Below are 72,089 nucleotides of genomic sequence, written 5' to 3'. Positions count from 1 at the left end.
GCAGCTAATGGCCTCTCACCAACCGGAATATACGCAAGACTGCCCATACTCACAGCCTTTCTACTCAAAGCATCGGCCACCACATTGGCCTTTCCGGGGTGATAAAAAATGGTGATATCATAGTCTTTCCTATCCATTGGTAGAGGTATTACGTGTTCTCACCATCTGCGAAAGAATAAGAGTAGAATGGTTCAATCATCGATGATAGAATAAAATCGCACGACAGAATAAGAAAGAAGTGATATTGTTCCTAAACTTCATAGCCTCTGAGAGATAAGTACAGACGTCTCCGTACCGATCCTTCAGACTCTACTAAGCTTGCTCGTGACTCGTGAGACCTATGTAACCTAATGCTCTGATACCAACTGTCACGACCCGAAATTCCCACCTTCGGACCGTGATGGCGCCTAAAGTTTCACATGTTAGGCAAGCCAACATTAGAATAATATTAACCAATTTTTAAACAATCTTTTGATTATTAATAATCAAAGAAACAAATGCGGAAGCAAAGTTTGAAATATAGTGAAATAACCCATAAAACAACGGTATCTAAGTACCATCACAGAATTGGTGTCACAAGTGCACGAGCTTCTAGAATAAATACAAATAAAGGTCTGAATAAAATAAAGTTGTCTGGAGTAAGCACGCAGCTAAAGTAAAATAGATGGGGACTTCAGAATTGTGGACGCCATGCAGTTATACCTCAAGTTTCCTCTGGTAGCTGAAATCCGAGCAAGTCTACGGTACGCCGCTGGGACCAACTCCAAAATTTGCACAAGAAGTGCAGAGTGTAGTATCAGTACAACCGACCCCATGTACTGATAAGTGCTGAGCCTAACCTCGATGAAGTAGTGACGAGGCTAAGGCGGGTCACTTATATTACCTGTACGCAATATTCGTAACAGCAACAATAATAGAAATAAATCAGGTAACTCATTTATAATAATTGAAGCCAACTCAGCAATCATAACCAATTATCATTTCCATCAATTCTGTTGCAGCGTGCAACTCGCTCTCACAATATATTCACATTCAATTCTGTTGCAGCGTGCAACCCGCTCTCACAATATATTCACATTCGGTTCTATTGCGGCGTGCAACCCGCTTCTCCAATATATTCATTTTAATCAAGTCTTTTGCGGCGTGCAACCCGATCCCCCAATATATATATATGTATGTTGACATTTAAATAAGTCTGTTGCGGCGTGCAACCCGATCCTCCAATATGGACTTTTAATAAGTCTATTGCAGTGTGCAACCCGATCCTCCAATATGGACTTTTAATAAGTCTGTTGCGGCGTGCAACCCGCTCCTCCAATATGGATTTTTAATAAGTTTGTTGCGGCGTGCAACCCGATCGTGCAACTCGATCCTCCAATATATTCATTATAATCAATCTTGTTGCGGCATGCAACCCGCTCCTCCAACATATTCATTTACCAATTCTTATAGAAGAAATTTTTCCAATAAATGTAACAACTAATATAAAATTATAAGGCAACAAGCATACAATAATTATGATTTAATCATGAAACAAACAATGACAAATAGCAAATTATTATGGAAATAAGGGAGAAAATAGGCAGTTTAATATTTAATATACTAAATGTCAAATAATAATTAAAACACATAATTCAAATAGCATGTAACAATTAATGTAGGAATTCAAGAATTAATAATTGACAAAGAATAGGAGACAAATAATTATTATAATAATTAATTTATGATTTAAAATAATTTATGATTTTTCAAGTAAGCAGGCAAACAATTAATTTGACGATGTATAGACACTCGTCACCTCGCCTATATATCGTTCACATGCAATTCACATAACAAATAATTTAAGAGTTCTATTCCCTCAAGTCAAGGTTAACCACGACACTTACCTCGCTTTGCAAATTCCAATCAATTATTCAACCACAACTTTTCCTTTAAAATTTGTCTCCGAAAGCTTCAAATCTACTCACAAACAATTCGATATATTCAATACTAATCATAGGAATTAATTCCATATGTATTTATAAATTTTCCGGATAAAAATTCGAAATTTATTAAAATATTCGGTAGTGGGACCCACGTCTCAAATCCCAAAAAAAACTTACAAAATCCGAACACCTATTCCGAGACGAGTCCAACCATATAGAAATTATCCAATTCCGATGTCAAATGGACCTTCAAATCTTAAATTTTCGTTTTTGAAAGATTTTATAAAAATCTGATTTTTCTTCCATAAATTCACGGATTCATGATATAAATGAGTATGAAATCATGAAATATAAACAATATAGGATAAGGAACACTTACCCCAATGTTTTCCCGTAAAAGTTGCCTTACCCGAGCTCAAAAATGGAAAAGGGTTGAAAATGGGATTCGTCCCATTTTCCAGAACTTAAGTTCTGTTTCTGGGACTTCTACCCTTTGCGAACGCGGTCAGTGCCTCGCGTTCGCAAAGCACAAATTCCTACTGCCCAAATTTTACTCTTTGCGAACGCGAGGGCTACTTCGCGAACGCGAAGATTGCCTGGCTTGGCCTTCGTGAACGCGAGATGCCCTTCGCGAACGCGAAGGCAATTGACCTGGCCAGTCCCTTTCCCTTCGCGAACGCGAGGCTTCGATCGCGAACGCGAAGCTTCGCATCCCAAGCCTTCGCGAACGCGTTCTCTCTGTCGCGAACGCGAAGCACAAAATGTGCCAGCCCCAATTTGCTCTTCGCGAACGCAAGACTGCGCTCGCGAATGCGAAGAAGGAAACCAGAAGCAGGTTTCTACAGTTTCCTCAAGTCTAAAAATGATTCGTTAACCATCCGAAACCAACCCGAGCGCTCGGGGCTCCAAACCAAACATGCACCCAAGTTCTAAAACATCATACGAACTTGCTCGCACGATCAAATCGCCAAAATAATACCAAGAACTATAAATCGGACACCAAATCAAAGGAAATTTTCAAGAAAACTTTAAAACTTATATTTTTACAACCGGGCATCCGAATCACGTCAAATCAACTCCGATTCTCACCAAATTTGGCAGACAAGTCATAAATATTATAGTGGACCTATACCGGGATCCGAAACCAAAATATGGACCCGAAGTCAATAAATCCAACATCAGTAATATCTTAGAAATCATTAAGCTTTCAAGCTTTTAATTTTTCATCAAAATTCCATATCTCGAGCTAGGGACCTCGGAATTTGATTCCCGGCATACGCCCAAGTCCCAAATCACGATACAGACCTACCGGAATTATCAAAATACTGATCCGGGTCCGTTTGCTCAAAATATTGACCAAAGTCAACTTAGTTGAGTTTTAAAGCTCTATTTCACATTTTAATCCATTTTTGACATAAAAACTTTCCGAAAAAATTTACGGACTACGCGCATAAGTCGAGGAATGATAAATGGTACTTTTCGAGGTCTTAAAACACAGAATTACTTATTAAATTTAAAGATAATATTTTGGGTCTTCACAATATCGATTCATGGATTGAGCATTATGATTAATAAGTAGGATCTACAAAAATGGTCAATTTATTTGAATCATTGTATGCTTAAGGAAACATGTGAAAGTTGCCCTTGATAAATCTACACTAATGGTGGAGGTTTTAACTAGACAAAGAGTTTTATCTTTGGGTACTAGTGACACCAACTCCATCCATGAGAAGAGATATTGGGTTTTCACCGAAATAGGAGAAAATATAATATCTTGAGTTCTTGTGTGTTTAATAAAAGGATAATTTATTGCAAAAGGAGGTATTTTTATCCTAGAAATAGGAAGAACATAATATATGCCTTGAGCTCATAGTATAATTATAAGGAGAATGAAATTAATATCATATTTATTTTAATTTATGAAACTGCTTAAAACAATTATTCCCTGAGTTTGGTTACAGGCTGGTGGTCATGAATTTGACGAACTCTGATTGACCTGAAACTTGGTAGGTTCATCAAAAATGATCTAATGAGTAAAACTCACTGCTAAGAAGTGAATCATGCTGTTTTTTGTCATTTTGAGGTCGTTTAGATGAGTTTTCAAGCAGTTTATTAAATTGAATTTGTTATAAATATGAAAAATTATTCTATATATATCGGCTATATTTGTGTTAAATTTGGAACATGGTAACACATGATGATTTAACTTGATATGATATATAGCAAGAATGCAAATTACATGGATTTAATCCTAAATGCGCCAAAAATAATTTATTCGAATTAGTCTAGTTTTTTGGCGATCGTGAATTTTACGATCTTCGAATGACCTGAAATTTGGTAGGATTATCGGGAACAATCAGTTAAGAAGAATTCACTGCTATGCAGTGATTCACATCGTATTTTGACGATTTGGGATCGTTTAGATGAGTTTTTTTTAGAGATTTGGCGGATTAAAATGTGATTTACATACGAAAAGTCATTCTTTCTATCATTTTATTTATGTCTAATCTGAAACATGATAACAAATGTTGATTTAACATGAATTGATATATGATAAGAATGTAGGTTATATTATAAATTCTTAAAAAATGCTTAAAATGGAAATTTTCCAAATTTGATCGCAGTTTTGGATATTGTGATTTTATCTATCTCCAATTGATCTGAAATTTGGTAGGTCTATCAAAACCATCCCAGTGATCAATACTCACTGTTGTGCAGTGAAAAACGTTAATTTTAATGTTTTAAGTCTGTTTAAATGGGGTTTTGAGTATTTTTATTATTATTGAACTTAATCCTCAGAGAAAAGTTCATGGTTGTGATCAATTGATGATATGAATTAACCCCTATGGTCTCCAATTTTTTTTATAGTGAGATAATAAATTTACGCGTTGACTTTAGGTCTTTCTCCATATCGGATAAATTTATTATGAACTCACTGGGTATAGTTACTAGTTATTGATAACCTATAGTAACTCTCTATCTGAGTTTAAGGGTTGAATCAATTTTGTAATTAAAATACAATCATGATTAAGTGGTGATAGAAATATATTTCTATGGTCTTTCACTATTAATTTCAAGAGAGTAATAAATTTACGCGTTGACTAAGTCTTCCTCCATATCGGATAAATTTATTGTAAGCTCACTAGGTGAAATACTAGTAATTGATATCGTGTACTTACTCTCCATCTGAATATACATGTTGGATCAATGAAACTAGAGCTATTAATTAAGATGTTCACTTGACTTAAATTAACAGTATACTCTCCATCTGAGTTGGGTCTGTTTTAATTTATTTGAGTGAATAATCTGGCATTACATATGTATGTTGCATGAGTAGTTCTTTTCCTATCGAAATATGCTATTCAAGATGCATGAATACATATATGTGTAGTGTGTTTAAGATTTTTGTATTAAATGGTTATATACAATTGACTGAAAAAATAGTATACTCTCCATCTGAGTTGATTCTATTTATTTTTGGATTGTATAATTCTTGCATTATATAATATACTTTGCATAAATGGTTCTTTTTCCATCGAAATTTATTATTCGAGATGCTTGTATGTATATAAATATTGAATGCAGTCTGAATTTTATTATTCAGTGTTTTGACTTAATATTTTTACCTCAACTCCACAATGACTTTATGCAATTTGTCATATTACTTGTTAAAATTTTCTTTTGATAGTGATAAGTGTACCCGACCGGTCGTTTTGAGCTCTAGCGCATCGTCCGGCAGTTTGAGGCCTTGAGTAGCTTCACTTTGGGTATTATGACTTGTATGTGTGGTCAGAATTAAATTTCGGGAAGTTCTAGATGGATTTGGAAAGAAAATTCTAATTTCGAAAGCTCTAAGTAGGAAGAATTGACTGAGGTATGATTTTTGAGTAAATGACCTCGGAATCGGAATTTGAAGGTTCCAACAAGTTTGTATAATGATTTTGGTCTTACGAGCGGGTCCGGATGTTGATTTGGAGGTCCGTAGGTCATTTCGGCGTCAATTGGCGAAAGTTGGAAATTTGATGATTTTTGAAAAGTTTGACCGGGAGTGGACTTTTTGATATCGGGGTCGGATTCTGATTCCAGAAGTGGGAGTAGGTCTGTAATGTCAATTATTACTTATGTGTAAAATTTTAGATCAATCGAACTTGATTTGATAGGTTTTGGCGTCGAATGTAGAAGTTTGAAGTTCTAAAGTTCACTAAGCTTGAATTGGGGCGCGATTCGTGGCTTTAGCATTGTGTGATGTGATTTGAGGTCTCGAGTAGGTTCATGTTATGTATTGGGACTGGTTGGTGTGATTGGACGAGGTCTCGGAGGCCTCAAGTGTGATTCGGGGTGGTTTCGGACCAAGTTTGTCTGAGCTGCTGTTGCTGATTTGCTGGTGCTGGTTTTGTTCTTCGCGAACGCGATGGACTCCCGCGTTCGCGGAGAAGGAATTGAGTTGGGGGCCTTTTTGTTCTTCGCGTTCACGATAAGTCAGTCGCGTTCGCGAAGGCCTTGTTGCGTTCGCGTAGGAGGGGCTGGCCTGGCAAGGGGGATTGGTCTTCGCGTTCGCGAAAGAGTGTCCGCGTTCGCGAGCTAGTGAAGCTTCGCATTCGTGGGCCTTATCTCGCGTTCGTGTAGAGGAAACTGGAGGGCAGAAGCTGGTTGTGCTTCACGAACACGAGGGACTCGTCACGTTCGCGAAGAAGGTCGGGCTAGGCAGTGTGGTTTTAAAAACAGGGATTTGGCCATTTTCATTTCATTTCCTCCATGAGAGTAGACCTTGGAGCGATTTTGGAGCACCATTTTCATCGCCAATCATGAGGTAAGTGATTTCTACCAGTTGTTGTTAAATATATGAATATAAGCTTGTAAATTCATGAAAATTTGTGAAAATTATGAGATTTTAAGAGAAAACCTAGAAATTGGTATTTTCGGATTTTGACCACGAAATTGGACATGAAATTTGGAATAAAATATATATTTGAGTTCGTGATGTTATGGGTAAAGTTTATCTTCAAAATTTTTCGAAATTCGGGCACGTCGGCCCGAGAGTTGATTTTATAGGCTTTTCGAACGGAGTTGAGAATTTGTTTAAATTGATTAATTATAAGTATTAGAGTATATTTTAATTGGTTTGCACATTGTTTGAATAGTTTTGGATCGACGGGCTTTGGTTTGAGGTGTTTGAGGGGCGTTGGTGCCGGTTTTGGAACTTCAGAGCGAGGTAAGTCTCTTGTCTAACTCTGTGAGGGGGAAACTACCCCTAGGTGATGTATTTGCTATGTGTTACTTGTTGCAAGGGCTACGTACGCACCAGGTGACGAGAATCCATACGTAGCTAGATTCATATTATGTCCGGGTAGACTTAGGATCCCGCCATGCTATAACGGTACTATTTGAGTTGTCGCTTGCCTATTAAATTCCTTTATTTTATGTTACGACTTGAGACTAGACTTGTGTAGAGTGATAGACTCGCTATTGTAGAGATTCGATGGGCTTCGTGATTAGTCGCGAAATAATTGTACTCCTCTTACGAATTTCCCCCGCGTTATGCGTTCTCATCGAAAGATTTCCCTTAAATTTTATAACTCAAACGTCTGATCGTGACTGGGGTCAAGGACCCGTCAAAGCTTCTTATTCTAATAGGATCGGGCCGTTCGCCTCGGCAGGATAGATACATCTATGGTTCATGTCGTTCGACCCTCGGCAGTGCGCACACTATGATGGATCGGGTCGTACGCCTCGGTAGGAGCTATGTACCACACTCTCATAGGAGCGGGCCGTTTGCCTTGGCAATAAAATAGATGTATCTATGGTTTGGAAATGTTATGATGGATCGGCCCGTACGCCTCGGCATTTCTATAAAAGACTCTTATGAAATCGTGCGTAATAATTGGCAAGAAGCTAGCATATATGTGAGCCTTTTTTCCAGATTGAATTGTGACGACCTATCTGGTAAGGTCCATTATATACATATATACTCCAATTGAGGAGGTAGCTACTAGCAGAGAGTTTGAGTTATGGCTGAGAGGAGGATTGTACCACGTATTATACTTGTTACTCCGTTTATTTTCTCTAATCCACATCTGTTTGCTTCTAATGTATCTGTCTTATTGGACCACTAATAAATGTTGATGTCGACCCCTCGTTACTACTTCTCTGGGGTTAGGCTAGATACTTACTGGGTACGCGTTGATTTACATACTCATACTACACTTGCTGCACTTTTTGTGCAGGTACACATATGTCCGGTGGTCTTTGGGCGCAGAGGCGCGGCCATTTCAGGGACTTTACCGTGAGCTGCATTTTTATGTTATGATCCGCAACCTTCAGAGTCTCCATCAGAGTTATTTATATTTTTCTGTCTAACTTGTATTCCAGACATATATTGTATTTTATTATATTTCCTAGTTGATACTCATGCACTTGTGATACCGGATTTTAGGGGTTCCTACGGGTAGTTCACTATTGTAGTTAGTGTAAATTCTATTTCACACTACTTCATTAATAAAAATTATGATTTTTAAGGTACTAAAATGAGTTAATAAATTGATCAATCACTGTTGGCTTGCCTGATGGCGGTGTTAGGCGCCATCACGACCTTTAGCGGATTTTGGGTCGTGACAGCCTGGTATCAGAGCTCTAGGTTCACTTGGGTCTCATGAGTAATGAGAAAGTTTAGTAAAGTTTTGTGGATCGGTACGGAGACGTTTGTACTTATCTTCGAGAGGCTACAGGGTTGTTAGGAGCACTTCCCTTCTTGATTTCCTCATCATGCGGTTTGGTTCCATTGAGGCATGTGCCTTTATTTCCTTCCTACTCAATTTTATGCGACGCGAAGTACTTGTTATCAATTGGGCGTCAAGGAGTTGTAGTGGTACTACAGACATGGTGCAGGATATTTTTCCCTTCATGTTCGGGCAGGCTATTATTGTCGCCTTGCGGAAGGATGTTCTTTTGTTCCAGCTCAGTATCCGTATTTTTTATGGTTTCGAGACTGTGCACTGATTGCTACGATGTCTATGTGTTGTTATCGCACAATGTTGGTGTAATGGTAAGGTGCTTGGTTATGTATCTAGACAGTGAATGACTCGAAAGGAGAATTTCTTAGTGCATGATTTAGAGGTTCAACATTTAATTCCAGCAAAGAAAAGGCAATCGGGCTATGGATGTTCAGGTTTTGGTCGATGGAGTAACTAGACTGGTATTTTCGAGCGTGGTAGAATTTTCATTGTGATGTGGTGTCGTCTGATAAGTGGAAATTTTGACTACTTATTAGCGCCTTTTAGCTTTCGTTTTAGTCCAAAAGTGTCTAATTGTATTCTAGAAAACTGATGAAATATGCTTACCTGCATGGGTATTGGAAAATGAGCCACTATGATGAAATCCAACTCAAGGAGGAGTAATCTAAACAAGGACAAAAATCAGGCACAGATAGATTTCTATCTGCGGCCGTAGAATGTGAAGGAAAATCAACAGAGCCCAAGTGCAAAGTATGGACTGCACAATTATTGTGCGACCGCAGAAGCTACGTAAGAGCCAAAGTTCAGAAAGTTTTATTTCAAGATCAAGAAGAAATGCGGACCGCACAATAATTGTGCGGCCGCAGAAAAAGTTATGCGACTGTACTCAGGAAATGTGCGGTCCATAGAAGAGCCCAGTGCAGTCGCACCCAGAATTGTGTGGACTGCAAAACATGAGAGATGCGGCCGTAATCTAGAATTGTGCGACCGCAGAGTCAACTCCTGTAAAGATCTGAAGAGAAGTGCGGACCGCACATATAATTGTGCGGCCGCAGAACCTCCGAAAGGGCAATTTTGTCCGAAACTTCCAGCTTTGTATAAATAGACTACTTTCACGAAATTAGGTCAAGTTTTGAATATTGAAAGTCTTGTAGTCATTTTTACTTTCCTATTTAGGTAACTTTAGCTTACTTTGGTGATTTAACTTTGGATGTTTATCTTTTAACCTTGCAATATGAGTTTTATCATCTTCTCTTCTTTATTTTCTTTTATACCCATTATGAGTAGCTAGATTTCTAACTAGGGTTGTGACCAACCCTGTAATGACCTGACCGGTTGTTTTGAGTATCACAGCCCCGTCCCTCCATTTACTGCTCAATTTATACCTTTCAGTTGATTTATGATTTATAGGTTTAGTTGGTCCGGGTCCGGAAGGATTTCTGAGTAAAATGAGACACTTAGTCTCATAATTAAAAACTTAAGTTGGAAAAGTTGATCGGATATTCACTTATGTGTAAATGACATCGGAATTGAATTCTGATGATTCCAATAGCTCCGTATGGTTATTTTGGACTTAGGAGCGTGTCCGAAAAATTATTTGGAGGTCCGTAGTAGAATTAGGCTTGAAATGGCGAAAGTTGAATTTTTGGAAAGTTTAACTCGGGGGCTAACTTTTTGGTATGGGGGTCGAAATATGATTCTGGAAATTGAATAGGTCTGTTATGTCATTTATGACTTGTGTGCAAAATTTTAGGTCAATCGGACTTGATTCGATAGGTTTCGGCATCGAATGTAGAAGTTGAAAATTTCATAATAGACTAAAGTTTCAAGTGAGTTCGCACAAGACCTAACTTCAAATAAGCATAACTCTCATGATACGAAGTGTTATATGGTGTATTAACTATCAAATGAAATATATTTGAGTCTAGTTTCTAACTCTTGTCATTTGGACATTCCTACAAGAAGTTATGACCAAATGACCAAAGGGTGGAATAACATGAGATTCTGCGACAATTAGGCGATCGCAGAATAATTTTGCGATCGCGAAAGTGCTTCTGCGACCGCAAACTGGTCGTAGAATGGACCAGAACAGCCCAGTTCTGGACACTAATTTTTGCGACCATTTTGCAACCTGCATACCCATTCTGCGGTCCGTGCAGCACGTGATTTGTCCGTGCAAATTATAGCGCTTGGGCTGAAGGAGCCCCTCCGGAGTCTGTACACACCCCCAATGAGCGCAGGTACCTACTGAGTGCGAGTGTCGAGTACCGAGCGATTAGGAGGACTGAGTGACCGGGAGGACTGAGTGACTGGGAGGACAGAGTGAAATGATACTCTGAGAGTATGCATATGATTTTATCACTGAGTTGCATCGCATTGACATGCACACATGACATACAGGCATAGAGATGTATTTTCCTCATGCTGTACAGTATCACATCATTCATGATTTCTCACACATATTGATAGATGGGCAAAGTGATGCATTTGTTTTACACGGGTTATTTAGAAAGAAAATGAAATATCTCATTTATTATTGAAAGGATTTTTGGGAAAATTATTGTTTTCAAACTTATTCATATTTTTGGCAACTTCGGTAAATGATTTGGGTTTTCACTAATGTACTTGAAAGGAAGAACTATTTTTTTTAAATCATGATTTAGCTGAGCATTTTATCTCTGAGTTACTTCTTGTATTATTTGCTTTATGTGGTTATGGACTGTTGTGGACTATTGGTTTTGACCCGACCTTGGTACATTCTTGTCACTACTTTCAACCTAAGGTTAGGTTTATTACTTATTGAGTACATGGGGTCGGTTGTACTCATACTACACTTCTGCACCTTGCGTGCAGATGTTGGCTGTTGATGTTGCTGTGTTCGTTGGGAGCTGGATATGAAGATGTACCTGCGTTCCGGTTGTAGCTGCCCCTTGTTTATGGTATCCTTAGATTTATAACAATCTGTTCATGTACATTTCGAACAGATGATGTATTATTTCATATTAGTTTTCTAAATTCTATTCTTAGAAGCTCATCATTTGTACTACCAGTTCTTGGGGAAATATATTGGTTTTATCAATTTTCTTTTAATTAATTGCCTTATTAATTTCATTGGAATTGGACACTTGGTAATTGGCTTATCCTGCGGGTTGGGTTAGGTGCCATCACGACTAGTTGGATTTTGGGTCGTGACAAACCCTAGTATGTAAACCTAATGGGTGTTTGATTTATGGCTTGTTTATGGTTGGGTGTTTATTATTTAGCCTTGTTTTTGCCTTTAATTGTAGAATTAATGGTTGCAAACATTAGTTTATGCTTATTTGACTTAGTCTCTACTTGAGAAAGAGATACTTAGTCTAGGAAAAATTGGCTAATAAGAATTTGGGATAAAATCAAGAGATTAATAGTCCCACTTAAAGGGTTGAACCTAGAGATAGTAAAACCCGACTTGAGCATTTTATCAACTGTTTTGTTCAATACCCATTTGGACTTGAGAAAACCAAATTGGGCAAAATCACTCTCTTACCGAGAGGTATTTAGTGGGTATTCGAACATATGATGTATTATTTCATATCAGTTTTGTAAATTCTATTTTTAGAAACTCATGATTTGTACTACCAGTTCTTGGGAAAATATATTGGTTTTATCTATTTTCTTTTAATTAATTACCTTATTAATTTCATTGGAATTGGATAGTTGGTAATTGGCTTACCTAGCGGGTTGGGTTAGGTGCCATCACGACTAGTTAGATTTTGGATCGTGACAAGGTGGTATCAGAGCTCTAGGTTCATAGGTTCTACAAGTCATGAGCAAGTGTCTAGTAGAGTCTTGCGGATCGGTATGATGACGTCCATACTTATATTCGAGAGGCTACAGGGCATTTAGGATAATTTTCCATCTTTCGTTCTTTATCGTGCGGAATTGATTTAGCTTAAAATATTACTCTTTGAATACCTTCCACGCATTCATATGCGCACATGAGCGCTCGGTATCAGCTGTGCATCGCCGGCTTGTGATTCCATGGACGAGGTTCGAGGTGAGTATTCTGTGTTTTGGTGATGAGCCAGTTTGGAGGACTTGAAGCCATGGCTAGACCACAGCTTAAGCTCGGTAGCTTCAGTTGTAACTTGTACAATTTGACTCATATGTCCGGTAATGACCTTACGAGTGGAATTTGTGGCTCGATGAGCGGCGGAATGGCTGTGTGATGGGTATGATGTGACCGCGGGATATGTTAAAACGATTTGAATATGACAAGAAGTGTTTCCTTGAAATGTAAAGGAAAAGCCATTGGGTGCTTGATTTTCGATTTGAAGTGACGTACAGTCTCGAGTATGAATGTTTTGAAGGATCTTTCGCGTTGTTAAATTTTGGGACAAACTAAATTCTCATGTCTAGTTAATAAGTTTGGACTTGGAAAGATTAAGTGATTGGGTAGTAATTATGACAGCGAAAGGGTATAACAAGATACCAATTTGAGGCTAAGCAGGTGGGTTATCCCCTACAGAGTAATCTACGTAGGTATGTTCCTTATATATGAGTGGAGAGTTTCTTTTCTGCCAACAAGGCATATGTATGGATATTTGAATTTGAATCTAGCTGAGAAAGTTGACTTAAGTGTCAAAAGAATGATTGCGAGCTTAGCGGATGATTTGGGGTATTTTTATGGTTGGCGTTGCATGAGTTTGAGAAGAAGTTTTGTTGAACTGACTATGGCATTATGGCAGTAATAGAGTATTGGTATTGTGAGTTATGGAATGTTTTAATCTATGGCTTTGAGCCAAGTGGGGGAGCCTGCTATTAATAATTCAATTTCATGGTTATATGTAAAGGTTAAGTTTTGGGCTGAGGCATACTGGTGGGTTAGTTATGACTTGCAGAAGTTGAGATCGAGGATGACTCAAATAAGGAAATTCCTGGATACGGGTTATATTGCACTTATGAGTATATGAAAATCATGGGATGAGTGAGTTGTTATTTGTGAATGATGTAGTGTGCACGGAGTATGAATTTGATAGGTGGTATTAAAGTAGAGTTACTTATTTGAGTGTTGTTGTGATAATGGGGCACGTGCCTTTTGGCCCATTTGGGCGGTGTAATGTGGATTTGAACAAAGGGGGTGACTCTCGAGAAAGTTCTAATGGATTCGAGATTAATATGTAACAATTGAGAATTTTTGGCGGATTTGTTTGTGGCTAAAATCTGAGATTTAAGTTGGATGGTGTCGAGACTTGTGGCATTTTTGTTTATCATTATGGATTTTATATTTCGGAAATCAGGAGGTGAATAAAATGGCCTTAGACTCAAATAAGGTATTTTCAGAGTGGGTGTTTCGATTGTGGTATTTATAGTGGTAAGTATGATGTGGTGAGACTCTACAGATGTTTTGGTGGCAATATTCTTGGGTTTGGTGACCTACGTAGCTTGGTCGAGTTAGAGGAATTTAGTTCTAATAGCTTGGTTATGTGCAGATGGATTTCAAATATGTGCAGATGGATTTCAAAGTGTTCTTTATGGCTTCTACAATGGTTTGAATCGGATATTTTCTACTGGTGTGGGAAACATGTTGTGTATTGTGATTTCCTCCTGGAAGGAAGCAAGAGGAAGATTTCTAACTAACCGGGTATATAATTTGCTGGTGACTCAGAGTTGTTAATAGGATTCTTGTGCTTGTCACATGTTGGCATAATAGATGTGGTGTATTGTGCGGGATTAGGATTCACATGTACAAGGTGATAGTTCAGTCTTGACGAGAAGGTAACGAATGTTGGACAACATGGTCAGTTTCAAATATTTAGATGAATGTTATAACTGCTCGGTAATTCCTGATAAGGGTGCGCATTTCGGAAGGCACATTGTGTTTTGACTTACGGATGTTCATCGATATTGCAGTACTCACCCGGTTGATAGACTGCTGATATTTAAATTATTGCTATGTGACACGGAAGAATTATGAAAGTATTCCTCATGGGATTATCGTGAATGGAAGATGTGTTAGTCATTTTAGTGCTGGAGTTGGGATCAGTTACGGTGATTCATGTGTTCGATGAATTTAGAGACTGAGAGTTCTCAAAAGTATATTGTTTCGGGGTTGCGACCTATTTGAGGTGACTATTTTATTTAAAACTCGGTGGAGGCACTAGTTACGTTAATTATTTGTGATAGCTATGCGCTATGAGTACGCATATATGTGAGGTTTGAGCCCATGTGCGGTCATTAGAGCAAGTATTCATACTCAGAAGAATGCTTAGGCTATTATATGCCTAAAATTTACTATTAAGTGTAAATTTATAACGTTTCCCGTATTTGTACCTTTGTTAAGAACTATCTGGGCTATACTTGAGGTTACAAAGAAGATGATTCCCTAAATAAACGGGATAGTTACTAATTCTGCATTTAAAAAAAAACAAATTTCCGATTTGATGTGTGATAGCAGACTTTGCACGTGCTTACACTATGGCGTGCTATTTCTACCAGTCCAGGAGCATGAGAATCTTATTTCATTATCATATATAAGTGTAATTGTTTAATTGCTCATGTATGATATGCTGGGACTGGAGGCATGTGACCATGTCGGGCGATTCATATTATTAGCACGTGAGTTGTCCGTGCCGTGTGTAGGAATTCTATTTCTATAATAATTTATCTAATCTATTAATTTCCTTCCTCTACAATTGTGCACATGCACATACGGTTATCCTCTTCACGAAATTTGAGGAGTTGGTTGTAACATTGCGATTGTGGTGGTGCTTGTTGAACTTGCAATACGGTTCTCTTCCTTGATACATCTCCCATATTTGGGTACACAGATTGCGCAGTTGTAGCTTGAGTTATATTGATGTGGCGTGTCTATGGGATAGTTGTGTTTAATAATATAAGGTCATTGGACCTAGAATGGGTACTATCAGGCTTGATTATGGTATATTCGGGAGGATAATATTGAAAGCCGGCTTAGGAGAGGATTATGGTTCTGTTTGGGGCGATAGAGCTCCATGGCTAGTTGATCTGATGAGTGGTTATGAGTTTTTGATTGTTTCTTTCATCATTGGCAGTGTACGAAGGTTTCGGGATGAGGTTCTGTTGAATGCGGGGTTTTATACTAGTACTTGGTTGGTTTTGAGTAGTTACTGTGATCAGAAATGGTGCTACGAGTATGTGAGTTGTGTAGTATGTTATGTGATTATATCTGAGATTATGGTTATGGCTGGATACAGCTTGTTCAAGCTTATACATTGTGTAGATGTGAGATTCGGGTCTTGAAAAGAATTCTGGATGTTAGAAATTTGGCTCCATGATTTTTGGGCTAAGGTTAAATTAATGATTTTCAGTTATATTGTGTGGACAGGCCTATATAGAATAGGGTGACATGAGATCGCCCTCGGGTATGTGCGTGGTAAGGTGGAATAGAGATTTGAAGGTTAAGAACAACTCTTGGCATGTTCGAGGACAAACTTATGTTTAAGTGGGGGAGAATGTAACGATCCGACCAGTCGTTTTGAGTATCACAGCCTCGTTCCCCCATTTACTGCTCAATTTATGCCTTACAGTTGATTTATGACTTATCGGATTAGTTGGTTCGGGTCCGGAAGGATTTCAGAGTGAAATGAGACACTTAGTCTCATAATTGAAAACCTAAGTTGGAAAAGTTGACCGGATATTCACTTATGTGTAAATGACCTCGAAATTGAATTATAATGATTCCAATAGCTCTGTATGGTTATTTTGGACTTAGGAGCGTGTCCGAAAAATTATTTGGAGGTCCGTAGTAGAATTAGGCTTGAAATGACGAAAGTTGAATTTTTGGAAAGTTTGACGGGGGGGTTGAATTTTTGATATGGGGGCCGGAATATGATTCTGGAAATTGGAATAGGTCTGTTATGTCATTTATGACTTGTGTGCAAAATATGAGGTCAATCGGACTTGATTCGATAGGTTTCGGCATCGAATGTAGAAGCTGGAAATTTCATAATAGACTAAAGTTTCAAGTGAGTTCGCATAAGACCTAATTTCAAATAATCATAACTCTCATGATACGAAGCGTTATATGGTGTATTACCTATCAAATGAAATATCTTTGAGTCTAGTTTCTAACGCTTCAAACCGTTCGTCATTTGGACATTCCTATAAGAGGTTATGACCAAATTACCAAAGGCTGGAAAAAATAAGATTCTGCGACAATTCTGCGATCGCACAATAATTCTGCGATCGCGAAAGTGCTTCTGTGACCGCAAACTGGACGCAGAATGGACCAGAACAGCCCAGTTTTGGACACCGATTTTTGCAATCATTTTGCGACCCACATACCCATTCTGCGGTCCATTATGCGACCGCAGACCTGCTTTCGGAGGGTTAATTTTTCTATTTTCATAACCCGATCCCATTTTGATAAATAGGCTTTGGGACTTATTTTGGAGCAAAAATCTGACATTTTTAGCGAGAAGGGAGAGTGTTCTAGAGAGGAAGTAGATCAAGTGCTTTGTTCACAAGATCTTCACCCAAGAGGTAAGGTTCTAACCCCTAGTCTTCAATTTCGAGTTTGGGTAAAGATGAGTGATTAAGAGTATGATTTTTGGGTGTAATAGTATTATTTATACATATCAATAAGGTTTATGAAAAGATTGATGAGTTCAAATGGGTAAAGATTAGGTTGAAAATGGTAAAAATCTTTAATGACTTTAATTGAAGATTTGAGGGTCGAGTTGATGTCGGAATTTGGTAAAATTTGTATGGTTGGACTCGTGGTTGGATGGGCATTCATATTTTGTAACTTTTGTCGAGTTCTGAGATGTGGGCCCCAGGGAAGATTTTTGAGTATAATTTCGGATTTTGTGAAAAAATTAGTATGTTGATATGGAATAAATTTCTATAATTTGGGTTAATTGAATCAAATTAAATGTGACTAGATTCGAGTCGTTCGGAAGTTGTTACGTGCAGAATGGAATTTCTAGAGCATTGTTTAGCTTGCTCGACATTGGATTCGGCTTGTTCGAGGTAAGTAACTCTTCTATTCTTAGAGCTGAGGGTATGAACCTTAAATATATGTATTATGTGAATTGTTGGGAGGTGACGCATATGCTAAGTGACAGGCGTGTGGGCGTGTACCATGGAAATTGTGATATAATTATTTCTGTGAAATTTTGTAGTCAAATAATCTTGGCATTTTATATGTAGTTTTATGTTAAAGAAATTGAGCTGAAAATCATATTAAAAATCATGTTGAGGCTATGTGCCAGTATTATTGGGACCCACAGAGGTCATATTGCTATGAATTATTTGTTTTAAATTAAAAATTCATACTCAGTCATATTCATGTCATTACATATCATATCTCAGTCTCTGTTGTTATTTATTGATACATCATATCATCATTTTCGGGCTATTTTTATAACATTGTGAGCCCATGAGAGAGATACTGGAGAGATTGATGACTGAGTGAGGCCGAGGGCCTGATTATGAGGATAATTATGGGATCGGGCTGCACACCGCAGTAGGTCATATTGGCTTTATATACTTTATTATTATGTGGATCGGGGATGCCCGCCTGCAGCAGGCCTTATAGGCTTTATTATAGTACGTGAGTTGTCCGTGCAGATACAGATATTGATACCATAGCACGTGAGTTGTCCGTGCAGCACGTGAGTTGTCCGTGCAGATTATAGCGCTTGGGCTGAAGGAGCCCCTCCAGAGTCTATACATACCCCCAGTGAGCGTAGGTACCTACTGAGTGCGAGTGCCGAGTGCCGAGCGATTGGGAGGACTGAGTGACTGGGAGAACTGAGTGACTGGGAGGAATGAGTGAAATGATAATCTGAGAGTATGCATATGATTTTATCACTGAGTTGCATCGCATTTACATGCACACATGACATACAGACATAGAGATGTATTTTCCTCATGCTGTACAGTATCACATCATTCATGATTTCTCACACATGTTGACAGATGGGCATAGTGATGCATTTGTTTTACACGAGTTATCTGGAAAGAAAATGAAACATATCATTTATTATTGAAAGGATATTTGGGAAAATTATTGTTTTCAAACTTATTCATATTTTTGGCAACTTCGGTAAACGATTTGGGTTTTCACTAATGTACTTGAAAGGGAGAACTATTTTTTTTAAATCATGATTTAGCTGAGCATTTTATCTTTGAGTTACTTCTTGTATTATTTGCTTTACATGGTTATGGACTGTTGTGGACTATTTGTTTTGGAACCGACCTTGGTACAAGCTCGTCACTACTTTCAACCTAAGGCTAGGTTTGTTACCTATTGAGTATATGGGGTCGGTTGTACTCATACTACACTTCTGCACCTTGCATGCAGATATTGGCTGTTGATGTTGCTGTGTTCGTTGAGAGCTGGATCTGAAGATATACCTGCATTCCGGTTGTCGCTGCCCCTTGTTTATGGTAGCCTTAGATTTATAACAATCTGTTCATGTACATTTCGAACAGAAGATGTATCATTTCATATCAGTTTTGTAAATTCTATTCTTAGAAGCTCATGATTTGTACTACCAGTTCTTGGGAAAATGTATTGGTTTTATCTATTTTCTTTTAATTAATTTCATTGGAATTGGATAGTTGGTAATTGGCTTACCTAGCGAGTTGGGTTAGGTGCCATCACGACTAGTTGGATTTTGGGTCGTGACAAACCCTAATGTGTAAACCTAATGGGTATTTGATTTATGGCTTGTTTATGGTTGGGTGTTTATTATTTATCCTTGTTTTTGCCTTTAATTGTAGAATTAATGGTTGCAAACATTAGTTTATGCCTATTTGACTTGGTTTCTACTTGAGAAAGAGAGACTTAGTCTAGGAAAAATTGGCTAACAAGAATTTGGGATAAAATCAAGAGTTTAATAATCCTAATTAAAGGGTTGAACCTATAGATAGTAAAACCCGACTTGAGCATTTTATCAACTATGTTGTTCAATATCCATTTGGACTTGAGAAAACCAAATTAGGCAAAATCACTCTCTTACCGGGAGGTATTGAGTGGTATTTGAGTGTTGATTGCTATAATACACCCCGACCAACAAAATAAGCTTTAAAGTTTACAACCTGTTAGGCAAACACCTAGGTGAAAGTCATACCCCTAGGACTTTTTATATATTTGAAAACCATCCAAATACAATATTCTCTAGTTTTATATCTTTAGAATTGTAATCCTTAACGTAATTTAGAAGTAAAAATAAAACCATATTTGTGGAAGTGCAACCAAGATACTTCATGTGCTTTATCCAAATATACACCACTAATCCCATCTCAGATCCCTGTGGATTCGATCCCGACACCTTGTTGGGTATTATTATTGCAATTGGCCGTTTCAAAACCCCGAATAAAGGTGTTACTTGGACGAGATCAATTTTTGGTGCCGTTGCTGGGGAGCATAAAAACGGATTTAGCTATATATTTAGTTTTGTGTGTGAATTGTCTTCTTTTCCTTCCGTGTTACTAATCTTTTTGGTAAAATAGTTGTAGATGAAACAATGGCTCTCAACAGTACTGATCCTCTCAAAAACATGCCTTTGGGGATGTGGACGTGGAAGATGACCAAGTTGAAGAGGTTTCTCTTGAACCTCAAGCAAATAGACGAGGCCGACCGCCTCAAGACAACTTTCCCATTCCACCCCCAAATCCACCAAGAGCGGCTCCACACCGGGTGTTGCCAAATGAAGGGTATGCAAGTGCCATAGTCCCGCCCCACATTAGGGATGGCAACTTTCAAATCACAAATGTTATGCTCACATTGCTAGAGCAATGGGGATTCTTCATCGGGGCTCCGAATCAAAATGCGTACAAATACTTGAAAGGGTTTGTGGACACTTGTTGGGGGAGTAAACAGACAAATATCTCCGAGGATGGTTTAAGGTTGAGGCGATTTCCTTTCTCTCTACGGGGGAAAGCCTTGGATTTGTTAGAAAGGTTGCCAAACCATTCCATCCACACATGGGATGAATTGGCAGAGAAATTTATTTCCAAGTTCTTTTCTCCTGGGCATATGGCTACTCTTTGAGACGAGATTCTAGCATTCAAACAAGAACCCAATGAGTCGTTGCAAAATATGGGAGAGGTACCAAACTATGGTGAAAAAGTGCCCAAACAATAATATGACAGAGGCTATGATTCAACAAACTTTCTACAGGGGGATCAATACTACCAATCAATGAGTGGTCAACCAATTTGCTAGTGGAAATTTCATGACAACGCCATATGCGGAAGCTTGTGAGATCTTAGATGAAATGGCAGATACTTAATCGGCATAGCAGAGTAGACCAAATATTCCTTAAGGTGATCCAAACGTTATTGACCTACATAAAGTATTGCATGATCATGGGCAAGCAATTGCCAAGTTGACCACCACAATGAATAAACTATCCAAGGCTCAACTCCAATAAGTGCAAGGTCCTAAGCAAGTCAATGCAATGGAGGGTGTTAATATGATGGTAAACAGGAGAAGGCAAAAGAGTCCTTAAGTGAAAAACTGTGCAGAACATTATGTGCAAGAAGATAGTGGGTTTGATCAAGATGAATCTTACAATGACCAAGAGGAGGAAGTACAATATGTGAACAACTTCCAAGGGCAAATAAACAACTCTCAAGGCCCGAATCAACAACAATGGCGACCTCATGGTAATCAAGGGAATTGGAACAATAAAAACAACCAAGGGAATTGGAATGGTAAAAATAACCAAGGCAATTGGAGTGGAAATGGTCAAGGATATCGGGGAGGCAACAACCAAGGGGGTGGAACAATAACCAAGGAAATTGGGGGTCGAGCTTTCAAAGGCCCCTGATGTATCAACAACTGAACAACCCGCCTCCTTATCCTTCCAATAGTCCAAGCTCTTCCAACAGTGAGATGGGAAGAATTGAGAACATGTTCAAACAAATGATGGAGAAGAATGCCGACTCCAATGCCCAACTAGCCTCTCACAATACTTCAATTCACAATTTGGAAGTTTAATTGGGGCAAATCTCGTAAGATTTAAACACTCGTCCTAAGGGGGCACTACCAAGTGACACGGTGGTAAACCCAAAGGATGGGAACAACACGAGACATGCCATGGTTGTAACTACAAGGAGTGGAAAAGGTGGGGATGCACCCACCTCAAGTCAAAGGAAAATTGTGGATGATGAGCAAGTGGTACAAGAAGATGAGATCCCAAACAATGTGGTGCAAGCAAATGATGAAGTAAGAATTGATATTGATGACAATATGGAGGAGACTCAAGAGGAAGTGAACCCATATAGGGAGTACATTGTTGACAGACTGAAACCAATAGTTCCAAAGGCTAAGGCACCAATGCCAAGGCCTCCTCCTCCGTATCCTCAAAGGCTTGCCAAGCAAAATGGAGAGAATCAATTCAAAAATTTCATTAGCATGATGAAGAGTCTATCTATTAATGTTCCATTGGTTGAGGAGTTGGAGAAAATTCCCGGTTATGCAAAGTTCATGAAGGACTTGGTGACAAAGAAGCAGTCGATGAATTTTGAAACTATAAAGCTGACTCATTAAGTGAGTGCAATTGTGCACTCAATGGCTCCTAAATTGGAAGATCCCGGCGCTTTCACAATCCCTTGTACCATTGGCAGTCCCGACTTTGCTAAATCTCTTTGTGATCTTGGGGAAAGTATCAATTTGATGCTCAATTCGATTTTCAAGACTTTGGGAATTGGAAAACCAAGACCCACATCTATGATATTACAATAGCGGATCATACGATGAAGAGACTGTTGGGTATCATTCATGATGTGCTGGTTCGTGTTGATAAATTCATTCTCCCGACAAATTTTGTGATTCTTGATTGTGAAGTAGACTATGAGGTGCCGATTATTCTGGATAGACCTTTCCTGGCTATGGGGAAGGCTCTTATTAATGTGGAAGCCGGTGAACTCACTTTCTGGGTGGGCGATGAAAAGGCGATATTCCACGTGTGCAAATCTATGAGGCAACCGAATAGCAATGAAGTGTGTTCATTTGGGGACTTGGTGAAGGATGTGATTATTGATGATACTTGTGCCATGATGAATGTTGATGATACTTTGGAGGCCATTTTGCTTAACCTTTATGATGACGAGGAAGATGGCTATGTGGAATACGTGAACTCATTGCAAGGAATAGGGTCGTACACTTATGAACCCCGCAAATTGTCCTTGGATCTTGAAAATCGGAAGACTCCTCCAACAAATCCCTCAATCGAGGAACCTCCTACTTTGGAGTTAAAACCATTGCCTATGCATCTCAGGTATGAATTCCTTGGCTCTTGTTCTACTTGTTGCTTGAAATGATACCCTGTATTGTTTTTCAAATAAACAATAATCACAAGAATTCATAGTTGTATCTTTTGCAAATGAGATGAGTGACTTTTTGGATAGGATATGTAGTCCCTTCTCACTCATATGGCCCAATCTCCGGTGCCATAAATCTGTAGGAGTATCATCTACAATCGCATGTAATCCACTTTTACATATATCAGTGGTTGTCTTGTACAACGTGTATAGAGCAACTCCTTTAGCAATGACCAATGATTCCTTGGTGAGTCTTCACTTCCTATTGATGAAGTGATTCTCGTATCCGTTTCGATCTAGAGCAATCCCTAAAATTAAATTCATTCGCATATCTGGTACATGCCGCACATCTTTTAAAACTAATGTGCATCCGACATTTGTCTTGATACAAATATCGCAAATCCCCACAATCTTTGAGTGATTGGTATTTCCCATCTTGACTATCCCAAAGTCTCTTGCTTTGTACCTACAGAAGAATTCTCTTACTGGTGTAGCATGGTAGGAAGTTGTTGTGTCAACTATCCATTCTAACTCTTGGCTTGCTAAGTGCATGCATTCCTCCTCCTCATGAACGAAGAGAACCACTGAATCATCGTTGTGCACTGCAGCAGTTGTGTTGTTATCATTCTTCTGGCCACTGCTTTCACCTCGACCTTTCTTTGGGCAATCTCTTTTGAAATGACCGGGTTGACTGCAACTGTAGCAATTTCTACCCTTTGACCAGTTCCTGGACTTTCCACGAGCTTTGGATTTATCACGGCTACTCGATGCTCTATAAAAATGTATTCCTTTATTTTCTATGATAAGAGCATGCCCCTGATTTTTGGGCTTCTTCCTCATCTTATAATTGAGTAGGATAGCTGATGTGACCTCCTTTAAATCGATGGTATCTCTACCATACAGGATGGTTGTTGCCAAATTATCATAGGAAGATGGCAACGAGTTTAGAAGCATGATAGCCTTATCTACTTCAGTGATTATTCTCCAAGGTTTGCCAGGTGCGTGATTAATCCATTAAACATATTTAAATGGGACAAGAAATTTGTACCTTCACTCATATGGATGGCATAAAGCTGTTTTCTCAAAAATAACTTGTTTGTTAAGGATTTGGACATGTGTAGACTTTCTAGTCTTTACCAAATACCACATGCACTATTTTCATCCCCGTCACTATTGAGTACTTCATCGGACAAGTACAGTCTGATTGCACTAGCCGCCTTCTTATCCATATTTACCCAATCCTCGGCTTTCATAATTTTCGGCTTTACCTCTTTACCATCTAGTACAATGTCTAACCCTTGTTGGATGAGTAGGTCCTTCATCCTTCTTTGCCATATGGAGAAACTGTCATTACCGTTGAATATTGTTATTTCATATTTTACTCCTGATATTAGTTTTTGTCACAAAGTAAAATTTACTGTAAATAATATTTTTGTGAATGAGCAGAACCTGTACTCTGATACCAGTTATTGGAAATAAATCCCCTAGAGAAATAGTATTCATGGTAATAAAAGCGGAATAATAATATAGCACCGAGATACAGTAATTAACAAGAATAAAAGAGTGACAACGACACCAGGAGTTTTTTATGTGGAAAACTCTTTTGAATAAGGAAAAAAACCACGGTCCTAAGAGGAGCAACTGATATCACTATAGCAAGAAATTTTACAGTTGGTAGATCCGAGTAAAATACTCCAAAGACCACTACTACACTTTAAAGAAATAACCGTCTTTTGATATTCCCACCTTACTACAATATCGCTCACTCTCTATTTTTTTCACAGACTATTTTTTTATACCCTGTCTGTGAAACCTGACTCTTTCTTTCTCTTTTGTTGGTGTGTATTACAAATGAAGGAATACTTCCTTATTTATAGATATGAATAACCTCTCAAAGATGTCATGGGTGACATCAAACAATAGTGAACCAAACTTGTCTTCCTTCCCTTTTTGACTTTCCTTGCCACACAAATATTTGTTTGACAAACTTGGATTTGGACGGTGCAGACTTTGCCAAAGGAAGTTGTCATCCTTTTACATGTGATGGACCCATCAAAGCCATGCTGAATATAGTTATAGAATGGTATATTTCTCTTTAACCACCTAATATAAACCAAGGAACTCTGTTTTCCTTCTTCTATTATGCTCGTAAGCACTTTGCGTGGCATAGTATTGTGATTGCAAACTTTTGGGGATCATTCCCTTGTTTTGGCAGGATGTTCATAGATGCAATCTGACTAGTACTTTCAGCAGCACGCCTCTTCCTCGAGGGCATTTCCATTTTCCATCTTTTTCAACAATCTCACTCACAATAGAATTAGGTGTAAGACATGATCTTCAGAATAAATTTGTTGACTACTTTGTAGGGATGGGCATGCTCTTTTTGTTATGAAAAGGGACCATTCGTTTGATAGAAAATCTTTCTTCTGCATATTTTATTGTAGAAGGGAAAAAGTGAAAAATATGTTACGATACTCACAATTTTACTGCATTTGAAGTTACATATACTGCAATATTCGCATGAAACTCGGGCTGCTTCATTTTCAACAATCTTTACAAGACTTTTGGTTTCCTTTTGATTAGCATGGGACTAAAAATAATTTTGTATGGACGACTTTACTTGAACATGATCTGTTTAATAGACTCATACCACGGTGTCCTTGAGTTCTAAGGAGATAGGATCGAAAACTGGTGGATGAACCATGGTCATTAGCCCTAAGTGTGATTAACAGCTCCCATGATTCGTTATGGGATTGTCTAATGGCTGTTTGACAGGCTCTTCAAAAAACAAATTGTATTGCTCGATATATTTTATTTTGAGAGAGGGCTAGGATTTGGAATTATTTGAGTTTACAAAATCCAGAGGAGAGGATAATGTAACTGTTCCAAAACTGATAATCTTAAAGAAATCAGTAGTTCCAAAACTGATAAACGTATTGCTTTAAGAACACTGATTCCTAGCAATGAGCCAATTGTAAATGAAAAATTCCCAAAAAGGTTGTTGTTTCCCAAATATAGGTGTTCTAAGCCAGTAACTTAGCAAATCTCGAGAACTTCTACAGATAAGAAGTTGTCAGGGAAGTCAAAGGTATATCAGGACATCTTTATAATTGAACAAGGTAACTGACCCTGGAAACATTTAATGAAAATATTGAAACCTAAATACATTTAAAAACTGACCACAAGTTGAAAGACATGACCAATTCTAAATAGAGCTCGAGATCTCCTAATTCCAGTGAAGGGGGAAGTATGCTCCTGGATGCTTAATCTTTTTAACGAGAGGAAAAGGCTGAATAGCCTAGTAGACCTCTATACTTATTCCGGTTTGACATCCCGGTCCCCCTACTTTACTTATTTTCATTCAAACGCTTATATTTGTTCAAAACTATTATTTTAAACCCCTCTCCCCCGCGCGTTCTTCAAATGTGGATGACACATCGGTATCCATCTCAGATTTTCTATGACATGTCATTTCTTTTCTTCAAAAATTTTAATTTTCGTTTTCCTTTTTCACTCAAGGATTAGCACACACCATGTATGCAAAGAAAATTGACGCTCACGCATGCATCACTTTCTGAACGAGAATATTTCAAACTTTCTATACCATTTTCAGATTCTCCATTCCTTTTCTACAATTTGAACTCTCCACCCAGTTTTAACTACCGAAACACAACCTCCATAGCATGGATAAAAACCCAACGGTTATAATTAACAGACCCAACAATAGCAATTGTAAACAACAACAAATCCAGAATTCTCATTTTTAAGATCCCTATTCTTCTGCAAACAGAGAAACAAATCAGAAATCTTTAGAAAACAAACATCAATTACACAAGAACAAAAGAAATTGCTTGAAAAGAGAAATACAATATAGAGAAGAAAGTGAAGTGAAAAAAATAACTTACTGAGAATCAAGAATTATTTTTGAGGAGTGGGTATGATTGAAAATTTATTTTATTTTATGTCATTTATGGGTCTGATTTGGGAGGAAAATGGTATAGACAATTGAAGGTATAAGCCAAAACATGTTGGAAGTGATGGTAGAAGAGGAAAAGGAGGCGACAACGGCAAAGATAGTGGTGGAAGGAAGCGATGGAAACGTATGGACATGACTGGTTTTGAAGAAGATTGGGTCTTTAAGTGTGGGTTTGAAGATAAATTGGGTGTTTTTTGTTTGTCAGAATAGCCTTGTTCCGGTTTGATATCTCGGTCGTTCTACTTTACTTGTTTTCATCCAGACACTTTAACTTGATCAAAGTCTATATTTTAAACCTCTCTGACCGTGTGTGTATCTCACTTGCTTGACGTGGATGACACATCATATTCCATGATATTTTTTATAGGCAAAATACATATAGGGTTGCCTTGTGCTTAGCAATGCACAGATTTCTTCTTCCTTGTCCGTCTCATATCCCTTCTCCTTTCTCCGTCTCACATTCTGTCGATGTATAATTATTTAGGTATTTTTAATTAGGTAGATTATCGCCGCATTATTTTTAGCCGCGGCTATCAAGGCATCGTCGGAGTCGAATATTGAGGGGATGAGAAAGAAGAAGCTAGGTTGGGAGTTTCACGACCAAAAAAGGTCAAAATTAGATGAAAAGAGAAGAATATAAGTATTGATAGCAGAAATGGCCACTTTTAAGGGATCTTTAGGGATTGTTTTTCTTTTCTTTTTTTGAAGGAGAGGGGGGCGGCATTGGGGAAGAAGAAGGGGAAAAAACAAAAAGGGAGGGGGCGGGGGTGTTGATGGGGGAGTGGGGAAGAAGAAGAAGAATAAAAATGAAAAAGGGAGGGGGCGGGGGTGTTTGTGTGGGGGGGGGGGAGGGGAGAAGAAGAAGAAGAAGAAGAAGAAGAAGAAGAAGAAGAACGTACATGGGGAATAACAAAAAAGGATAGGGGGTGTTGTGGGGGTGGGGGGAGCTAATAGGAAAAAGAAATTAAATGGGAGTGGGTAACAACAGAAAGAGACAATATCTCTTTGCTTTTTCTTTTTCATTTTTTTTACTTATTTTATCTTTATCTTTTTATTTTATTTTATTTTATTTTTTATTCTTATTTTAATGATTTTTTTCTCCTTATTTTAATTATTTCTTCTTCAAATTCTTCATATGCACGCTCTTTGTCTGCGTGAATTACACACACTTTGTCCAGCTCAACCATTTTGTTGCCACATGTACTTGGTCAACGGTCGGGGGGGTTTAAAATATAGACTTTGATCAAGTTAAAGTGTATGGATGAAAACAAGTGAAGTAAGAGGATCGGGATGTCAAATCGGAACAAGTACAATGGTCTACTAGGCTATTCTGTCTTTTGTTTTACTTTTTACTTTTCTATTATTTTTTATATTTTTTATTTCAATTTTCTCTTCTAAAAATTAGAATCACAAATTCACTCTTTTTTTGCACTGAGTGTACCAAGTATTTTATCCACCTCAACTTTATCTATGCCACATAAGCTAGGTCAACAGTCAGAGGGGTTTTAGATAATAGTTTTGAACACGTAAAAGTGTCCGGATAAAAATAAGTGAAGCATGACAACCGGGATGTCAAACTGGAATAAATACATGGGTCTACTAGGCTGGAAACTTATTGAATTGACTGGTGAAAAGTGATATATATCTATAATGTATTTATATATTTACTAACTTAATACACATCTTTAGGAGGTATTAAAAAAAATGATGCATTATTAATCCCTTGTTTGGTACATTTTTTCAACCTATATTATACATCCTATTTGGTATTATCCTATGTATAACCAGTGTTTTAAAAGGCGTGGGCATAAGGCGAGGCGTTTTACATATGCCTTAGCGAAGCGTAAGCCAGAGGCATGGGACGTAAGGCCCATAGGTATTTAATTTTTAATATTTTTTAAAATAATATAATTACAGTAAATATTTATAAACATGTAAAATTGCATAAAAATTGAAGAAAACTATAAATATGTGAATATATATATATATATATATATATATATATATATATATATATATATATATATATATATATATAGAGAGAGAGAGAGAGAGAGAGAGAGAGAGAGAGAGAGAGATGTGTTTCATCCCCACAAAAAACTAGTCAAAATAATCTATTATACGCTACTTACAAGCACAAGTAACTTGAATCTAAAAGAATAAAATTTTCTCCATGGAGGAACAAAAAGGATGACTAACCTGCAATTTGTACTTTGAACTTGCTGCTATGAAGGAGAATGGAGTTCTCTTTGTTATTTGTAAAAAAAAAAATTAAATATTCATTGCTTTTGGGAGATATTAGCAGACTAGCGGACAAGATAAAGAATTGAGAAAGACCATGAATTAGGGCTTCAATCAATAAAAAAGGTCTTGACTATTAAATTTAATACATTTCAATTCTTTTTTAAAACTTTTGAGTAATTACCAAGCTGACTTTTGAGAATTTGGGTATTATATGAAGGACTTATTCAATAAATTTTGTTTTAATTTGAAAAAGTCTCTGGGGCTTACGCCTCACTAAAAAAATGCGCCTCAAACGCCCGGGCGTATGCCCCGAACGCCCGGTCCTATACCCCCGAATTATTGGGCGTACGCCTCTTGAGACTTTCGCCCCATACCATCACCACGAAGCGTTTTTGGTGCGCCTCGACCTAGGGCGTTTTTGTGGGAATCGATCCCTAAAAGACTTGAAGATTTGTTCTTATACGAGCATAGGAGAAACTGATGTTCCAAATTTGGTATCGCTTGAGTATGCGGGATATCAAATTCCTGAGCTTATAATTGCAAAAGAGTCAAGCCAGTTGAAGCACTCAAAGATTGAGCTTGCTATTCATAACAATTTAACTGCGGCTTGGTTTTGCAAGTGTAGGAAATTTCTATCAAGTTTGACCTCTTGGTCTCAAGTTTTCCTTTATTTTTACAAATGCAATGAGATCAACGAGAAAGATTTGCAACTGCACCATAGAGTTGCTATCCCCCTAATTAAATGTAAGTACTATAAGGTCGTCTGAGGAGTGTGTGAATGCTTTGCTATGGAATTGTCATCCTAGGAAACTCATTCTAACCTCAACTATTGAAGTGAAAACATGCTTCATGGATCGTTTAATGTGTATGAAGAATTCGAGTCATTCTACTTTTCATAGAAGCAAGCCTTGGCATAGTCAATTAAAGGAAGTAAAAGCCTACATAATTGATCAAAAAGATCAGCTTGTGGAACTCAGAAATGGAGAGCTGGCAATAGGGAATCTTAGTCAGTGAAATTGTTTTTTGTTTTCTATTAGAATGGCCTTGAGCAATTAATTCTATTGCAAATTGAATTCACTTATTCATTTAAAATGTTCATTAATTTATATTTTCCATGTTAGATCAGAAATATACTTAAGAACTTCAAATTTAAGTTTCCCCGTTATTAGTTTTTTTCTTGAACGAAGTCTTCTGTCAAATATTATCGTTTGAAATATCGAGGCATATAGACTCATCATTTCTATTTTCTCTTAGGGTGTGTTTGGTATGAATCCATGTTTGGTTGGTTTAAATATTTTGAAAAACATTTTCCTTATGAACTCATTTTCCTTCAATTGGAGGAAAATATTTTCCTTATCAAGAGAAGGAAAAACATTTTCCAAAATTCCTTCTCAACCTTCCTCACCCTATTCCCCACCCTCACCAACCCACCCCACACCCACCACCTAACCCTACCCCACCCCCTCTCTCAGAAAAGGCTTTTGTTTTTTCAAATTTTAGTTTTTTTTTCGTCACCACCCACCCTACAAACACCCCCCCAAAAAAAAAATTACTTTTTTTTTATAATTTCAAATTTCTATTTTTTCGTTTTTCTGCACCACCCACCCCCACCCCCCACAATTTTTTATTTTTTTTTACTTTTTGTTTTGTAATTTCATATTTCTGTTTTTTGGTTTTTCTGCAACCCCCCGAAAAAAAATATTTTTTTTTTACATATTTTCAGTTTTAGTTTTTTCATCTTTCGGTTTACATGTTCGAAATTTTACAAGTTCGGAGGTTTATGTGTTTGGAAGTTTACGCGTATCAAACACCGAAAAATGAATAAGATTTCTACTTGTTTTCCACGGAAAACATTTTCTTGGAAAATAGTTTCCACGAAAAATATTTTTCGTTATACCAAACATACCCTTAGTTCATGTGAATTCGATGACCTTCTTTTTCTTTTTTGACCTATAGATTTTGTTCTACATATTACTTGGTAACTGATACACTGTAATGTGTACTTCTCTTTGTCAAAAGTTTTGGATATTTGTATCATATATTGTAGTTGTTGGAACATATTAGAGGTTCAGCTGCTTTTAGAGATAAATAGAAGCTGTTAAACTTCAGTCACTGCCATATAATATAAGCGCACTCAAAAATAAGTGTAAATTTGCTTCTGCAGCAGCTTGACGAAGGCAACATCGAGTACTTTTTTTTTTCAAGCTGAAATATTAGTCCTTTATAAGCAAGCTCTGCAATAGCACAAACATTAACATTGATCAGTGAGAAGAGTCAAATAGAATCTGGTAATATCTAATCATACAGCATGAACTATGCTAAACACAAAATGATACCACTTCATTAAGCCATTACAAGCTTCATATATACTTACCAATGAATGCTCAAGGTTGGATACTCCTTAGCTGGATGGCCTAAAATATCTTATCTTATATGGTATAGACTAAAAAATGCAAGATCCCCCTCAAAACTTGAATTTCTTCTTCCACTTGCCCTCTTTTTCCTGCATCTTGCGCTTCTTCTTTTTCTTCCTCTCATTCTCTGCTACCATGTCACTGAAATCCTCTCTCTGACTAGGTAAATCGTCCTCTTCTCTAGCTTCTTTGTATTTGTCCGGCAGGACATTTTCCATCAGTTCCAACTCTTCAGGTGCCAAAGTAACGTTAACTCTATCTGATTTCTGACCTTTAAGCAGCTGGACCACTTTGGCAGCAGTCTTGTCTCGAGTTCCAGTGTTATTAATCACATAAGTATGAGTTGTTCCAAGAAGAATTCCTGGAGCTACCTTTTCTTCATTCTCTTCAAGCACCTGGTAGAGAGGCTTCTCAGGCTCCTTCCTCTGCTGCTTCCGAAGGTCAATAAAATCAGGAGTCTCAGCTTCAGTTGGAGTACTAGAAAGGCTGTCCACAGACTGAATACCGTCGTCCAGCTCCTCTTCCTCCATCTCTTCTTCCACTTCCTCTTCCTCCAAGTCACCCCAATGCTTAGTCTTATCAACAGGTTCATCCTCATAATTAGGCTGGTCTTGTTGCAGCACACGAAAGACATCTCCATATAAATTGCGTCCATATTCATCAACAGGCGGTTTACCCCAACGTTCAGACTGATAGCCAAACTTGGCTCCAGGTGGAATAGGAGCATTGTGTCCAGGAATCGAATAAGACGGTGGAGGACCATATATCTGCATATTGATCAGCCAAGGAGGAGGAGCGTCATTAAGTCCAAGAGCCTCTTTTAGTTTTTGAGACAAAGTCCCTGGTTTCATCTCCCTCAACTTCACCCCATCAAATTCCTTTCCTTCATAATATAGATCCCCATAGCTAGTCAATTTTGGTTTAGTCTGATACTTAAAAAACGCATCATAGAGAACCTGATAATCAATATCCATCTTTCCCGTTTTTGGCTGCTTTTGTTTAAGCTTCTTACTGTTTTCCTTTCCATTGTAAGCTTGTTTAATTTTCTCATCAATTCCTGTCGCAGCTATAAAATCAGGCAGTTGAAACGGCTGTTTCTTGATTATACCACGTTTACCCTGCAAATATTTTCGTTTTTGACTCCAATGTCGTGGAACAGGAACAGTATTCCGGTAAGATTTCAGATATACTAACAGCTTAGGGTCTGCTGCAGTAACGTCCCATACTTCAACAACATCAGGCCGCGCGCGGCTGAGTTGTTTCAGTTCTGCAATCTTCATCCTACGTTGAAGCTTTTTCTTTTTGTTAGAAATTATAACCTTCTCCTTTGCCTTTTCCTCTTCCTCTGAATCAGCAGCAGTCTCGTCCTTCCTATCGTTCTCCTCAGAAACAGTAGAATCGACGAAACAGAATTTCCCGAAGACGTTCCTGAATTCCCCATCTAACTCTGCCTTCTCTGGGATATATTCCACTTCAACTTGCTCCAAAGACTTTTGAAAATCGGACTTCTCCTTATAAGAGCTATCATCAGCACCGCCATTAGCCGCTTTACTATCTTTTCCATGAGACGATACCTTATTGTTTCTCTTCTACTTCCGTCGTCTACGCCTGCTCTCGGGTTCCTTTGAATTCCCAGAGCCGGCGTTTGTGTTAGAGTTAGAGATTTGTGGTTTCACATCGCCCATGGAATGGCCGACAGTGTTCATGACCCTGTTCGCAACCTCAACCGTCATACTCCAGCTGTTTTGGTGAAATAATTAATGGAGGGACTAAAACGGTGCATTATATATAAACCAAGAAACTCTATTCTCCTTAGGGAACTGGGATTGATTATTTCCTTGTTTTAGCAGGATTTTCATATACGGGTGCAGTTGGACTAGAATAATCCCACTCACAATAGAATTAGGAGCCAGGCCTGACTATAAAAATTTATGGACAAAAGCAGCTCTTTGGTGCCCCTAGAGTATTGACGCCACAGTTTTTATATCAGAATGAGGTACTTCTGCTAATTACAACGGTTACCTTTCAATGAATTTTTTTTTTTGACATTCGAGACTGGGATATCAGGAAAAATAAACCCCTCTCCCTACACCTTGTCAAATATGGTAATTGCAAGTTTTTTGCTTCATACTGCTGTAAGATAAATGTCAATGCAAACTATATTGAATTTAATTGGTTAGTAATTCGTAAAGTATTTATTGGTGAGTACAGTTCACAAAGAGTCTTGCTCCTTTTAGCTTCAATCAGGAGGATTAAAGATTCAGTTTTCATTACCCAAAATTTCTACTGCTTTTGCAGGTCTTAAAAAGTACGTATATTATATTTAACATTTCCTGATACCTTTCATTTTGCTATATATATTAAAAGAAAAAGTTGAACCAAGAGAACGTATTGCTGGTTTCATGTATAGCTGTCGAACTAGACGGGACTAGACGGGACGATTTACCGGAACAGACGTGCGAAAACTTAAAGGGATAAAAGGGACCCTTATCTGGGCTGGGATAAACGGGACGACCCATTGGCCCATCCCATCCCACTAACTAATGGGATGGGGCGTGGGCCTTAAGTGGGCTTTTTTAAAACTTTTTTTATTAATTTAAGTTGACAACGGCTATTTTTTAAGGTTTGCAACAACTAGTTTTTTAAAACCAGTCAAAGGCTAACTTTTTCTTCTTTTTTTTTTAAAAAAGGAAAATTATGGCAAGCTGGCGGGCAGGGACCGGGCCTTAACGGGGACGAAACGGCAGTCCCGTCCCATCCCACGTTCCTTCCCCCAAAATCATCCCACTTATTTCTGACGGACCGGGCAGGGACTAGGCCGGGCCTCCCTGTTCCGTTGGACACCCATAGTTTCATGTGAAATACTAATATGTACTTCTCCTTGTATGATATTTCCATCAGGGTCATGCAACTGGGAACCTTAATGTTTTTGGCTTTTAAAAAAGTAGTAACTAACATCACATGCTAACCAATCATTTACTAACTAATATCCTTTGGAGCTAAATTGGTAACTGTTTGTAGTTGAGATGAGCTGATTTTGATTTATTTTTTCTCTGCATTAGATTCAAGCTAAGATGGAAAATCTAATGTTTCGGGAAGCACCTAATGTTTTTGGTTATTTTCCAATTTAATTGATTGCCGTTACGAAATAATTCTATCATGATAGCAGGATCAGGAAGTGGACCAATTAGATTGTTAATTGTGGTTCTCGTGTAAGAAACCATCCATTTGACGGTAAAAAAGATTCAATACTGTCGAAGATGGGGGGAAGTTTAGCTATTGAAGTGTACCAAAACTATCTCATACATGTTGATAAGAACGTGCAAATTACATTGAATGTAAATGGTTAATATTGTGTAAATCAAAGGAAAAGGCCATCCTAATGGAGCCACCTCAAGGCTCAAGCTGAAGAAAGATGAAAGTAAGTTGTTGAAAGATGCTAGAAAGTTGACATCTAACTTTGGTTACTGTTAGGATCGGGAATCTGGGTAGTACGGAATTTAGCCAAACTACGGTATAATGACAATAACAAAGACAATGGAATTCGACAATTAAAGAATATAAAGAAGACACAAATTTAACGTGGTTCGGTCAAGGTGACCTACATCCACAAGCGGAGAGGAGCAATTTCACTATACCAACAAGAGTACAAAAGAGAGTACAAAATTAGAGTAAATACTCTAATTAATCCCAAATACCCCAAGAGAATAACCTCACAAGATTACTCCAAAGAAAGGGTTCACACAAGTGTTTCCCAACACTCACTCTCTTACAAAATACTCTATAATGAAATAAAGGAGGAGAAAGAAAGACAAGAGTGAAAAGCTCTTGAATTGGTGTGTTTTCAAATGAGCAGAAACTCCTCTATTTATAGCAAGAAATCCTTGGCATAATAGTGGATATTATGTCATGGCAAATGTCATGAACCACAAATTTATTATAATGGATATTATGTCATGGAAAATATCATGAAAATTTGGCCATATTATAAATCACCACATTGGCCTAATTTCGGATTTTATATAGTAAATTTGCTCCACCTTCTCCGCAAAAACCCCAATGGGCAAAATCATTCTTCATAAATGCCAATCAAGTTTAGACAAAGTTTGAACTTGGACACTGGAAGAGGTTTTGTGAACATGTCAGCGGGATTGTCTCTAGTGTTGATCTTCTGAACAGAGTTCAAGTTCACCATGTAAGAAAGTTGTCTTAACATCAAGTTGTTCTAATTCCAAAACATACATGGCAACGAAGGCAAGCAAGACACGAATAGAGTTATGTTTAACAAAAAGTGAGAAAATATCATTAAAATCAACTCCTTGTACCTGACTATAGCCCTTTGCAACTAATCGTGTCTTATACTTCGTATCTTCAACCCCTGGAATGCCATCTTTTTTCTTGAAGACCCATTTGCAACCAACAATTCTTTTTCCTGATGGCGGCTTCACAAAAGACTAAGTATCATTCTTGTGGATAGACTCAATTTCTTCATTCATTGCAATCAGCCACTTGGCTGAGTCAGCACCATAAACTGCTTCTGAATATTTTGATGGTTCTCTAATTTCTTCAGTTTCCTGTACAACTGAAAAAGCAAATGCAACATAATCTCCAAACCTTAATGGTTGTTTACCTTCTCTTCTTGGTCTATGTTTGACTATAGAATACTCCTCTTCTTTTGGTTCAACTTCAGGAGTCTCAACTTCAGGAATTTCAGCTTCTGTCTCAACTTCAGGAGTTTCAACTGTATTTTGCTCCAAAGTTGATGAGCTTGGCTCAGAAGGAATGTCAATCTCAATCTCCACCTGATTCTGTGTACTCTTTCCTTTATCTGTATTACAAGGACTAGAAGACTCTTTTCTATAATGTAACATAGAGGATTTATCAAAGGTTACATCTCTGCTAATTATAAATTTTGGTACCGCGGGATCAGGATACCATAGTCGGTATCCTTTCACCCCAGATGCATACCCAAAGAAAATGCACTTTTTAGCCCTTGGCTCTAATTTTCCATCATTTACATGCATGTATGCAGGGCAACCAAATATCTTTAAATCAGAATAATTAACAGGAGTACCTCACCACATTTTCTCTGGAGTCTTAAAGTTCAAAGGTGCAGAAGGAGCTCGGTTAACAATATAACAAGCTGTAGAGATAGCTTCTGCCCAAAAGGCGTTTGTCAACCCAGCATTTAAAATCATGCAACGAGCCCTTTCCAAAAGAGGTCTATTCATCCTTTCTGCCACACCATTTTGCTGAGGTGTCATTCTCACAGTATGATGTCGAGCAATTCCTTCATTCTTGCAAAATTCGTTGAATTCATCATTACAAAATTTCAAGCCATTATCTGTTCTAAGCCGCTTAACATGTTTTCCTGTTTGCTTCTCAATCAAAACTTTCCATTGTTTGAAATTTAAGAAAACATCACTTTTATTTTTCAGAAAATAAACTCAAACTTTCCTTGAATAATCATCAATGAAAGTTAATATATACCTGACATCACATTTTGATGGGGTGCGTGAAGGACCCCAAAGATCTGAATGAATGTAATCCAAAGTACCTTTTGTTCTATGAATCGCTGGAGATTTGAAGTTGACTCTTTTCTGCTTTCCGAACACACAATGTTCACAGAACTCCATATTTCCGGTACTTTGGCCACATAAGAGACCTCTTTTACTGAGGATGGAAAGACTTTTTTCACTCATATGCCTCAATCGCATATGCCACAATTTGGTGATGTCAGAATCTGATTTATCTGATATTGAAACTGCAGCAGCACCTGTAACAGTAGATCCCAAAAGAGTATACAACGTACCAGATCTGCGTGCTTTCATGATCACAAGAGCACCATGAAAAATTTTCAGAACTCCACCTTGACCTGTGTACTTGCACCCAAGAGATTCTAAAGTGCCCAAAGAGATGAGATTTTTCTTCAAGTCAGGAACATGTCTAACATCGGTGAGAGTTCTCACCACACCATCGTGCATTTTGATTCGGACTGTACCTTTTTCAATAACTTTGCAGGCAGCATTGTTGCCCATCAAGACAACTCCACCTCCAATAGATTCATATGTGGTAAATAAATCCCGACTGGGACACATATGATAAGAACAACCCGAATCTAAAATTCACTCATTGTTAGATTTGAAACTATTATTAGTTGCTAAAAAATAGTTCTCTCAGTCTCATCAGCAGCTACACTTGCTTCGGCAGTGTCAGTATTTTTGTGCTCATTTTTCTTTTCTGTATGCTTTTCTTTGTTTTTCAATTTAAAGCATTCAGAAATAATGTGACCTTTCTTATGACAATATTTGCACATGACATTTTTATATCTGGATTTTGACCTTGATTTAGGTTTCTCACTACTTGAATCTTTCTTATTGGATCTACCTCTTATGAATAAGTCTCCCCCTTGGTTCCCACTAGTTTCTCCAATAATATCTCTATCTATTTGTTCTTTTGATTTCAAAATAGATTTGATATCTTTATAAGAGATATTATCCTTTCCATAAAGCATAGTATCTCTTATATGTTTAAACGGTTGGGTAAGGAAACAAACAATAACACAGTTTGATCCTCATCTTTGATTTCAGCATCTATGTTACTTAAATCCATAAGAAGAGAATCAAAAGTATCAAGATGAGTACATATAGAGGTACCTTCAGCCATACGAAAAGTGTAGAGTTTTTGCTTTAGGTAAAGCCTGTTTTCTACTGTTCTTTTCGTATATAAGGTTTTAAGCTTTTCCCATATGCATTTGGCTGAGCTTTCTGCTGCAACTTCACGCAAAACCTCATTTGAAAGATTTAAAATAATACCTGCTTTTGCCTTTTTGTCTATGACGGCAAACTCCTCGTCCGTCATTTTATCCGGCATCTTCTCCTTTCCTTGCAGTGCCAAATCTAAGCCATCCTGAATTAGGATAGCTTCCATCTTTAATTGCCACATTCCGAAGTTTGCACTTCGGTCAAATTTCTCAACATAAGACTTTGTTATAGTCATTTTGGCTATTTAACCCGGTTAGATCTGGCTCTGATACCAATTTGTTAGGATCGGGAACCCGGGTAGTGCGAAATTTAGTCAAACTACGGTATAATGACAATAACAAAGACAATGGAATTCGGCAATTAAAGAATATAAAGAAGACACAAATTTAACGTGGTTCGATCAAGGTGACCTACATCCACAAGCGGAGAGGAGCAATTTCACTATACCAACACGAGTACAAAAGAGAGTACAAAATTAGAGTAAATACTCTAATTAATTCCAAATACCCCAAGAGAATAACCTCACAAGATTACTCCAAAGAAAGGGTTCACACAAGTGTTTCCCAACACTCACTCTCTTACAAAATACTCTGTAATGAAATAAAGGAGGAGAAAGAAAAACAAGAGTGAAAAGCTCTTGAATTTGTGTGTTTTCAAATGAGGAGAAACTCCTCTATTTATAGCAAGAAATTCTTGACCTAATAATGGATATTATGTCATGACAAATGTCATGATCCACAAATTTATTATAATGTATATTATGTCATGGCAAATGTCATGAACCACAAATTTGTTATAATGGATATTACGTCATGGCAAATATCATGAAAATTTGGTCATATTAACAGTTACTCTAAATTTACAATCCAATCACATTATATGGAAGTATCTCCTCTGGAATCTAATACTCAAATATCTATAAATCTTGACCTCTCCCAAAACAAAATAGTTGAAGTCACACCAATTCTTTTTTAGAATATCACTGTTTAAAGGAAAATAATCCAGTATATTAAAACAATTCCATTTGTCAAGTTCATTAATTTTTCCAGCTATAACTTGGTAAGAGAGATTCCAATGGAGATTTCACATCTCTTATTTAACAACTTTAAATGGTTTATTCGTTTTCAAATGGTAACCATTCATGCTATTAACTAGGAACGGAATTAAAAAACTCAGCAGAAATTGACAATAGAAACTAAAACAGAAAGTCCAGTAAGGACTGTTGAAATAGAGGAGTTCAAGTTTTACCAACAATGCGGATTTGTAATTGTTTGAATTGTTTTAATGCAGTGAATTTGACTATTGCAAAGTGATCCTTCACTCATTGATCCTCAGCTCTTTAAATTCCACCAATGAATTTGGCGAAACGAAGCTTTCAACGTACATATGAAATGCAGGTATATAACCAAAATCGCCCTGAACCTTTGAACTCTTGAAACTGTTGTGTGTCGAATTATATAACACTAACATTGAACCACCTTTCAGTAAAATTTCATCATTCTGGAAGATGAATATTGGCCAAGGACGACCAAAATTACAGAGAGGGACAGAAATCACCAAATTCCCTGCTCCTTCATCACCCACACATCCATTCGTCGGTCATAGAATACACACAGATTACTTCCCAAACTCTCTAGTCGCCAGTCAAACTTATCGCCAAAGTTGGGCATTGCTATATTACCACATGTCTCATTTACGAGGTCTAATGATAAAATAAACTTTGAGCTGTCTACACGACTCTTAGCCTTGTGGTAGGCAACCCAGTGGAGTCTTTCGTTTATAAATTTACCAAGACGGTTGGATATGATAGCACCTGTGAACTCTAAAGTCTTTTGCCAAGAATTAGTTCTTACACTATAAAACTTAACCTCATACAGAAAACCATACTCAGTATCTTTCTTTCTCTTTACAATTTTGTAATCCTTTTGACACTCATTATAACCAAAACCATAAGTCTCACGAAAGGGGCAATTCTTTCAATTCTCTTGTAGATGGATTCCATATGAAGTATTTCTTATAGCGACTAGAAATACAAAACAATCCATTACATGAACCCAAAATAAAGCCAGCAATTGATGTTGCTGCTATTCGCTTCGAGAATTCCATTAGCAGTGGCTGAGATTTTTTGGCTTTTGGTAGTACAAAAGCTTTAAAACCCTTTTGGTATGCATCCCTAGGGCGGTTTGCTTAGCGCATAAAGTTGTGCGGCAGGGATTATAATGCAGGAGATTATTTATATGGCAAATAAGAATTATAAAAAGAATATTAATGTGGTAACTAATAATAAGGAATTATTATGCCGTGATTAATAATGTAAGATTGTTATGCAAGAAATATTTAGTTTAATGGGCATTTCCTTTCAGTTAATCAGTATATTTTTATTTAACATTTTATCTCACACAAAACTTAATACAGGTATTATTTAGTACATCCAACCGAAGTTGCAGTAGATATGCAGTGAATCATAAGATCCTTTGTTCTGATTTTCTCACAATTCTGTTGTGTCATCTGAAGCACCCTTCCACCATGGTTAAGTTTTCTCTATATATCATTTCATTGGTTTTGGTAAGTCAAAAAATAACTGATTGTCTCAAGATTGGGCCAGCTTGCGCGCACCTCGACTAATTCCACAGGATACCTGTCACCTCCCACCAGCAACATGTACCAGGTAACTCTATCCACCAAGGCTTGGATAGATGAGAAGAAATCACCTAGTATTTGCCTCCGCTGGGATTTGAACCTGAGACCTCATGGTTCTAACCCATTTCATTGACCACTAGGTCACACCTTTGGGTGCAGATATAGAGGATATTATTGGACAAGTCACACATTCGGCCAAAAATAATTACATCCGAGCCAAATATAGAAAAAATATACATTGATTATGTATAAAATATGTATATTTTATGTATATTAATACACAAAATAATTACTATGTAGTTTTCCGTATATTATTCTTTTTCAACTTTAAATGGTCTATTCACTGTTCAATTTCACAGTTCATGCTATTAACTAGGAACTGAATCGAATAACCCTATAGAGTACAATGACAATATAAACTGAATCAAAATTTCCAGTAAAGACCGTTGAAACAAAGTTTTAGCAACACTGCAGATTTGTAATTGATGAATTGCTTTTTTGAAATTATTGAAAAATGTTAATTTCATATTTCCCCTTCTTCAGTAACATGCAGAAAAGGAGTTTCATGCCGAAACAAGAAGGGAAAATATGAAAGAATACTAAGCAATATTTACCTCATCCACTTATATCCGATGATCAAAAGGGCATTGTACAAAAAGGGAAGCCGTGATTCGTGCTGGTATCTTATGACTTTGTGGTTGTGTTCTTAAAAGTTCAGTTGAGGCATCGGCTCTGGCTCTGAAGCTACAAGCAATACGAGTTGGGTGTTTCGCCTCATTTAGTTGGTCTTTTAATGCAGGCAACAAGTCACTGAAGTGTGCGCCTTTTTGCCCATGAGCTCCATCCTGAAGAGATCAACAACACTTAACAGCTGCATCTATTTGTGAAATAAACAAAAAAATCAGCTGCCAGTAGTTTCTTTGTTTGTTGTTCCTTTTAGTTCTTCATGTTTTCAAAGTTCACTATTCTACCATTGCATCCCCCCCCCCCCCCCCCAACAACAAACAACACTCTCACACACAAACAAACACACACGCACATATCTGTTTTTGTGTGTGTAATTCTTGAGGGAGAGCATTTAACGAGCACCAGAGAGATGCATAACCCCAGTTCCTGGAGAGCAAGAACATGCCAAAACTTAAACTGGAAAAACTTGCAGCACGTAGATCTCGAGGAATCAACCTCAAAACTACTTGAGCAAAGAAGTGTCCTTATTGTAACAAGCTACTTTACTCTTTTGTATATTCACAAATTCTTTTATTGGATGTCCCCAAAGGGAACTTGCTAGCCTAGTTGTTCAACAACCTATCAAAACAAACCAAATTACACTAGGAACTTTCATGAAGCTCACGAGAAGATGATCAGTACATATTTAATATGCATTCAGGCAGCTGTTTATTACCCCAAATCTTTCCTATTTGGCATTGATCTTTAGTGGATTCAAGGATTTTGTAACAACATGGCCCATGATATGAATTGTGTAGAAATATAGAACTCCAATTGAGCATGATAATTGTAGCATTTCTCGGTTCAATGTTGCAAGCCAAGCACCTGACAAGCAGTGACGGAATGAAGTCAAAATATAAATAAGTAAACATACAAAGAAATAAAGGGGAGTCAACATATATAGAATATACATATAGAATAAAAATTTAACCTATCTATGCAGTGTAATTTTCCTCCGACATTTCTTACTAGACAAGGAAAATGCGAAAAAATATGACGACACAAAGTTATCAATAAATTTGAGAACAGGGATACCAGGCAATCAGAAAGATCTTTTACCCTCTCTTTTTTTGCCTTCAAGGCGTAACCTGTCATCACATCACTAAATATGAGGTGAAGTAAGGCTCTCTAAGTAGGTGGCCACTTGAACTTGAAGGAAATCACCCGACACATAATCGGCAAGTCGCTTGAATGATGCGTTCCTTGAATTGTACAGTATTAGCTCTGTGCCAAGCTTCAGCAGAACTTCATCACCGTTCTCTGCCATATACAATGGAGTGATATCAACTCTACGATCAACAGGCAACGAGATGGCAACCAACTTAGTCCAGGATTTCTCGACACCATACTCCTTTATCACCCAAATATCTGCCTTATTTGTTTCATAGTTGCAACAGGCAACTAAACGCCCTCTTGAAACGCCTAATGTCCAATGAATACCTCCATCTTCATAACTAGGCAGTGCTATTTTTCCATATTTCTCTGCAGCCAAATCCAAAGTAATAATCGCCGAAGAAGCACACGAAATATGAGGATGACAAACATCCCAATGAAGAGCCCCATTTGAAAACACACCCACCATTCCATTTATACGACCACTATTAAAACCCTGAATAGTCGACCAAGAATTAGCCTTTAAGCTATAAACCTTAACTATGTTCTCATGTCTGCCCTCACTCTGAGGAAAACTAAAGATCTTGACAACCTTATAATCTTCAATAGATGCATCATAACCAAATCCATATCTAACATAACAACCACCAGCACCAACTTTATACTGAGACATTGTATCAGGAAATACATTAAAATTTCCAGTACATGGATTCAATAGCATTAGCGTAAATGAGTCACTAGTTAAACAAACTAAACCATTGCAAGAACCCAAAAGCCAAGCCGAGAGAGGCAAAGATTTAGGAGGACAACCATGTTTAGCCACAGTAATAAATGAATTTTCACACTGTATGGTGTAAACATGGCAGATTTTACCTAAACCAGAGACTGAGGCTACACCAACAATTGTATAATCAGCCATTTTGGGATTCTTTATGGAAAAATTGACATGGGTTTTGCGGAATTCAGTATTTGAGAGTAAAGAAAGCCATGATTTTGAAACACACCTGAATTTCAAGAGGAGTTTGACAGGTAATCTGACCAGAATTTCAATGATGAGTTCTTGTGGGAGGGTTGATAATTCTTGGGGAAAAAGGTTTGTTCCTTCAGATGTTTCCATTGCTACTAAGAATCAATAGCATCAAGCTGTTCTTGAAAAACTTTATGTGGAGTTTGCGAAATGTTTTTTTTTTTTGGCCTAAGAGAATTGCAGAAATATAAAGATATCATATGAAAGTATTGTCTCATTATTACAATTTATATCTTTTCCTGAAATAGGTGGGTCACATTGACTATGCTTATTGCAATTATTCCCGCTATTCATTTTTAATTATTCAATTTAAATTTTTCACGCTTCTTAAAAAATAATAAATAAAATATATATTTTATAATTTAATGGTAATGATAAAATAAAAAAAATATTTTTTTTCTTCATTTAGTATAGTAAATAAATAAAAATAAAAATATATTTTTAATATAGTAAACAAGTTTAAATGAACAAGGTATCATATTGCAACGAGTGGAAGAAGAGGCAGCACAATGTATGGACAGATTAATAAGTGTAGGAAACAAATATATGGTTATGATGTGAACGCATTAGATTCAATAATGAGTCTCTTGCGAACCTTACACGTAAGGTACACTTTCCTCTCTCATTTGCCTTACTTTTACTTGCATTGTCATTTTCCTAAATTCCACCTGATCTGCCTATATTTGATTTGACAAACATAAGAACTTTTCCTTTATACATGGCTATCATTTAGGACTTATGAACATGGCGAACGCAGAAGTCGAGCTTCGGGCTTGACTGAACAGAATAGTTTTTGTTAAAACAATCTATATTAAAAAATTAATTAAATATATATAAATATTAAATTTAGAATTCAGTCACTAGTACTTGAAATTATTATTTTAAAATTCAGAAAAGACTAGTACTTGAAGTTCAGCCTCTGATTACGAAAATCAGTACGCTCATAGATTTCTGATAAGGTGGGTTATTCTGATGGTAAGCACCCTCCACTTCCAACCAAGAGGTTGTGAGTTCGAGTCACCCGAAGAGTAAGGTGGGGAGTTCTTGGAGGGAAGGATGCCGATGGTCTATTGGAAACAGCCTCTCTACCCCAAGGGTAGGGGTAAGGTCTGCGTACACACTACCCTTCCCAGACCTCACTAGTGAGATTATACTGGGTTGTTGTTGTTGTTGTAAGTGTTATTGGTGATGACATGATCATTGATAGGTACGCGACTGCATTTTGCATTACATGCTTACACTGATAATTTAACATATTAAGACCATTGGAAAGACTAGACTGGTAGAGTTCAATTAATTATTTTTTTAATGAAGATAAAATTATAAAAAAAAGTATTTAAAGGTTAAAATTGTGGTTGGCCATTAATTTCACTTGAAAAAAAAATGTTAAAATTCTATGAGAGAAAAGCATTATGTAGAGGCAGATCAAACATTATAAGAATAGTGTAGTGTGTAAAATGAACTCCTCAATATATCACATCAAAAATTGAATTAATGCAAAAGCAGGATAAAAATTGCATGGGCTATTTGGTCGCCCCTTTTTAACTTATACCCGTTTTGTTTTTATATTTGTATCTGTACCCATTTTTTTTGTTAAAGGCGTTTTAAAAAGACGATTTTCCCCTTCTTTAATAGAAGACTATTGACAAAACTTTAAACTGCAGGGCAAAACTTCAGCATGTTTTGATATGAAATTTAGCAAATGAACTAAAAAATTTCAGCATGCATTAGAAAAAACTAATTAGAAAATTACATACTGCAAGACAAAAACTTAAGCATGTTTAAACTGAAGTTTCGGATAAAACTCATGACAAAATTGTAGACTTGTCATGACCCAAAACTAACCCCTGTCATGATGGCGCCTATCGTGGAACTAGGTAAGCCGACTCATTTCCAAAACAAACCGATATTTTCCTTTTAAAGATAATTTCAATATTATTTACTATAAAAAAACCTTCGTAAAGGAGTTCAAATCAAAATAAAAGTGCGGAAGGAAAAGCCCTACATCGGGGTGTCACTAGTCATGAGCATCTACTACAATCTGTCTAACAATATCAAGGCTAAATCAGCATGAAAAATAGCTAAATACAACTAGAGGAAGATAAGAAGGAGAAGAGCAGGGGCTGCGATCGCCAAACAACTACCTTGCTATCTCCAAGAAAATCTACAACCAGAACACTCAATAACCACTACCGTATCCAGCTATACCTGAATCTACATACAAGGTGCAGGGAGTAACGTAAGTACGCTAACTCAGTAAGTAACAACAATAAAAAAAAGACTAAGCAGTAGTGACGAGCAATAAAGCATATAACGTTCATATCATGAAATCTAAGTAAAGTACAACATGCTCTAAAAATCAGTGTTTGAATCAAATCATCTCGTTTAAACCCGGTTTCAATAAAAATTATTTAAAGATATTTTTTCCAACAGTTTTTCAAAAAAAGGCTCAATGCAAAGGTGAACAAAAATGATAAAATCATAAACAGCCCCTCGGGCAAAACATCACTCATATACAGCCCCTCGGGCAAACCTCACAGTCACTCGTGCCACTCGGGCATACCTCACAATCACTCTTGCCACTCGGACATACCTCACAATCACTCATGCCTCTCAGTCACTCAGCACTCGGCACTCGTACTCAGTAGGTACATGCGCTTACTGGGGGTGTTGTACAGAATCAGGAGGGGTTCCTTCAGCCCAAGCGCTAATAATCTGCACGGACAACTCACGTGTTATAATAATAAAGTATGTTGCAGGCGGGTAGCCCCGATCCACACTCATCCTCACAATCAGGCCTTCGGCCGATATCAAACATGTTGCAGCGTGCAACCCGATCCTATAAATATATTCACAAATCAGGTCCTCGGCCTCACTCAGTCATAAACCTCTCAAGCCACTCGGGCATTTCAGTAAAACAGAGCATTCGGCCCAAAACATTTATATGCATCAAAATAAAGTCACAAAATTGAGTTATGCGGTAAACAAGTATAAACATGACTGAGTATAGATTTTCAATCGAAAATAATGAGAGGATAGTAAGAAAAAGCCCCTAAGGGTCCAAACAGCACTGGCACAAGGCCCAAACATGGCATTCAGCCCCAATTTACAGAAATTCTTTCTAAAACATATAAGTATCATATAATTTCCATAAAATATGCAACTTTACAGTTGCTATGGGACGGACCAAGTCACAATCCCCAATAGTGCATGCCCACACGCCCGTCACCTAGCATGTGCGTCACTTCAAAATAGTAGAGTGATACGAAATCCGGGTTTCATACCCTCAGGACTAGATTTACAATCGTTACTTACTTCAAGCCGCGAAATTCTTATTCTGCAATGTCCTTTCCTCGTGAATTGGTCTCCAAATGCCTCAAATCTGGTCATAAATAAGTCGTTTCAGTCAATAAAATTTATTGGAATAAATTTCACTAATGATTTTCCATAAAAATCTGAAAATTAGCTCAAAAATTGCCTGTGGGACCCACGTCTCGGAACTCGACAAAAGTTATAAAATTCGGAAACTCATTCAACCACGAGTCTAACCATACTAATTTTACTAAAATCTGACCCCAACTCGACCATCAAATCTTCAATTTAAACCAAGAGGGTTTTTAAATTTTCCCAACTCAATTCACCAATTAAATAGTAAAAACAATCATGGATTCGGGTAATTTAACCAATATTGAGCTAAGAACACTTACCCCGTTGTTTTCTCTGAAAATCACCCAAAATCGCCTCAAATCCGAGCTTCAAATCGTCAAAAACTGAAAATCAGAACTTAAACTCACTGCCCAGGCTTTTCTTCTTTGCGAACGCGGTTAGTGCCTCACGTTCGCGAAGCACAAAATAGCTCCCGTCCAAATTCCTCCTTCGCGAACGCGACATCACCCTCGCGTTCGCGAAGCACAAAATGGCTCTACCTTAATGCCTTCTACGCGAACGCGTTCAAACCATCACGAACGTGATGCTCACTATGCGAACGCGACACCCCCCTACGCGAACGCATAGACCAATTGCCCGGGGTCTTCGGCTGCTTCCTCTCTTCTTCGCGAACGCGTAACACCTCTCGCGTTCACGATGCACACCTAGTCCACCCTTCGCGAACACGTGCTTCTCTTTGCGAACGCAAAGAGCAAATATTGCCAGCCTCTCAGTTCCTCTTCGTGAACGCGAGGCTCCACTCGCGAACGCGATGAAGGAAACCAGATGGTACATCAGAAAAATTCCAGCAGAGTTCCAAGTCCAAAAATCCAGTGTATTAACGATCCGAAACTCACCCGAGCCCCTCGGGACTTCAACCAAATATACCAACAAGTCCTAAAACATCATACGGACTTAGTCGAGCGCTCAAATCACCTCAAACAACGCTAAAACCATGAATTACACCCCAATTCAAGCCTAATGAACTTTGAAATTTCTAATTTCTACAAACGACTCCGGAGCCTATCAAATCATGTCCGATTGACCTCAAATTTTGCACACAAGTCATAAATGACATAACAGAGGTATTTCAATTTTCAGAATCGGATTCCGACCCCGATATCAAAAAGTCAATCCCCCGGTCAAATTTCTCAAAAAATTAAACTTTCGGCATTTCAAGCCTAATTCCTTTACGGACTTTCAAATAATATTTTGGACACGCTTCTAACCCCAAAATTACCATACGGAGCTATTGAAATTATCAAAATTCAAATCCGAGGTCGATTACATATAGGTCCATATCCGGTCTACTTTTCTAACTTAAAATTTTCCATTGTGAGACTAAGTGTCTCATTTCACTCTGAGTTCCTTCCGGACCCGAACCAACTAACCCGATATAACATAATATAGCTGAATAACACAAAACGAAGTAGAAATGGGGAAAACGGGGCTATTACTCTCGAAACGACTGGTCGGGTCGTTACAAGACTACATGACAAAACTTCAGCATGTTTTGGTATGAAATTTTAGCAAATGAACTAAATAACTTCAGCATGCATTAGCAAAAATTATTTAAAAATTACATATTGCAAGATAAAAACTTAATCATGTTTAGTCTGAAGTTTTAGCAAAATGAACTAAATAACTTAAGCATGTTTAGTCTAAAGTTTTAGCAAAAAGAACTAAAAAATTTAAGCATGTTTAATCTGAAATTTTAGCAAATGAACTTAATAACTTTAGCATGTTTAGTCTGAAGTTTTAGCAAATGAACTAAATAACTTCAGCATGCATTAGCAAAAACTTATTAGAAAATTACATACTGCAAGACAAAAATTTAATCATGTTTAGTCTGAAATTTAAGCAAATGAACTAAATAACTTAAGCATGTTTAGTCTGAAATTTTAGCAAATGAACTAAATAACTTAAGCATGTTTAGTCTGAAGTTTTAGCAAATGAACTAAAAAACTTAAGCATGTTTAGTCTGAAGTTTTAGCAAATGAACTAAATAACTTAAGCATGTTTAGACTGAAGTTTCGGATAAAAATCATGACAAAACTGTAGACTGCAGGATAAATAATTTCAGCATGCATTAGCATGAAGTTTTAGCTTCAACATGAAACAACTTCATGCTATATTAGCATGAAGTTTTAGTTTCAACATGAAACAACTTCATGCTACATTAGCATGAAGTTTTAGCTTCAAGGTGAGAGGAGAGGAGGAGATCTCACGCGATTAATGCATGATGCAGGTTTTATATCTTTTGTCAGGGGTGTAATTGTCATATTATTACGGATTTTTTGTCAGCTGGCTACCAAATCAATAATTTTTAATAATAGAGTACAGGTTAAAAGGTGGCACAAATATATGGTACAATTGCAAATGCCCAAAAGCAGGCCAAACTCTAGAAAGGCCCAATGAGGCTCCTGTTATAAAACAAAATCTATCTCGAGGAAGCCGACAACAAAATTCGTCTGCAAGGAGTAGCAGACATACTTGCACAATAGTCTTGTTCATAAACAAATCAATGCGGTACATTTTAAAATTGTGTACACATATTGTAAGTGTAAATGAGCCAAAAGGCTAGATCCACTAATGAAACTAAATCTATCAAGTTATGAAATTAAGCTTTCAACTTGTTGGATCCTATTCTAGACTTGAATAGCACTAGTATCAAATCTTAAACATGTCTTATTCTTATTCCTCATATTAGGTAATCAGATAATATTGATTTCTAACTATGTTGTTACTGTAAAAAATAGATGACCATTAATCAATGTGAAGGTAGAAAGGCTGTTTCCGATAGACCTTCGATTCAGGAGAAGCATAGTCACCTCATTTGTTGAAAAGGAAATAATAGTGTATAAACCATGGAAAGGAAACATATGATGAACATTGTATAGCTCTAAATTAGTGTCTCGAGCCTTAAACGGGATAATGCTGGTTGACACAGTTTTCTCAACCAATATCAGAAAATTACCAACAAATGTATCACTTCATGAGCTTGCCTGTTTCAATATGTATCATTGGACAACTCTTTTTGGCTTCTTTTTCCTTTTCGTTGACAAAGATAACATTATAACTAATATCATCATAAGTAACAGATGGTAGAACAACATCTAATTCAGATCAGTCTACATACAACAGACATTTAAGGGAAGGAGAAACTTGTTCCACATTTTGTTGTGGGGAACTTGACTTCAAGCTATCAACGACGAGATATGCAATTTCAAGCTACCAACTATATGCACATGGTAATAACATTAGTACATCACAATGAACAGTAAAACAGGGAAAACCCATGCTTCCTCATTGCGCTCCATGCAGTCGGCATGTGCTGAATTAGTTGTTCTTAACGCAGCTTTTCACTTCCTGAAAGTTCAATAATAAAAAACAGTTAATAAAGAACCTCATTGACAACTCATATGACAAGTACGAGCAGTGTAGAACTAGAAAGCAACACATGAAGAACTAGTCTCAACATAGTCTACATTTAACAAGTACCAAACATAAGCTCCTGGCCTTGTTTAAGCAAAAAAGACAAGCTCCATTTCCCCACATTTGAGATATCTCAGAGGTGCTTCGGTTCACGTTCTAAGCAGTGAAGATGAACAAACACAGGTAGTAATCTGAAGTCTAGACTCTAGACTGCATGAAGATGGTGCACAAATGATATATGTAGTATTGTAGTCTAATACATTCCAAAAGAGAATAAAATTAAGAAAGAGTCACAAGAGATACTCATGCTGATCCACGTGCAACATATTGGCCTGCCCAAAAAATGGGTTATTTGATCAGCTCTTCACAGAAGGCATGGCCCTCCCTAGCTCCACTATATTGACTCACAAGAGTTTTCACCTGCAAACCCGTTGGCTTTTTAACCTTTTCCCCTCATATTGTTCCATTAAATTTCTCCCCTCTTTCCTCAATTTAGTGTCTCGCAAAGGATGAAACTCGACAAATAGAGCCACAACAATAAGTAAATCCATAAGTGTCAAATTCTTGAAGTTGGTTTCCAACAAGGATTAGCTATATTTCATTGTTTGTATATGCTTCACTACATTGAGTTTGTATAGATTTCACAAAGTCCCAATAAAAAGTTACTTCATAATGAAATAGAGTTCTTTATGAGATGGTATTAAACAAAGCTATTCATCTCTCACTTGATGAAACATAGCCATAGCACCTAAGAATGCTGAAAGAGGTTAAACTACAATACATTTGCTGCTCTATTTACAAACAAGACAAAAGAGTTCTTTATAGCTGGGAAACTTCCTGTTTAAAATAACAAAGATGAAAAGAATTTGCACTTTAGTAACTTAGAAGACAGGACCATCTTTAATAAAAGCTCTAAATTCCAATTTTTTTCTGTAGATTCCCCTATTCACTGGAACCTCCAATCTACTCTAGTGATCATAACAGCTAAATCAGTCTCCTCAACTGCTTTCTCCTTCCACTTCACTTTTGTTCAAATCGACGTTATTACAAAACTGAAAGAAGAATCAGCCATTGATTGACCAAATATGTAACAGAATGAGAAGATAGTCCCAAAGAAAATTAACAGTAAGCTATAGGCAGCAAGGAGAAACACCAGAACTGGATGTTTTACTTTAACTCTTATTCCATATTCCCATATTTCCTCTTTTTCCATGTTAAGTTTCACTGAAGAACCTTCACAAAAGTAGGGATAAGGTCTGCGTACATACTACCCTCCCCAGACCCCACGATGTGGCATAATACTGGGTATGTTGTTGTTGTTGTAAGTTTCACCGAAGAAGACTAGTAAATGTGGGCCCTAGATCAAACAATAACCCTGTCAAGGGTTACGCACATTCCCCTGGCATGATTTCCGTGTCTCTGGTGCTCTTTCTGCTGACTTTGTGGAAAAAAAAACCTTACGAAACTTCTCAACAAGAGAAAAGGAAATATCCAATGCCATTTACGTAGTGTTAGACACTAAAAACTACAACCGAATAATTGGTCTTGCAACTAATTGTTGTATCATGGAATTATGCAAAAATGAAAAGATATCAAGATGTCCCGTATGCGACGTCTTGTTCTATATTTGACAAAGAAACAGAGCAAAACAGTATTTATAAAAACTGCATAAAAGAGAGCTCTTACATGTTGTAAGTTACAGGATTGTCATTCATCTGACCTTCTGCAGCCTTCATTGTTCTTGTGTCCTTGGTTCATTTTGTAGAAGGGGGCAAACTAGGCTTTCAATGTAGATTTCCGCCTCAAGACATGCATCAAAGTTAGTCACCTCTGGATAGCTGATCGAGTCATCATCAGGATTGTATTTCATGAAAATTGATCCAAACACAAGCAAAATTTCACCTTTATTTGACATGCAAAGGGGTGGAGAAAACATATACTTCCCAGGATCGTTAGGACATCTGATGGAATACATTTTTGTCCAAGACTCTTTAACGCCATACTCCTTCATAACCCACACATCTGCCCAAGTTCTCTGATAATTACAAAGCACGCAAAGATCATCTCCCAAAACCCCCAATACAAAATCAATTCTTCCTTCTCCATAGCAGGGCTGCTCCACCTTTCCCCATTTCTCATCAGTCAAATCAATAGAAATGATTTCCCAGCCATTATACACGCCAAGACCAGCAGTAGTAGCCCAATGAAGCTTTCCGTTCACAAACTTACCCGAATCATTCAGTAATACCCCACCCTGATAATCATCAACATTTCTCCAAGAATCACTCTTTAGACCATATATTTTGACCTCAACATCATAGGAACCGCCAGAACCGAAAGTACAGAAAATACCCACTACCTTATAATCATCATGAAGCTCATCATATCCAAAACCATACATGAAATAATAACCACACTTTAATGTAGGTCTAGAGTCGGGCAATTTCTTGAACTTCCTAATAGATGGATTCCATAGAAACAAGGCATTTTCCTCAATGGCAAGACAAATCGTCCCATTGATAGAACCCACAATCCAAACAGATTGATGAGGGTGTTTCATGGGATAATCCATGTCCAACGCGTCAGTAACAGAACCATAAAGTAAAGAACTAAGGGAACAGTCCTTAAGATTGTATTCAGGTTGAACAAAACTCAACATAACCCTATGATGGGTATAGTCCTTGTTATTAGCAGATATACTAAGATGGGTCTTGACAAATTCGGTGCTAGAGATTAAAGAAAGCCAAGATTTTGAAACACACCTGAATTTCAAGAGGGTTTTCACTGGAAGCCTTAAGAGGATTTCAGTGATGAGTTCAGCTGGGAGAATAGGGATTTTGAAGCTTGAATCTTGCATTGAAGTTGATGGAAATTGAGCAATATGGTTTGTGGGTCTGCTCCGCTTTGAGTGTAGATAGGGGGTTTCATCTTCCTCGGATTCCATTTGGGTTTGCACCAATTTGAGTTTCTTGGAAATCTCAGTAGTCTTACACGTTATTTCCCAAATTGCACTAATCTGCTGTGGACTGTTTGATTTATCCTGCAGACTATCCTTTTGGCCCTAATTCTGATTAAAGTGATGAACTTTCCCAAACTTTCAATAAAATAATTGTCGTTTCGTTTGTTTTGTAGCGGTTGATGGCGATTGGCTTTGTTTTCGAAAACATAAATAGACGGTGGAAGAAAAACAAAACATAGACAGTGTTACGATTTCAGTTTTGGAAAAGCAGAATAATATTGCGTTTATCTCAAAAACGGATAGAGTTAAATTTATACATAATTTTAAGAACACGTGGTATAACTCGGTACAAAATCAGAAAAATAAGTAAAAATATATATCGAATATTGAATGTAAAAAAGGAATAAAATATAAACCAAATTGGGAAGAGAATGATTTATAAACAAGCAAGATGAATCAATGTCAAATCTCAAAAAGGATAATCCTTGCTATATATCAGTGTAATAATCTTTGAAATGTGAGTGTATCAATGTTTGCTTCTCTAGATGTTCAATCATTTCTTTACAAAAATGATACCTATTCTTAATATAGTAGAAAAATACTACTTTGGATATAATAAAAAATATATAGTGGAGATCCCATGATAGATTAATTAATTAGTTTTTCCTTAATTCCCGCCGAGATTCTCTCCCTAAGTGCGGCTGCAACGACTCTTTGTCTCTAAGCTCGATCTTGGTCGGTCCTGGTATTGGTCGATCTCTGGATCTCGAGCTCGATATTGATTCGAGCTTGATACTGACCGCGCTCGGTATTGATCTGTCTCTGGCTCTTGAGCTTGATAACACTACTTCATATCACATCTCGATATTGATTCGAGCTCGAGTCAATGGGTCCCTGAACCTTGAGCTCGATAACCTGACTTTGCTTCTTATCCCGATATTACAATGACGACCCTCAGTTTATCATGTTCCAATCTTGACCAATTTACACGGAGGGCAAACTTGGATTTGACCGTATACATATAGTCCCCTCGTTTCTCGGAAATAATATAGCGAGAAACGATATGACTTTCCAACGATATGACTAGATATACACTGACGTCCGCATCAAGCTCGACCATGACGTACCTAATAAATGTCACGTCGGTTCAGTTACCAAGGCATTAAATGTGTGTCAGTCGATGTTGGCCACTGCCAGTTTTGAACCGTCATTGTGCCACCTATAAATAGTCTCCTTCTTTCATCGTCTCAAACTTTTACTTTCAACTCTTCTCATTCTAAACTTTTACAATTCTTCGTCTTCTGCAAAATTACCTATTTTCAAGTTCTGAAAATTTCTTTGCTTGTTCTTCACCAACCACCAAAATATTTCAATTTTCCATCTTCTTTGCTCTTTGAAAATTTAGATAGCCAAGATATCTAAAACCGTTCCTCAAAAAGAGGTTGCTTCCCCATCTCGGCCGGCCGGTGAGAAACTGGTGGTGGAACCACGCCTTGAAGAACTCATTCCAGGGGATGTGTTATTGATTCTGATTTTAAAGTTGATAAACCCTCTTCGGTTGCTGGTCGATGCGAGGCGGTATCGAGATACATATGCTCTAGAGGATATTCACGCTCGTGGCTTCGATCTTTCAGTCGAGATCGAGAATGCAAAAGAGCTTGAGGCCGAAGCCAAAGTGTTGGCCTTTCCCGATGATGATGATATCGGGAGTATGAGCGGTTCTGAGAGCGAAGGAGGCCTCGAGGGTGAAGATGCTGCTCCTGGAGAGGACTAAGTCCTTTTAGCATTCTTCTTCTTTCTTTTAAGACCGTTTTGGTCTTTTGTAAAAAAAAAAAGAACTTGGGCGGGCCATGGTGCCTTTGTAAATGATTTCTGGTATATATAAAACTCTTTCTTAATTTTTCCAAAGGCCAAAAAGTGTCTTAGCACGGGATAATTAATTGAAGGTCCGAGCGAATGTTCGAACTCGACCTTTCTTTGTAGGTAGTCTCCGAGCGAATGTTCGAACTCGAACTGAGATAGCTTTTAGACTCGACAAATAAAGTTCAAGTGAAATGATTTGCTCGAATTTGAGCTAAGGTAGTCTTTAGGCTTTTCAGTCGAGTGAGTGTTTGCTCGAACTCGAAATGAGGTAGCCCTTGCGTTTTGTACTCGAGTGAGTGTTTTTTCGAACTCGAATTAATGGCAGCCCTTGGGCTCGATAGATAGTCCCCGAGTGAGAATGGTTGCTCGAACCCGAGTTAGGGTAGCCCTTAGGTTTTATAGTCGAGCGAGGATTTGTTCGAACTCGAAATAAGAATAGCCGAGTGAATGTTTGCTCGAACTCGAATTAAGGTAGCCCTTAGGCTTTTCAATCGAGTGAGTGTTTGCTCGAACTCGAATTAATGACAGCCCTTGGTCTCGATAGATAGTCCCCGAGTGAGAATGGTTGCTCGAACTCGAGTTAGGGTAGCCTTTAGGCTTTATAGTCGATTGAGGATTTGCTCGAACTCGAAATAAGAATAGCCCTTAGGCTTAATGGTCGAGTGAGGACTTGCTCGAACACGAAAAAGGTAGACCTTGGGCTTTGTAGTCGAGTGAGTGTTTGCTCGAACTCGAATTAAGGTAGCCCTTAGGCTTTTCAGTCGAGTGAGGACTTGCTCGAACTCAAAATAAGGTAGCCCTTGGGCTTTGTAGTCGAGTGAGTATTTGCACGAACTCGAATTAAGGTAGCCCTTAGGCTTTTCAGTCGAGTGAGTGTTTTCTCGAGCTCGAATTAATGGCAGCCCTTGGGCTTGATAAATAGTCCCTGAGTGAGAATGGTTGCTCAAACTCGAGTTAGGGTAGCCCTTAGGCTTTATAGTCGAGTGATAATTTGCTCGAACTCGAAATAAGAATAGCCCTTAGGCTTTGTGGTATAGTGAGGACTTGCTCGAACTCGAAATAACGTAGCCCTTAGGCTTTGTAGTCGAGTGAGTGTTTGCTCGAACTCGAATTAAGGTAGCCTTTAGGCTTTTCAGTCGAATGGGTGTTTCTCGAACTCGAATTAATGGCAGCCTTTGGGCTCGATGAATAGTCCCCGAGTAAGAATGGTTGCTCGAACTCGAGTTAAGATAGTCCTTGGGCTTTATAGTCAAGTGAGGATTTGCTCGAACTCGAAATAAGAATAGCCCTTAGGCTTAGTAGTCGAGTGAGGACTTGCTCGAACTTGAAATAAAGTAGCCCTTGGGCTTTGTAGTCGAGTGAGTATTTGCTCGAACTCGCATTAAGGTAGCCCTTAGGCTTTTCAATAGAGTGAGTATTTGCTCGAACTCGAATTAATGACAGCCCTTGGGCTCTATAGATAGTCCCCGAGTAAGAATGGTTGCTCGAACTCGAGTTAGGATAACCCTTGGGCTGTATAGTAGAGTGAGGATTTGCTCGAACTCGAAATGAGAATAGCCCTTAGGCTTAATGGTCGAGTGAGGACTTGCTCGAACGCGAAATAAGGTAGCCCTTGGGTTTTGTAGTCGAGTGAGTGTTTGCTCGAACTCGATTTAAGGTAGCCCTTAGGCTCGATAGATAGTCCCCAAGTGAGAATGGTTGTTCGAACTCGAGTTAGGGTAGCACTTAGGCTTTATAGTCGAGGGAGGATTTGCTCGAACTCGAAATAAGAATAGCCCTTAGGCTTAGCGGTCGAGTGAGGACTTGCTCGAACTCGAAATAAGGTAGCCCTTAGGCTTTGTAGTCGAGTGAGTGTTTGCTCGAAATCGAATTAAGGTAACCCTTAGGCTTGTTTGCATAATATATCATGAAATAGAGGAATCCTTCTGGGATATAAAATATCGGTAAAGAAGAAATTTCTCCTTATAAGTCATTATACATGCGTTTATGTTTTGTGCCAGGGCTCGGGCAAACTACATGGGCAACCCCCGAGATCCTTGGTCTTGATCACTTTTTTTATTGCTTTGTACGAGGTTACATCTTGGTTTGTTACCCCTATAATCTCCACTATATGACAGATATCAGTCCTTGATCAGCCTTTGTTTTCCGTTGATGTCCCTTTTAATAACGGACCCAGAACTCAACTGGTCATTTTCGACTCTAATCTTTGACTGATACCGATTGTGAACATCGGCCCAGGTAATAGCTGGGTACTCGATCAGGTTCTGTTTTAACCGTCGTGAAGCTATCGAGCTTCGTTCGTTCAGACCTTGAGTGGAAGCTTGAACAGCCCAATCGTCTGTGACTGGTGGTAAGTCCATTCGTTCCATTTGGAAACGAGATACGAATTCTCTTAACATCTCGTTATCTTTTTGTCTTATCTTGAAAAAGTCTGACTTTCTGGTTTCGGCCTTTATGGCTCCAGCATGTGCTTTTACGAAAGAATCTGTAAGTATAGCAAAAAAGTCTATAGAGTTAGATGGTAAATTATGATACCATATCATTGCTCCCTTTGACAGGGTTTCACCGAATGTTTTTAATAATACATATTCGATCTCGTCGGCCTCTAGATCGTTCCCTTTAATGGCACATGTGTAGGAGGTGACGTGTTCGTTTGGGTCGGTCGTTCCATTATATTTAGAAATTTCGGGCATGCGGAACTTCTTGGGGATCGGTTTCGGAGCTGCGCTCGGGGGAAAAGGCTTTTGTAGGAATTTTAGAATCCAAGCCTTTCAATATTGGTGGTGCCCCCGGGATTTGATCAACCCTGGAGTTATATGTTTCCATTTTTTGTCATTTGCTTTAATCCTCCTTTCTCCTGACTCTATTCGTTTTGTCAATTCCTCGAGCATCTTAACAATATCGGGATTAGTCCCCGATTCTTGCTTATTTGACCTCACTACAGCTGGCCCCGTTTTGTGGGTGACTTCTTGGGGTGGACTGGGCTCGAGTCTGGTTAGTGCCTGGGTTTGGCTCTACAACTGGGCTATTGCTACTTGTTGAGCTTGCAATAATTCAAAAATCATACGCAAGCTGATTTCGTTTTTCTCAGCATTTTGGGTATTTCGAGCTGCAGATCGAGTTCCACCATGAATGTTATTTTCAGGGTCGGAACGTTGGTTTGCCTCGATTGCCACATGTGAATTAACGTCTATTGGCTCTTCGACCCGAGCTCCAACAGGATCGACAAGTGGCCTTTCATCCCCGGGCGTTAAGTTGTTGTTCTCATCTTGAAGGCCAGCTTCGTTGTCGATAGGTAGGTCCATTAATTGTGAATTCGTCATTTTCAGCCTGAAATCAAAGATACTTCCAAGAGCAAGTGTAAAATAGTGTGTTTCACAAAGATTCACACCAAATAACCACTATTATCCTTAGCCCCACGGTGGGCGTCAAACTGTTTACCCGAAAAACGGATAGAGTTGAATTTATACGTAATTCTAAGGATACGTGGTGTAACTCGGTACAAAATCAGAAAAGTAAGTAGAAATATATATCGAATATTGAATGTAAAAAAGGAATAAAATACAAACCAAATTGGGAAGAGAATGATTTATAAACAAGCAAGATGAATCAATGTCAAATCTCAAAAAGGATAATCCCTGCTATATATCAGTGTAATAATCTTTGAAATGTGAGTGTATCAATGTTTGCTTCTCTAGATGTTTAATCTTTTCTTTACAAAAGTGATACCTATTCTTAATATAGTAGAAAAATACTACTTTGGATATAATAAAAAATACATAGTGGAGATCCCATGATAGATTAATTAATTAATTTTTCCTTAATTCCCGCCGAGATTCTCTCCCTAAGTGCGACTGCAACGACTCTTTGTCTCTAAGCTTGATCTTGGTCGGTCCTGGTATTGGTCGATCTCTGAATCTCGAACTCGATATTGATTCGAACTTGATACTGACTGGGCTCGGTACTGATCTGTCTCTGGCTCTTGAGCTCGATAACACTACTTCATATCACAGCTCGATATTGATTCGAGCTCGATATTGACTCGAGCTCGATATTGATTGGTCCCTGAACCTTGAGCTCGATAACCTGACTTTGCTTCTTATCCCGATGTTACAATGACGACCCTCGGTTTATCATATTTCAATCTTGACCAATTTACACGGAGGGCAAACTCGGATTTGACCGTATATATATATATATATATATATATATATATATATATATATATATTATTTAGTTTTTAGAAAAATTGAAAAAAAATTCACCAACTATTTTTCACAGTCAAAAAATTTAATTAAAAGCATTTTTAATTAAATTTTCAGAAAAAAAAAATCAAAAAAAAAATTAATACTATAAAGCACAAATTTTAATTAAAACCATTTTAAAAATAATGTTTGACATTCTCACTCCCGAATAATAAATAGATTAGTGTCACACAAAGTGGATTTGTGTGAATAGAGAAATATCTATTATGCCTTTTTGTTTTACATCTTAAAAGTTACAAAAAAAGCACATTAATATTAGACAAATAAAAATAGAGAGTGTGTGTGAATGCATATTTCAAAAAGTGCGAAATAATTCTGTCTTATTAGTCCATCCGGTCCACTTACATTAGGTGACACTCCTTTTATAATTTCTATTGTTCCAATTCATGTGATATTTTTTTATTATTCCATTTAATAAAAAAAAGACACTTATTATAGTTAAAAATAATTAACTTTCAATCTTCTATTTTATCTTATATGACATACTTTTGCCGGTCATAAAAAAAATCATAACATGTTTAAAATATCAAGACGGATCCACCTATAAGCACAAGTACTAAAAGTTTTTTTCGGTCAAATTTTATGTTTAGTCAAACACTTTTACATAAATTGAAAAAGATGAAGTAGTAGACAGGTGTGGAGATCCCTTGTCCGAGGAGTGTCAATTTATACCCGTTCATCAAAAAATTATACTATGTAGATAAGTTAAAAAAAATTATATATAAAATATATACAATACATTGACGGCCCTCGACAAAAGATAACCCCACGGGGCAACGGTTAAGGGGGTGTCAAAAGTGTTTGAAGGTCGCATGTTCTACTCCGATTGCGACATAATGCCAAATTTTTACACTTCAATAATTTCTTTTAAATTTTTTTAAACAACTTCAAACGACATCGTTTTATGCTTTTTAATTATTTTTACAAAATTATTAGGGAAACCGGGTTTAAAGAAATCCCTAATTTCAAAAGTCAAAAGCAAACATGTGCTCACAGCTCATTTTACAAAGCTAATACATACAATTGTACCAAAAATTGTAGGACGAGCCGCGTGCACCGGGTGTACGTTAAAACACTGGAAGCGAAGGCTTATCCGACAACAGACCGAGCATTTTACGAGTGCCTTGTCCCTAGGCGAGATCCAATTTTGCTTTTAAACCGTTAAGAGTTGAGTAGCTTAAATGTATCGTCTAAAGTTTGAGTGATGATGTTAACAATTGACATGCCTTTCTATTATTGTTGACCGCATAGTAGAAAAAAATGCTGATATTTAGAACATACATGTTTGCTTTAATCCTCTTATAGATAGTTTTTAAAGATTGTACATGTAACTTTTTACTGCCACAAGTAACTTTCATGTATCCTATAGATAGATAACTTGAATAAGCTCATTCATTTTTCCTATTTTATTTCTCACCGACTTGGTGTAATAAATTATTTTCAATTTCCATAAACCAATGTTCTCAATATGCATTTTCGGGAGTAACTCCTAAAATAACCATATCCTCTGTCTAGAAAATAAATAATTTCCAATAATTTAAAAGGATGTCAAAGCTCGTTAGTCTTACTGCTATATTTTGTATCAATTGTATGGTCAATAATTTGAGTAAATTCTCCATAGTGCTATCCACCAACACGAATTCAGTTAAATTAATTAACGGGAAATTTCTCTGAATAGGGAAACAACATGCTTCATCATTTTGATCTGTGTCATCAGTGGGGATGGATCCGTGGTAATTGATTACATCAATATACCAATTAAGGGTGGCGTCTAACAACACTTCTTAACGACCGAATAGCATGAAGTATACAATTTACTCTCAAGAACCAATAAAAGAATAATATAGCGATTCATATGTCCTTATAGCTCTGGGTCACCCTATGATATGGTTCAACTGTCAAATCCCTAACATCAACTTTTGATCGCCTCCTGAAATGTCAATATAGTACATATAAGTTCCTCAATGATGCGTAATGACAAGAAAAATCAATGTAGATTTACGTATTATTCAAAAGTCTATATGTAGATTTAGAAAGCAGCCTATCCCCATGCACAGTCTATGTTTAACATGTAGCAAAAATTACTTCCATTAGCAACTGCTTGTCATGTTTAATTAATAAAAAAAGACAAGCTCCATTTACCTCCAACTACAGTTAAGACATTTAAGAGGCAGTTCCATTCAAAATTAAGCATTGAACATGTACAATTTTAATTTATCTAATGTCTACACAGCAGAGGGGTACAACTTCAAGGGGTATACGAATAAAAGTACACAGATCTAACAAGTCTTAAGTTGCCAAATTTGCATATGCGCACCTATTTGCTTCTTTAATTTTTCTTTCTTCTTCATATTGTTCCACTAATGTACAGTTACCTTGGCCTACGTCTCAAATCCCTTGCATCCTCAATTTTAATGGCTAAGAAAGATGTATAACAACAAATGGAACCACAGTACAACTGTACAAGTCAACAAATAGGCCCACAATATAAGTAAATGCAAGTGTGACAAGCTCTTGATATTGTTTTTCTACAACGATTAGCTCACCAAAAAGATGTCCTGAAGAAAGTGGTTACTTGTTAGGAAATCCTGCTAATCATTAAGACTAATTTTAGAATAATATCTAATCGTTTCTGTTAGTCAATAAGGGAAAATTTGTGTCGGTCTTGTAACAGCAATGATATTCTTGAACCAAACTATTAACTTGGGGTATGAGTGAACCCTAGCTTTATACATATACAAAGAAAATTAACATATTGACATGAGCATAAATAAGGGGAATGCTATGTTTCATCACCAAGATTCATGCAAGAAGCAGTAGATGGATTAATTGTTCTTAATATAACAGCTTTTACTTCCTGAAAGTTTAACAACAGAAATGAAATAGAATAACATCCTATTAATCTGTTATTATTAATGACTCGTAAGGTGCAAGACATATGACTGTCCTCAGCATGGTCATATACAAATACCAATTAAAACGGGAGTTACTTTCTTGTTGTTGCAAAAGAACAATCTTCAATTCACGAAAATGTGCATTGAGCTACTGTCATCTTGTATGCATAGAACATGAGCAAATATATGGTAGTTACATTGCAAAAATTAAACTGCATGAGGCAGGAACTTCAAGTATCCTCTAGCTCCACAACCACTAACAATTCTTTGATACAGAAGCTTTCTTCCATTCGCCAATAACTCTAGTAATAATAATTTAGTTACGACGATATCTATCTTTACAAGCCCTTGTTCTCTTATTTTAAGTCTCATGCAAGACATACGTAATATCTGAATGCAAACAAAACAAACAGAACCATGGCATCAAGTGTATAAAAAGGTTCTTCTATCTAGCATGACTTTTTCTCTCAGTTTCGACTGAATGATGAGGAAAACGAAGAACGGATGGAGAAGGGCAACCAGTTCAGGGGAGTAATCCTAGTAACAATCCAAGCAAAAGGAATATTCCGCAATCGGCAGATGCAAAGAAAACTCGGAATATCAATGTTATACAAGGTATTGTTCCGCCAGGGTTAAGCTAGGCGTCCTCCTCGACGACACCGGCGATGACTCCGGCGATGAGTTCCCCAGTAAGAGTAGATTCAACTCCCACAACAATTGACCAGAGAAGACCGTCTTGGGCAGACATGGTGGAAGAAGAAAGTGCAGGGAAAATTGGTACTAACCGAAACCCTAGGGTCATAGAGAAATTCAAAGCTCACTCATGGAGTAAGATAGTAGGTCCTATTCCGGAAGTTGAGGGATTAGACCTGACTAGTGATGAAGCTACTAAGGAAAATGTCAAAATAACAATGTCATACTGAAGATGAAATAGTTTACTGAAAGTAGGCTATTGTATGCTATGTATTGGGATCAAATCCTCCGCTACCGCTGATTGATGGCTACTTTAGAAGAATTTGGGGATCGCTGGGTATAGACAAAGTTGCTCAAGTGAATAGAGGATTTTTTTGGCAAGATTTCATTCTGGGGAAAACAGAGTCAAAGCAGTAGAAGAAGGAGTCCGATGTTCGATAAAAAACCAGTGGTTGTAAAACCTTGGGAACCAGACATTGATGTAAGCAAAGAACAAGTGGATAAGATCCTTGTGTGGATTCGACTAAGGGGACTAGATATCAAATATTGGGGCAAAGCAGCACTGACATAAATTGCTGGAATGGTAGGCAAACCTCTCAAAGCAAATAGGGCAACAACTAACAAGGAGAGACTAACATTTGCAGTTCTAGTGGAAATTTCACTCAGTCAGAAGTATCCAACCTCTATTCTTTTTGAAAATGAATGGGGAAAAATCATAGAACAAGATGTAGAGTATGAATGGAAGCCCATCTTATGCCCAAAGTGTAAAAACTTTGGACATGAACTACATGAATGCAGAAAACTATAGAAAGAGGAGATAGCTAAGAAAGGAAAGCAAGTAAAGGAGGTGCAACAAACAAATAATGCAGTACAGAAACCACTACCACAAGGCCAGCAGAAGAAGTGAGAAGGATTGGGGAGTAACTTTCAAGAAGCAAGAGCAAGTAAGGGTGGTGAAGGCAGAAAGGGACCTAGGAATGGAGATATCAATAGAACCATGGTGATCAATACCAAGAACACATTTGAAGCATTGGAACAACATCAGGGAAATGAAGCAGAAAAACTCAAATCTAGTGCCTCCGACCCCATAGAGGACCCAGGGGATACATGACCAAGACTTGGTAAGGGTGGGGCAAGCCCCCCCTCCTAATGGATATGATAGGCTTTTGGAATGTAAGGGGTCTAAATAGGCTGTCAAAACAGAGGGAAGTTAATCTATTTATGCACAATTGTAGGGTAGGCCTATTTGGACTCTTGGAGACTAAGATTAAGAGAACTAAAACACACAAAGCTACTCTTAATCTTTGTAATGTGTGGTCTTTTATAATAAATCTAGCACAACATAACAGAGTTAGGATCTGGGTGGTATGGAAACCAACTATATATGATGTTAGTATAGTTAAAATAACTTATCAGTGCATTCATTGTATAGTAAAATATATAGGGACTAGTAAACAATACTGCCTCACAATAGTATATGCCTACAATGACATGGCATTGAGAAGGGGACTGTGGAGGGATCTGGAGGACCTATTCACTCAAATACAAGGTGCATGAGAGACTTTAATAGTATCCTGAATAGAGAGGAAAGAGTTGGTAGCCCTGTGACAATGGCAGAAATGAAGGACTTCAGACAATGCATGAAATCATGTGGTCTTCAAGAGTTGAGATCTACTGGGGCTTTTTACACATGGAACAATAAACAAAGTGGTGCAGACAGAGTTATGAGTAGGATTGACAGGGTAATGGTTAATACGAATTGGATGATTGATCTACCAGCCTCAGAAGTAAACTTTAAGAGTGAAGGCTTGTATGACCACTGCCCTGCAGTGGTGCACTGGGAGGATGGAAACACAAGCACCAGCATGCCATTCAAATACTTCAATATATGGAAAACAACACTAGATTTTCAAAGCAAAGTTAAAAGAAGCTAGGAGATAAGAAGTACAGGAATAAAGATGTATCAATTGGTGGGGAAACTCAATAGATTGAAAAGAGTTCTAAAGGAGCTAAATAGATCTTCCTTTAATGAAGTAGTACTCAGTGCAGAACAAGCTAAAGAACAACTATTGGATTGCCAGAAAAAGATCCAACTTGATCTTATGAACACAACACTGATAGGAGAGGAGAAGGAGTTGTCAAAGACTTATCACAGGTTGCAGCTAGCAAGTGAGTTATATCTTAGACATAAGACAAAGGTGCAACGGCTGACTCAAGGTGATCAAAATAAAAAGGTGTTTCATAGCTTTATGAAAGAAAGAAGGAATGAAAACAGTATATTTTCTATAAGGGAAATGGGGACAAAACAGTAACTAATATAGACGAAATTGCTCGAGCATTTGTAGGATTCTATACAGAATTATTGGGGATTAAAAAAAGATAACAAATCACATGTATGCACCAATCTAGTTAGAGCAGGCCCTATTGTGAATGAGGAATAACGGATAATGCTTGAAGCTGATTTCACAAATGCAGAGGTAAAACAAGCACTATGGGACATTGATGGTAAAAAAGCACCAGGGCCAGATTAATATGGGAGCAAATTCTTCAAAGATTGTTGGGGGCATTGTAGGGAATGATCTAACATATGGTGTATTAGAGTTCTTTGCCACAGGGAAGATGTTGAAGGCACTTAATAGCACAATGATAATAGTCATTCCAAAAATAAAACATGCAGACAAAGTGGAATATTATCGACTAATTGCATGCTGCAACACAGTGTACAAAGTCATCTAAAAAATGTTGTATAACAGGCTCAAGAAAATACTACCATACATAATCTCGGAGAACTAAAGTGCCTTTGTAACAGGTAGAACTATTGTGCAAAACATACTTATATGCCAGGATCTAGTGAGGCTATACAATAGAAAGAATATGACAAAGAGCTGCCTGATAAAAATAGACCTTCGAAAAGCATACGACTTTGTGGAATGGGAATTTGTGTTGGAAATGCTATATGCTTTGAATTTCTCAGCAAGGTTCATCAAATGGATCATGGCCTGCATATCGACTCCCTAATATATAGTAGCAATTAATGGAGGATTATATGGGAAGATAATAGGGAAGAAGGGACTTCGACAAGGGGAGCCCATCTCACCACTACTGTTTGTTATATGCATGGAATATCTTACTAGAATATTGAAGCTGGTTACACAACAAGAAGGATTTGAATTTCACACAAAATGTCAGAGCATCAAGTTGAATCATCTCTGTTTTGCAGATGATGTTCTTCTGTTTTGCAAAGGTGACTTCCACTCAGTCATGTTAATACTAAGAGGACTGAAGACTTTTTCAAAGGCATCAGGACTAACTACTAATGCAGAGAAATCAAACATCTTCAGTGTGAACATGAATATGCAACACTTGGAAGGCTTGTGTGAGATTACTGGTTACCAGAAAGGAAAGCTCCCATTCAGGTACCTTGGAGTCCCTATTACATCAAGAAAGATATCAATTGTAGACTGTGAAATATTGGTGGACAAATTGACTGTTAAAGTTAGAGGATGGGGATCGAGAACACTATCCTATGCTGGTAGAGTGCAGCTGATAAGTTCAGTACTGCTGCACACACATGTGTACTGGGCATCTATTTTTATACTACCTCGAGAAGTTATTAAAAGAATAACTACTATATGTAGGAACTATCTTTGGGATGGGAAGGTGGACACTAATAGAGTACCACTGATAGCCTGTGATTTTGTAGATAGATCAAAAATGAAGGAGGTCTAGGAGTTACAGATTGTGTGAGCTGGAATGATGCTGTTATAGTAAAGTACGTATGGAATATTGGCCAGAAAGAAGATAACCTATGGGTAAAGTGGGTCAATCATCTATTTATAAAAGAAAAATCTTGGTGGGACTATGAAGCACCTCAGGACATCAACTGGTATTAGAAGAAGATATGCCATATCAGAGATAAAATGGCAATTGGTATGTGAATAACTATTGACTCTCTCAAGGTGGAAAATACACGCTCAAAAGTGGAAATGAATGGCTAAGGGGAAGTCAGGCACCGGGCAACATCGAGCTTGGGTATGGAACAAATTAAATATACCCAAGCATAGTTTTATATACTGGCTAACTATACATGGAATATTAGAAACAAAGGACAAACTTGCACGAATTGGAATAAGTCAAGACAACCTGTGTGTGATATGTGGTCAAGCAACAGAGACTATATCCCACTTATTTTTTAAATGCCAGTTCTCCAAAGCATGCATTACAGATATACTCCAATGGCTGAGAATAGGAGTGCAAAACATGGTACTTGAAGGTCTTTGGAAAAGAGTTGCTAGAAGTGTAAAAGGGCGACTAAGGAAAATATTTGTACCTGCTATCATGGCTGCTCTGATATAAGGTATATGGAAGGGGAACTACTAGAAAACTGCCAAATTTTGACCACCAATACTGACCGATATCGATCAGAATTAAAGGAAAAATGACTGATTTCTGATCGCTTTTAATTCGTCGGAAGAATAAGTCGCTAAGGCGTTGCGACTAAAGGCGGTCGAAATTTTCCGACCGATTTCATTCGGTTAATTCAACCGTTGGTAGATCGTTTTGACTGAAAAAAATAATTATAACGATCGAAATCGGTCAAAATTATTTAAATTTTTATTTATTTATTTTTCAAAATATCGACCGACTTCGGTCGAAATTAGAAATATGAAATAATTTTAGTTTTAACATACCAACCGAAGTCGGTCGGAAATATAAAATAATAAATAAATAAAAAATTTATATCCGACCGATGTCGGTTGGTAAATATGAATTTTTGGATTTTTTGTATGAGAATTCCGATCGAAATCGGTCAGTTTGGGTAAATACCAAGAAGAATATGCCTGCTTTTAAGCTACACCACCTGTCAATTACAACCAATATCCATCCTATATTGGCAACATTACATTGTTGCCATTCAATCACAATTAACCAACAACAACAATAATTAACCAACAATAACCACAACAACAACAATAATTAACCAACAACAACCACAACAACAATAACAACAACAATAATAATAACTACAACAACAACGCCAACCACAACAACTGTACAAATGTTCAATTACAAAATAATATCAACAATACAATCAACATTCAAAACTATTCCTAAGTAAATATTTACAAGTTCAAGACTTTGTTTAGCAATATACACCATTCAATGAGTGTTTTGTATTGCATCATTTCTATCTTCATTACTAGAAGCTTCATCGTTGGCATGGTTTGAAGGATCACGACGATAAGGATTAGCATCTGGGGAAGGCTCACGAGACCGGAGAATAGGGAAAGCACCACTAGCAAGAAGATTGGCCAGCTGACCTTGAAGGAGATTAAATTGCTGGTCCCTCTTTTCTAGCTGAACTTGAAGGGTATCAAATTGTTCATCTCTCTTTTGTTCTCTAGCCTTTGTCTCTTCAAGCTCTGTTGTCGGCTTTGCGATCTTCTTCTTCATAGACGAGAGAGTCGACCTATCAACTGCCTCGAATTGGGCGGAAGTCCCTATACCTTGCAATCCAACCCTGTAGCACCGAAATGATCTCTCTGGAAGGCCGTATGCTATCCCCTTTTTAGGACTACCGACAATATCCAACCATATCTTCTGTGCTTCTTCGTCTGAAACGGGTGGTCGCTCGCCTTGCTCATTCGGTGGCAAGCTCTAAATGTACTCCTCCACATTAATCTTGTAGCGAACCTTTATTTAGAAGATAGAAAATTATTAACTATATTATATTATAAACATTAATTTCAAGTTATAGTAGTTATGAAACTTACATATGTAGTTTTCGCCCGGTCCTCGACTCATCTACTTGGATTTGTCGGTGCCCTCTTCTTCTGGATGTGAGTCTCCATGAAGAACTTATCATGAGTCATCTTTCTCCCATATTTTTTTTCCTACAAATATAATAAAACATGTTAACTAAATTAAAATATATAAATATAGTTCGATAAAAATAGAATTAAATATTTTAAGAAATTACTAGTAGTCTCCTCACAATCCCCATGTTCCTTGTGCCCACATAGTGCAAGGAGTCACCCTTCTCAGATGCTCGGGGCTTCTTTCCATGTTCACTCTTCTTCTCGAACTTCTCAGTGTTCCACTGCCTCAGCAGATCCTCCCATATGTGCGGTAGAACACATGAAGGCTTCTTGCTCTTCTTCCGAGCAGAATAGAAGGAATCGGATAGTCTCTTACGGCATTTGAACTCAAAATTTGCAAGAATGGCACTGTTATGCCGGTCCTCCCAGGCACACTTAGTTTACAAATGAAGTGTGTAACGTTAGATGAAAATATTGTTAATATAATGCTAAAATAGATAATAAATTGTATTAAAACCTTAAATTGGTTGAAAATTTGCTGCACGAGCTCCGGTGGAAAGTCACTCCAAGCCGCATATGGTGCATCATACAAACGGCCAAGAGCTTCAGTGATTATCTTTGTAGTCCAATTATTAGGTATGAACCTGCAACATAGTAATTACATTAAATAAACAAGACTAGCTAATATAATTCAGCAAAAACAAAGAAGTAATAAATAAATCTTACCCATTGCCCTCAGGCTTGATGATCATCCTATGATAACGATCATACCGCACTTCCTCTGGATCATCTTCCTCCGATGAATCTGAAGCGTGCGCAAAAGGGGAGGCATCTGGCTCAGCGCTACTATCCCAAAGGTGAAGTCTAGAAATGCTAAGAGACGAACTCCGTGGAGAGGGAGACGGTGTCGCTAATGAAGATGGCTACGATCCACACCCCTACAGCGATCTAGACCCCTGCTACGATCCGGCTGGCTGAAATCTAGATAGATGTGATCCAGCGGGTGATGAAGCAAATGGAGCAGATGGCGGGCGTATCACCATATGGCCCTGTGACTGATGACTCGATTGACCCATGTAATTATATGCAAGATCGTGTGGAGGAAGCGAGGTATAGCCCTTTTTTTCGAAAAATAGTAAGAATACTGTTGGGAGGGCAAATGGTAGGTAGTCTGATGAGTAGATGGATATGGTGGAATAAATGTGTGCTTAGAAGATTGCTGCCGGACATCAACAGCGGAGGGATGCATGTGTGGAGTGGAAGGAAGCGAGGGTGTAACACCATCGTCGATCAATAGGCCTCTTATCCTTCCTAGCTCTACCTCGAACCCTACGAGTCATCTGCATAAATTAAAGAAAATGTTAGAATTGAGAATATAAATCTATATAAGTTGAGAGCTCTTGAAAAAACTAATATACTAGTCGTTTTCGAAGTATCCTTCCTCGTCCGAAAATTCTTCCTCTTCACTTATTTCATTTTTATTAGGTGATTCTTCATCCTCATTTTCTATGATTGTTATTTCCTCCATATCAACTTCTTCTAATATGCATTGAGGATGCTCCAAGTCATTTTTTAACTGATCATCCACCATTTGGTTAACACTTGAGGTATCATTTTGGTAAGCAACATCTATCACATTCTCAACTTCCACCCTACTAACAGGCTTAGTTTTGATTACAACCAACCAATCAACCTTATCCCTCCGCAATGGATATGATAGTTATAAAATGATCATAGCGATCATACTCCCTCTTTTTATTAACCTCAATTATGTTATACTGCGAGTGTACATTTGTACCTCTTCTAGGTGTTGGGTCAAACCACTTGCATCGGAAAAGTATGATCTTCTTATTTGGCCAACCTGAATATGATAATTCTAGAATCTCTTTGATCACACCATAATAATCATTTTTCCCATCCTGGTTGCCTTCACCACCTTTGACACACACCCCACTGTTATTGCCTTTTTATACTTGGAGCATTTCTCGGTGTGAAATTTGTAACCATTCACAAAATACTTAGACATATTTGTAACCGTAGGTACATGTTCCCAAGATATGTCTTTCAAAAATTAATTAACACCGTTATTTGGATTATTGAAACTACATGTAGTGTTAAAAAAATCACAAGTGAGCAAGTATATTCACAAGTGACCAAATATGCACATTCACATGTGAGAAAGTATGTAAGTTTGCACTTACACACTCTGTAAACCATGCCTCAAATGTAGAATATACAGTATCATGGCCAAATTGACTCACGAAGTCACTGAGCGACACATTGAAAATTTTGTTAGTTGCATCAACCAAATTAAATAGTAGTCCATGTAACTTAATCTTACGTCAACACTTACTTAAGAAAGGGTTGAACTTCCAGATAATTTAGCAACACATGATTTGAAGCTGATTTGTACTCCATACTACTTAGGAACCTTTTTGTTCGATCTTTAGAACCTCGGCCTGGTTGATTGAATATGGACATTGGTGGATATAATAGATTAATGTCAATCACGACATTGTGCTGATTGGGCCTATTTCTAGCACATGGCACATGACTGTCGAAGTAGTAAGAACAAAAATGGGTAGTTTCCTTTGCAAGATAGGCTTTGCATATGGATCCTTCAATCATATTCCTCTGTTTAACAAGTCGTTTACACTTGTCGATAGTCCTGCACATTATCATATTAGACAATAACGTTAAAGAAAATTACAAGAATAAATCAAGGTTTGATCATTACCTCTCGAATGGATACATCCACCTGCATTGAACAGGCCCTCCAAGTCGCGCCTCATGTACAAGATGAATTGGAAAGTGTTCCATAACATCAAAGAAACCATATGGAAAATACTTTCCATCTTATTACTGATTACAAAATGT

General features: G+C 37.6%; 2 protein-coding genes and 2 pseudogenes across 4 annotated transcripts; 1 reads left to right on the top strand and 3 right to left on the bottom strand.

Annotated features, from left to right (window-relative positions):
• Positions 1 to 25,564: 25,564 nt before the first annotated feature.
• Positions 25,565 to 25,732, top strand: LOC117278200 (small nucleolar RNA U3; annotated as a pseudogene).
• Positions 25,733 to 31,638: 5,906 nt separating this feature from the next.
• Positions 31,639 to 33,321, bottom strand: LOC104107624 (uncharacterized; annotated as a pseudogene).
• A 7,367-nt stretch (positions 33,322 to 40,688) lies between these two features.
• Positions 40,689 to 44,065, bottom strand: LOC104107623 (F-box/kelch-repeat protein At3g06240-like). Of its 3 annotated transcripts, XR_004509903.2 has the most exons (4): positions 42,778 to 44,065; positions 42,395 to 42,543; positions 41,607 to 41,837; positions 40,689 to 41,139 (listed from the first exon to the last, which is right to left on the bottom strand). XR_004509903.2 is itself a non-coding variant. In XM_009616473.4 (2 exons), exon 1 carries the CDS (start codon positions 43,946 to 43,948, stop codon positions 42,821 to 42,823), a length of 1,128 nt encoding a protein of 375 aa, XP_009614768.1. In that variant the 5' UTR covers positions 43,949 to 44,065; the 3' UTR covers positions 41,408 to 41,837; positions 42,778 to 42,820. The 3 variants fall into 3 exon arrangements, 1 of the variants encoding a protein (XP_009614768.1); XR_688832.4 differs by lacking the exon at positions 40,689 to 41,139 and having other exon boundaries at positions 41,408 to 41,837; XM_009616473.4 differs by lacking the exons at positions 40,689 to 41,139; positions 42,395 to 42,543 and having other exon boundaries at positions 41,408 to 41,837.
• A 6,253-nt stretch (positions 44,066 to 50,318) lies between these two features.
• Positions 50,319 to 53,856, bottom strand: LOC104107622 (F-box/kelch-repeat protein At3g23880-like). The gene is made up of 2 exons (XM_009616470.4): positions 52,406 to 53,856; positions 50,319 to 50,653 (listed from the first exon to the last, which is right to left on the bottom strand). The coding sequence occupies exon 1, from the start codon at positions 53,661 to 53,663 to the stop codon at positions 52,452 to 52,454; it is 1,212 nt and encodes a 403-aa protein (XP_009614765.1). The 5' UTR covers positions 53,664 to 53,856; the 3' UTR covers positions 50,319 to 50,653; positions 52,406 to 52,451.
• Between the last annotated feature and the right edge of the window lie 18,233 nt (positions 53,857 to 72,089).

This window comes from Nicotiana tomentosiformis, chromosome 9 (genome assembly GCF_000390325.3).
Source record: "Nicotiana tomentosiformis chromosome 9, ASM39032v3, whole genome shotgun sequence".
NCBI lineage: Eukaryota > Viridiplantae > Streptophyta > Magnoliopsida > Solanales > Solanaceae > Nicotiana > Nicotiana tomentosiformis.
The sequence above is the reverse complement of the archived record's forward strand: the minus strand, read 5'-3'. Positions and strand labels throughout refer to the sequence as shown.

Bases quoted from the DNA above. Each gene is read 5' to 3' on its own strand.
- LOC104107623 (XM_009616473.4), bottom strand. From the start codon at position 43,948: ATGGAAACATCTGAAGGAACAAACCTTTTTCCCCAAGAATTATCAACC.
- LOC104107622 (XM_009616470.4), bottom strand. From the start codon at position 53,663: ATGGAATCCGAGGAAGATGAAACCCCCTATCTACACTCAAAGCGGAGC.